At 35.8% G+C, this 72,089-nt stretch overlaps 3 protein-coding genes across 6 annotated transcripts in view; 1 reads left to right on the top strand and 2 right to left on the bottom strand.

The window, feature by feature from the left end:
* Nucleotides 1-6,157, bottom strand: part of MS3_00004487 (uncharacterized protein) — a 14,557-nt gene extending 8,400 nt beyond the window's left edge. Inside the window, exons 1-7 of one of the 2 annotated variants that reach the window (XM_051212408.1) lie at nt 6,113-6,157; nt 2,302-2,610; nt 2,095-2,261; nt 1,922-2,062; nt 1,787-1,891; nt 1,539-1,752; nt 1,325-1,496 (exon numbers count right to left, since the gene is read on the bottom strand). In XM_051212408.1, coding sequence (XP_051072590.1) covers nt 1,330-1,496; nt 1,539-1,752; nt 1,787-1,891; nt 1,922-2,062; nt 2,095-2,261; nt 2,302-2,542 — 1,035 coding nt within the window. In that variant the 5' untranslated portion in view covers nt 2,543-2,610; nt 6,113-6,157 and the 3' untranslated portion in view covers nt 1,325-1,329. Of the gene's footprint in view, nt 1-1,324; nt 1,497-1,538; nt 1,753-1,786; nt 2,063-2,094; nt 2,262-2,301; nt 2,611-6,034 lie in introns of both variants that reach the window. The other variant, XM_051212409.1, reaches the window with a different exon arrangement.
* Nucleotides 6,158-16,502: 10,345 nt separating this feature from the next.
* On the top strand, nt 16,503-21,600 carry MS3_00004488 (uncharacterized protein; the record flags this gene model as incomplete). Of its 2 annotated transcripts, XM_012936626.3 has the most annotated exons (3): nt 16,552-16,907; nt 19,109-19,876; nt 20,855-21,600. In XM_012936626.3, the coding sequence occupies 3 exons, from the start codon at nt 16,552-16,554 to the stop codon at nt 21,483-21,485; spliced, it is 1,755 nt and encodes a 584-aa protein (XP_012792080.1). In that variant the 3' UTR covers nt 21,486-21,600. The 2 variants fall into 2 exon arrangements, with proteins under 2 accessions (XP_051072592.1, XP_012792080.1); XM_051212410.1 differs by lacking the exon at nt 19,109-19,876 and having other exon boundaries at nt 16,503-16,907.
* LAMC1_27 (Laminin subunit gamma-1) lies at nt 21,409-48,299 on the bottom strand (the record flags this gene model as incomplete). 2 transcript variants are annotated; one of them, XM_051212411.1, is made up of 6 exons in its annotated part: nt 21,409-21,523; nt 24,113-24,760; nt 26,597-26,777; nt 29,596-29,748; nt 45,928-45,969; nt 46,023-48,299. In XM_051212411.1, 3 exons carry the CDS (start codon nt 29,734-29,736, stop codon nt 24,654-24,656), a joined length of 429 nt encoding a protein of 142 aa, XP_051072593.1. The 2 variants fall into 2 exon arrangements, with proteins under 2 accessions (XP_051072593.1, XP_012792067.2); XM_012936613.3 differs by lacking the exons at nt 21,409-21,523; nt 45,928-45,969; nt 46,023-48,299 and adding exons at nt 36,589-36,832; nt 36,936-36,973 and having other exon boundaries at nt 24,654-24,760.
* Nucleotides 48,300-72,089: the final 23,790 nt, after the last annotated feature.

The raw sequence follows: 72,089 nt of genomic DNA on the forward strand, positions 1-72,089 counted from the left end.
ATGCCCATCCAGGAAGGGCGACATGCGTAAGGAAGTAACAAATGAGCACAGAAAATAAGTGAGTGCACTGACTAGTTTATGTATTTCGCTAGCAATAGTGACTGTGGATGGAGAATTTACAATCTTACCAAGAGCAATAGACATTTAAATACATGAAAGCATAAAATGGTTACGGAGGCTGATCGCTCACTGATTAGTGGAGAGTTGCGTAGTGTTGTTATCATAGCTGATATTAAACACGACCTTTCCAGCTGGTAAGACTAGCTTACCCAGAATGTGAGGTTCAAAGTCGGGAATACGAATAGATATTCGACGACTGAATTCCATTAAATGTAAAGACAAGTAACAATGATTATTTTCTATTTAAGCCTTACAACAAACTGGAAACAAGAACTTGAAACTTATAAACTATACACCCCACCAACATGTAAGTATTCTGTACCACAATGCGCACGACATTACTAAAAGGTTGTGAATAATGACCAGTCAAAGTGAAAGACAACCATACCACTGATGGGATCAATGTCAATCATATGAGATGTACTGTCAAGACTTCCTTAGATTATTAATTCTATTATCAGGGGAAATGTCTGGCTATCAATATGAAAGCCTTACTAAGAATATCTCAGTTTGATAAAAGCCTTTTACGTTAAAAACACCAACTGTATCTGGTGAATGAATACATCAATAACTACATCAACCAATAAAGGGGTATACTTGTGCAGAGTTAAATAGGCAATGATTCTCCAGGTCGGAAATCAAATCTTGCATTTACCACATAAAAACGTCTTTCATTTCAGTTAAAGGCGGTCATTATTGGTTTGCTCAGGCATTTAATTGACTTAGATTTATTGGACTGATAACATAAATTTCATTATAATCATCAAGAACACTCAAATGATACTATAAACTCAACTTCGTAGACATATTATGATGATCCATGCTAACTTAGTTAATTAACTAGGGGAATTCTTCACCTCATTTCTCATGTGGTCTGGGGTAGCTAATTAAGTGCATCATAAGTGTTGGTCACTTCATTAATCCCAGTCATACTTTCATCATTTGGTCAACCTGTATTAGGCGACAGCTTGAAAATCACTCCATTGATTCCTGGATTGTTTAAACATACGAAAAAATTAGGCATGTCTACTGAGTTAATGGCTGTGTTCCACGGTTTTACATACAAATATAGGTACATATGTTTGACCAAATATCTAAAAAACTAATGCGCTCACACAAATTAAGTAACGCAATATGATGGAAAGAATTATCATCACAAAATAGCGATTACTTCAAATACTTCAATAAATGTGGATAAACATACCAGCCCTACATATTAATTCTGTTTGCATATGAGTTGTATTGCCGCTGATATGAAGAAAAATTGTTTCCGAATGGTGAATGAGACGCCATATTATAACCTTGCATGGAATTATACATACCAGGGTTGAAATCACGTGAACCATGGCCATTCATTACTGAGTTGTATTGCCAGGCTAAAACGCAAAGGAGATGAATTTACAGTACAAACAAAATACCCCAAGGGTTGTGCGAATTTCCAAAGTGCGAATTAGGATACATAGGACCATTTCGATTTTGCTGAGGGTGTAATTTGGGGACTGCAGAGCCGATTGACACACAAACACCTTCTATAACTTGATCTTTTCCCAGTAGTTCCGCTGCAACTTCAGGATCTTCGAATGATACGAAGGCAAATGAACGAAAAGGCTTGGGAATAAATACATCGAGTACCTATCAGCAAATAAACAATGAAAATGCAACTTACTGCACCAAATTGTGAAAAGTAATCTCTTAGCACAGAGGCTGTAATGGATTCAGTAATTCCACCCACATGTACCTTTCGGCTTACTTCTTGACGATCTCCTTCCAACTACGGATTTTGTAAGAACATCATCCTTACCTTGGAGATGGGTATTCTGACGTCACACAAGCGTCCATCTATACTATGTCGTTCAGACAGACACATGATTTGCGATTCCATATCGCTATACCGAATGAATCCGTACCCTTTGCTCAAATTGGAATCTGGATGTCTTTTAACCTGGGCGACATGATAAATACAACAACAAATACCTGAACTGTTACGAGGTCACCGTAACGTGAGAAATATTCCTTTAGTGTGGATTCATCAGTTTTCCACGCCAAGTTTAAAACAATTAGGTCTGTGCACTTCTTCTCCTCTAGCTTTTTAAACTTCGAACTGTAAGTATCTTTCTCTTCTATACCTTTCCGCTTATTTTCTATATATCATTACGGAATACCACACAAAGATAAAGGTACCTCTAGGTAATGCACACTGATAAACATGTACCCATCCATCTGATGGGGCATAGAGTTTTCCATCATTAAGCCTTACACCCCTCAGGCAACCTGAATCAGGAGCTAAATACTTGAGACCAGTTGACTTTGGAAACACGGACTTTAGTGTGGCAAGAAGTACTGTGCCATCATCTTCAATCGGTACCTCAATGGGACTCTCATTATCATCTTCGCAAACTCTAATAAATTTTACTCCTGCCATTATGATGCTATAGCATTCAGTTGCTGACAGGTTTCCGTCTGGATTGGAGGTAAGTTAAGTGCGAGAATCTGAAGGGAGTAATAAAAGAAAAAAAACACGACAAGACTGTGATTTATGGACGAACCAATCAGACTTAAAACAACAGGTTTCGGATTTTGGCGTGAAATTCATTCAACCATTCGGCTAAATAGCGTTTTGGCATTTTAGATGATGTCAGTTCGTGATGAAAACCCTAAATGTGATTCATAGCCCTAACCATCAATTGTAAATCAGAATCCTTATTATTCACACAAGCTTATAACACTTACTTATACCTGCTGATTAGGTGGACATTCTCAGGGTCACTTTGGCAGCGTTCAAAAGACGTTCACAAACTATGGTCTCACTTAGAACACTAGGTACAGCATAGAGGGGGAGTCTGTAGCTGTATTCCGGCCTCACAAGGATGTTTGGGTGATAGTGAGCCATGACTTTAAGACCGAAGCCCACTTCTGTGGGGTCGCAGCTACGGGGTTTACAACCCTATGGGCTTTAAGGCTGACATTTACAAAGTTAGATACTGATATGTTCACTACAGTATACACAACTTTAGGGAAATCCAAACTTGAAAACTGCGCTCAGGCTGCAAATCTCTGTTTAAAGGGTGACTCAGATATCTTGGAAAAGGTACAGGGGGCAGTTACCCATGCAACTCCAGGGTTTACCATACAAAGGGCGGCTTGGGAAGCTAGACCACTTTGTCCTATCGCACATTAACAGGTGATCTGACTTTGATACAGGACACTAAGAAATGATTTCAGTCAGTCAGTCAGCTACAACGTAGGACTAGGCACATATGTGCATCGATCCAGGTTGCCATACCGCATCAGCACAACAAGATGAACACCGGATTCATAGCAGTGGTTAGGTCAAAGGTAGTAATATGTAGGAGAAAGATTGCATATAGAGATATAGTACAAGAAGAAAGAATTGGTTCGTAGAAAGAAAGATATGAAGCGATTTTAATCTCTTAGTTTAAGGGAAGACAGGGAATGTATACACCGACGCCATTGTGATCGATTCTGAGCCATGTCACCAAGAGTCTCCAACCATTGGTTACGATAGTCACGCGGACCCCAACCAAGTAGTCTGCATCTACCAACATGGCTCAGACTAGAAGTTAGTGACTTCCAGCACTGATGCCACGTTTTGGTTTGGCCGCCCCTAACTTTGGACCCAATATATCTCCTCTTTTTCTTCTTACCAGATCAGGATAACTCAGAGGACATACCAGACAAGTAGAAAAGCCAATCATCAATCCTTGGGACGGACATCCCTGGATAGGGCGGGATATTCGACGCTTACTAAGACAAAAGAAGAAATGCTGGGATGTTGCCATCCGCCTTGGCACAGCAGGTACGATGGAACGCTACAGATCGATAAGAAACGAGTGTATAACTAAAATTCGGGAAGCGCAAAGAAAATATGAAATGCAGCTGGCACAATCTGCACTCAAGCAGCCCAAGAGGATATTCTCGTACATAAACTACAGAACAAGGATTCATCATTGGATTCCTAACCTAATTAAAGTAGGAAGTGAATCTGAAATGATAGAGGAAGATCAGGAAAAAGCTGAGGTTATGGCTGACTATTTTGGGGCAGTTTTCACTCAAGAACCTCCTCCAGAGAAAAAACCAGACCCAATTACAGAGTCAACAAACCAGCTGCTCACCATGGATTTCGACCAAAACGATGTGCTTAAGGCTCTTAGCACCCTAAACATGGAGAAGTCAACAGGACCAGATGAACTACACCCTAAAATCTTGAGACATATTGCCCAATATATCGCAGCCCCACTGACTGTGATATTCAAAATGTCACTTGACCAAGGTGTGTTACCTATGGACTGGAAGGACGCAATCGTCACTCCCATACATAAAACAGGTTCACGACAAGTTCCATCGAATTACAGACCCATAAGCCTTACCAGTGTTGTAATTAAAATACTGGAAAGAATAATCAAACGGACCATAACGGCATTTATGGAAACCAATAACTTGCTGAACATGGCACAACATGGTTTTAGAAAGGGTCTATCCTGTACAACGAACCTCCTTATAGCTAGGGAGCTCTGGATTAATGCGCTAGACAACGGAAACTCAGTGGATGTTGTCTACATAGACTTCAGTAAGGCTTTTGACAAGGTGCCAACTAATAGACTGCTATTGAAGTTGGCAAACCTTGGTATTGCCGGACCTCTTTTAAAATGGATTAAGGATTTCCTAGTAGGTCGTAGGCAAAAAGTAAGAATAAATTCCAAGTGCTCCATCTGGAGACCAGTACTTAGTGGAGTACCCCAAGGTTCCGTCTTAGGTCCTTTACTTTTTATAATGTACGTTAATGATCTTACAAGTATAGTACAGTCTCCAATGTTATTATACGCTGACGATGTAAAAATTTGGCGAGTAATAACAGGAGACAAAGACGCATTTACTCTTCAGGCGGACTTAAATAATATGATGAACTGGTCTAAAGAGTGGCTAATGCCTATCAACTCGGAAAAGTGTGTCTACATGCACTTGGGGGATTCAAAGGTTAATAGGTACAACATAGGGGATGTGTCATTACCCGTAGTCCGGTCTCATAAGGACCTAGGGGTGACAGTGAGCAATGATCTTAAGACGACGGCCCATTGCCGGGAGGTCGCAGTTAAGGGGTTTCGAACCCTTTGGGCTTTAAAATGGACATTCACTAAGTTAGATTCTACCATGTTCACCACATTATACACATCCTTAGTGAGAACTAAGTTAGAGAACTGTGTTCAGGCTGCAAGCCCCTGTTTAAAAGGTGACTCAGACATACTAGAAAAGGTACAGAGGGCAGCTACGCGTGCAATTCCAGAACTCCGGGGTTCATCATACAAAGAGCGGTATGAAAAGCTGAACCTCTTTACTCTGTCCTATCGCAGATTAAGGGGAGATCTAATTTTGATGTACGGAATACTGAGAAATGACTTTGGGCCTAACTTATTCTCTCTTTTTCCTCCCACTAGATCGGGACATCTCAGAGGACAGAGCAGGCGAGTAGAAAAGCCAAGAACGAACAAAATACCCGTGGCATACAGGTTTTCACACCGAGCCATCAATACTTGGAACCTGATGCCCGAAGCAGTGGTGTCCGCACCCTCAATTGACTCTCTCGAGAGAAGACTGGACACTCACAGAAGCATACTAGAAAAGGAATAACATAGGCCATAGGCCTTCTGTCCTTACTACACAAATCTGAATCTGAATCTGTGTTACTCGAAGTGGTGTCCAACCGTTTAATCGACTCATTCAAGAAATTAGACACTCAGGAGCTTACTAGAAAAAGATTAACACATTCCGTAAGCTTTTTGTCCTTACTATACTAAGGATTTTTCAGATTGATATGTTTATACACAAATCTGAAACTGGAAAGTGAGCAGACAACTCGTTAGGCACATAAATTAAATTTAAAACAAGCAACAACTACCAGCACTCAAACTTTGACTGAAGGTAGTCTGGCAAATGAAACTAGAAGCTAAAATCGATGATGTTGCAATTGTCTTACAACGCAAAAAACACAGTAGCCGCGCTCTACATCCAAGGATCAAATGGTTCAAATGGTTCAAATGGTTGTGGACGGAATAGAAGAAGCTTTCGCTTAACAGGCTTCCGTGTCTAGTAGCAGGGGATCACCAAATCCTCCAGGCAGGAACCTAGGTATGTTAACAATAAAAAAGGAAAAGAAATTGGTAAATCATAATGTGATGCTGTCCTTGGTCCTTAAGAATAGGTCAAGTTGCCTCTTGAAGGACTCCTGAGAAGTCGCTTGGACTAGCTCGGCCGGCAGCGAATTACAGCTTTTGACAACTCTTAAGGAGTAGAAGTTGTGTCTACATTCCGTCTTGCTATGTTGTGTTTCCAGTTTCTGGGTGTTACCCCTTAGATTATTATTCGAACTAAGCTTAAGTAGGTGTTTAAGAGGATGTCCAGAAGTGTTAAGAATACTATAAGCCATTAGTAAATCACCTCTAAGACGCCTATATTCTAGTGGGTAATGGTCTAGTGAACGGAGGCGTTCTTCGTAAGGCTTAGATTTGAGTCCTCGAACTGATTTCGTGGCTCGCCGTTGGATACGCTCCAAAGTGACCTTGTCCTTATGGAGTGAGGGGGGAGTACTATGTTTCCGTACTCTAAATGGGGACGGATGAAACTATTGAAGATTGTATGGAAAGTTCGTCCGTCAAACTGTCCAAAAATGCGCTTCAACGTTACCAGTGCAAGGTTTGCTCGGAAGGCATTTTTGTCACAGTTAGCGTAAGACTTTAAGTCATGGGGCACCAGGACTCCTAAATCTTTTCGACTTGGGATACTACTAGAGAGGAGTTTCCTAAGTTGTAACTGTAGTTTGCGACATGTCGCAGATGGACTACTTTACACTTTGAAGTGTTAAAGGTAAGTCCGTTATCGTCTGCCCAACTTTGAAGTCGCGTCAGATCCTCCTGAAGTGCCTGTGTATCGTCTTGGTTGCGTATCTCTCTCCAAAGTTTCACGTCGTCGGCAAAAAGTAGTAAGTCTGACGTTACCTGTTGAGGAAGATCATTTATGTAGATCAAGAAGAGAAGAGGCCCTAGTACTGAGCCCTGGGGGACCCCACTAGGACATTCCATAGCCTGAGATAAAGTGAAATTAACCCTAACCTTAAAGTGTCGATTTTTAGGTATGAAGTAAGCCAATCGATTAGAGGTGGTTTGATACCTAGTCGTTTGAGCTTGTTGATAAGACACAAGTGGTTAACCTTATCAAAAGCTTTTGAGAAATCAAGGTAAATGACATCAACCTTTCCCTTGCAATCGAGGATGCTTGTCCATCTGTCCACCGCAGTCAGCAGGTTGGTTATACAAGAGTAACCCTTCCTGAAACCATGCTGTTGGGGTGAGAAGAAATTTAAGGACAGTAGATAGTCATTTAAACCGTCGCATATCAGGGACTCCATGAGTTTTGAAGGTAATGACAGAAGAGCCACCGGCCGATAACTTGAAGGTTCATTGCGTCGACCACCTTTGAAAATTGGTGTGATGTGAGCCAACTTCCAGTTTTCCGGTAATTTGCCTCGGCTAAGCGAGTGTGAAAACATCACGCTAAGCGGCGTTGCCAGGATTGAGGCTGCCTCCCTCAGTATGGCAGGATGAACCATATCCGGGCCAGGAGAAGTGTCAAGTCTTAAGTGCTGCAATTTCCGGAACACCAAGTCAGCGCTTAGGTCCACTTCAGAAAGTCCTGTGGAGTTGGAGATGAGACTGTCGTCAATAAAGTTGATGTCAGCCGGTTGAAATGTTTGAGAGTAATGGGCCGCCAGAAGGTTAGCGGCGTCGCCATCGTTGTTGGTCGGGCCGTTAAGACCTAGCAGTTGAGAAACTCCTGTTTTGGCTTGACGAAGAGAGGCTGCATAACGGAATAGGCTTCTAGGGTTAGAGGCGAATTTGTCCATAAGCTTTGTTTGGTACTGAAGCCTGTCTTCTCTTATAGCCTTCGTGCATGTGTTCCTGATATGTTTGTATTGCCTATACGCTCCATCGTTATTAGTTCGTTTGTATTCCGCCCAACAGTGCCGTTTGCGGCTTAGGAGGCGAAGGGTACGGTTCTTGATTACTGTAGGTGGCTTGAAGCTTTTGGGAACCGTTTGAGGAACTGAATGGTCTGTAGCACATAAGAGCGTGTGCAGTAAGAAGTCCCAATGACCATCCACATCGATTTGAGGGTGAACATCCCAAACCACCTGTTGTAGATAGTCATGTAGAGCTGGCACATTCAGCCGTTTAAAATTCCAACGCAAATTATTGTTGGGATACCTTAGCTTAGTTTTGATGACAAAACTGAAGGCTATGACGGCATGATCGCTTTTTCTCAGAGGAGCCAAGATTGAGAGGTTGTCGACTAGGAATTCTTCGTTAGTGAATACACAGTCTAAGCGCGATGGTGTCTGACTGTTTCTCCAACGAGTTGCCGACCTCACATTTTCATATAAGCCCAAGTCATCGATGAGGTTGTAGAACCGAGCTTCAATTGAGTTGTCGCCTCCAGTGTACGTGTGTTCCGCGAAGTTGACTCTAGGGAGATTAAAGTCCCCTAGAATCAGGATGTGTGAAACCGAGACGGATAGAGCGGGATAGTCCTTCCAGCATACGACTATCGTACTCGGTGTCGGCAGTTGGCTTCCTGTAAATGACTCCGACTAGACACCTGGAAGTACTAGACAATCTTACAGAGCACCATATGGATTCCTCAAGATTGTTAAACTCGAGGTTGTGAACCTGGTGCACCTCCAAGCAAGAGCTTATGTATATGGCTACTCCGCCCCCAATTCCTGTTTTTCTGTCGTTGCGGAACAAAGTCATCCCAGGCAATGCTAACTCTTGGTCCGAGAACTGAGAAGATATCCATGTTTCAGATATTCCTATCAGATGGGCCTTATTAGCGTTGCTTAGTTCACGTAGTTCATCCAGTTTGTTTGGTAGACTCGCGGCGTTCATATATAAGCAGTTTATGCTTTCAATTTGGAACGCGTGAGCTTCGTCCTGTTTTTCTGTATGAACCTTATGTGAATGGACAGGTAGCCCACCTATGTGAGGTTTGCCGAGGTGGTAGGCCCTGTCCTTTACACGTTTTTTTATCGTTTAGACAGTCCACAAGTGGAATGGTCAGCTCCAACTTGTCTTTGTTCTTGGTCCTAACTTCGTATGGCCTATCCGGGTGCATGTGGATTCCAGGTGTCAATCGACGTCTATTAGCACGAAATGCTTCCAGAACTGCAGCCGCCATGTGGGAAGATGGGAAGGTTATCTTCATTAGACGGGGTCTAAGATCACCGTCCTTCTTGGCTAGTCTCGTCACATGCTGAGTCAGTATGTGTTTGAGCCTCAAGGACTGTTTGATGAATTTCCATTCCCTGATGTCAGAATTTGATTGAGTAGGGTCTGCATTTTCCGGTATACCTTGGACAATTATGTTTCTTCCGCGGAAAAACTTCTCACGAGATTCTTTAGGGACGTTTCGTATGATACTGCGCTCAGAGTACGGTATGTCGGGCAGTATTCTTACGTTACCATCTGATTTCAGCAAGTGGCTTGCTAGCAAGACGTCCTCTACGTCGGTAGCAGCCTTAAGTGTTACTCGGAGAAGCCTCGGGTGATTTAGATGCTTAGAATCCTTTCCTCGAGTGAGCCGGGTGACCGTCAAAGGCTCTATTCTAGGAAGTTCGAGCTTCTTGTTCAATTCACCCCAGAGCATCCTGTCGTTTTTGTCCTGCAGACTGAGAGGAAGATCAGGCTTGTCAACGAGGTTCATGATAATGAGAGAATCGTCACGAACTGTTGTTAATTTACCAGGTTTCACGATGGGTTCAGGTTTAGTAACTTGTTGTTTGGAGGTCAGTGTGCGTTTATGAATCATGGGCTCTTTATTGACCGGACGAACAGTCTTGGGGGTAGACTGTGCGACTAAATTACCAGTTATTTTCCGTGCAGCAACTCTTGGGTTGCTCGGCTTAGGCGGTGATGCCTGGTTCTTTTGGGCTCTCTTAACGTGGGTCGAATCACATGCAGGGTTTTTGGCAACCACTGTTGTGTTCGGGGACCCTGAGCTGGGGGACCCGAGTTTGCCTAGGGGGTTCAGTACCGTCGACGTAATGATGGTACTGAGCCTCGACACGTCGTCGTTAGTGTGGATGGATGCTCCATCGATGGAATACCTATCGATATCCCTGTTTTTGAGTCCGTTGCACTCTCTTGTTTGTATATCAGTTTTTTTACTATCGTATTCCAAGTTAACTGACAACTTGTTCCGAAGACTTGTCAGTAGGACAATGATGTTACTCAGCAAGACTACGGAGTCTGTGTTGCACGTGACACACACCCACTTTTGCTCTGACTTGCTGAGTCTGTTGTAAGCAGTTGCTGTCAGATCTGTGCATGTTTCGTGGAACCAACCTTTACAGTTGTCGCACTGCATGCCAGTTGTGACAGCAAAACGGCATCCCGGACGTTTGCATGAGTTTTTCATGACGGTGTTGAAGCAAATTATGTTATAGATGCTTGCAAGAGCCTAGGACCTTTTAAAAAAAACACTAAAAAGCACACTGAAAACGGACAAAAATGGACAAAACGAGTGATATAAACTGAAACTAGTCTATACGTGAAAAACAAAAAAAAACCGAATAGTAAGCTGAGGCAAAACCACAGGTAACTATTAAATATAGTGAAACTCAAAAAAAAAGTAATCTACCGAACGTATAGCTCAGGATAGATTCTTTAGAACTGAAATGGTACTTTTGTTGCGTAAGAACACAGCAAAAGTTTGATAAATGCAAATCACGTTAGGACTAAACTTCCCGTTCGATCAATGCGCGTTGTAACTACCGACTCTGACTAGTAGACCTTATTTCATGTTCATATGCTTTTCATATTGCAGCGCTCTATGGTGTATTGTCTTCACTCTCATTGACCTGATGGTAATTGCTCTATAAAATACCAGCTGGTCTCACGATGTGGTTAAAAAGGATACAACAAAGCAGTGTTTTTCAGTCTTACGGCTTAAAATTAAAAGCATGAGGTTGTGGAGGTCATTGAGTATTTATAGCAGCCATGAACTGATCAGTGTTATATCACCATTTAAAACCTACTAGCACTGTACTCGTTTCGTACCAGTATGGGATTCCTCAGCAGAGTACATCCGCGAGCCCGCACGAGGAGCTTAGACACAGGACATTCGGTATCGCGTGAACACTAAGCCTAGAGACCACTGAGTCGTAATCAACTCACGATACTGAGCAACTATCTTCCACTGTCTTCAGTGAGTAACTGACTCACACTTGACATGAAACAGAAGGTCCTTGTTTGGAGTCCCCTCTGCAGGATCGTGGATGCGCACTACTGAGAAGCCCCATACTAGGACGAAACAGCAGTCAAGTGCTTCCAGGTTTCCAATGGTGGTCCGACGGTGGACGGTTCATTATTTCAATAAAAGCGTAGAGCTGACCCTAAAATGACTTTGCTTTTCTGAGGGTATTAGATGTTCAGTTAGGTACCTGAATGACTCCTTTCTAATAATTTTTACTAAAATGTTGACAACCACCTTCGTTATTGGCTACAGAGGGTAACTTTGTTTATCACGTTTTGTACCTGCTTTGGTTACACGAGTTATTGAAACATGCTTGGTGGTAAAACGTCCCAGAAACAACGGTTTTACAAAAATTTTACATCATTATTGACCGTACTGGTTTGACTATAAGAAAAATTGATGAGAGTGCTTGGTAAACCAACCTCATCAGATCACGTCCGGGCAAGGCTATATCCTCTCCTCTTACAACAGATAGTCAAACTGGATTTCTTATACCATTTTTAATACACAATAGAAACTCTTCATTCTTGACTTATGACTTTACCAGCTTTGAGGTCCCAGTAATAGGGGAAGTTTAGAACAGCAGAGCTGTCGAGCAGTGAATCTCCGTAACATCTTCAGTGGCAAGCTTCGACTTGATTTGGTTTACCAAACAATACAGTTTTAGTCTTAACCTTGCCGGTGCTTTCTGCATATATTTTTTAATGAATTGATATGTTTTTGTGTCTTTAAATCTGTTCGTATATCCAGGGACTTTATTCTTACCGTATCGAGGTAGACAACTGATATTTTATTGATTAAGACACCCTCGCCCCCTCCTTTGCATTCATTAATTCCTGGACCGATAACATGGAATTGTGATACGTATTGACAAAGTGAATGTTGCTACATGCGCGACAGGCTGTTAGCTAACGAATCTTAGGCGAAGCTCTTCTGATACAAACTTTTAATCCAAGCTTACCAAACAGGTGACAGCTTCCATTGTTTAATTCCTAAACAACACTGTAGACGAACTGGCCGCATCTGCTGAACGGGTTCCGGAAATCACCATAACACCATAGCCGTGTTTTGTTCTACCAAAGAAAGGCCTTAATCAATATCAAACGAAATTTTTAATCTCTGTAATTCTACAACTTGTTTTTTGAACATTCAGTACGACAGCAAAAGATACTGAAGTCCTCCATCCCGGTACGCGTTAATGGTGGCCGTAGCCGGTGGATATAGCCGCCTATTTTATATCACTGACGGGATGATGAAAGTTCGCCATTTCGTCGACGCTGGCCCAGTAGTTGGCGCCCTTCCTGTGAATAATAGCTATCGTCTGAATGATCCGGCCATCAGTTTTAGAAGCTAAATGGTAAAACGATCGTCACATGAGGTGAACGACACGTTTGCCTCAATATGGATTTACGTAAAGCCATTCCCTATAATTATTTACAGATGTGTGAGTGCCAATCACTGGTACAGGGCTGCTATTATACCATGAACTACCCGTCGGTCCAAGCAAACGGAGTTTAGTTGATGAAATCGCTAAATTATATGTTTGGCGGACTTCATTTCTTAGTTAAGAATTTTACTGGTATTGGTTCCTAATCACACGATCTTTGAAGCTGAGCGTATAATTATTGAGAAGATACGCAATCAACACGTAACATTAAGAGCTAGTCAGCAATGGTGAACGCGGCAACAAAGAATCGAGATGTCATGGCTCAGTCATTAGGGCGTGGTCACTTTTTATAACCACTTGCCAGTTGTATCAAAAGTATTAATCCCTTTCCAGCTCACATGTGTTCTTGGGAAATGCTAGATGTATATCGCTCAGCGTCGTGATAGGACGAGCCAGTAAAGACGATAATTTAACTTCCACCTAAGGTCATTTAGATTAGGTAGTCACGTCAAGACAAATCCACAATCTATGGATTAAATCTCTTATTATAATAATACGAATACCGAACAAGATCATAATTTTAGGCACACACAAACATAAAACTAATTCATACTTACAACTGGTGCTCGATAAGCATCTCAAATCATACGAACGACAACCGACATTACTAGAAAGGCTAAAACTGGTAGAAAACGAATTCGATCAAATAATGGATATGGGAATAAGCTGGTCATCAGTCAGCCTATGTGCTTTCCCGTTGCATATGGCCCGTAAAAATAGTACCAGTGTTTGAAGCCGATTCATGGTTGAAGACGATTTAATATGAACAGTCACTATCACTGCCTATCGCCGTACATTCAGGACATAACAGCTACCTAAAAGGTACGACTGAATTTTTAAAATTCGACTTGGTTAAATAGTATAACTAATCACCTGTAGCTTCGAAAGACATTCGTAAAACGGCTATAGTCACGTTCTCGAAACTCTATATACTTTTAGGTACCCATTTTGACTTAAGAAGTGCTTCCAAAAATTAAAAAACGATTTTATGATGATGTATTTAGCGGTCTTTAATTTATCCACTTGTATTCACGGAATCCCACCTCTTACATCTCAAACTTGTTTACAAAAATCAACAGAAAACAGCAGTAACATAGACATTCAGATTTGTCAGATTGGAACCAATTTCCTGCATTTCCTTGGACACACCACCGACATCCAAGGTACCCACTCTCTGTACGATAGAGCGGTAGTCATTCTGGATTGCCCGGAGCCAACTGCAGGCAGGCAATCACGCACTTTTAGTGGCCTGGTAAGTTTTAAACAACGATCCATACCGAATCAGGTGTCTCTCAAGAGACCGTAAACAGACAAATACGTGGAAATGCGAAACTTGCGGGCTCGGACGAAAACGCAATGAAAGCATTCTCTTCATTTGAGGGAAGTATCTCGAAATCAACTACAATCACACACCAGGATATTGAAGCACATATTAATTTCTCCATAGACGATTCCGGTTAGAGAATAGGAAGAGTCTTACAACAACGGGCGGATAGCAACTGAAAACCATTGACACTCTTCTCGATATGGTTGCAAGACAATGAATCGAGGTGCAGTACTTTCAGCAGGGAACCCCTATCCATGTATTGTGATGTACGGCACTTTTGACACCATGGACGGCCGAGAACTCACTTTGTTTAACGGCCGTCAATCTCCCGCCTTTTCCCCAAGGTCATCCCCAGAGAAGTACTCCATTCGAGAGTCTGGACAACTGGATTACATTTCTCAGTTTGCCTCAGATATGCAGAATACCTCCGGAGTGAACAATGTGGCTACAGACGCCTTGTTTCGTATAGCATCCTTGAACAGATTCCAAGGCATTGACAGTCTTAAACCCGCTCAGTTTTAAAAAGACGAGACTGATTTGCAGCACGAGTTATCTTCTACAACACTGGAACTATGAATCAGACAAGTGGAGGCAGGCAAGGAAACTTTACTTAATGATATATCTTCAGGCAGAGGTCAGCTATTAGGGCCGAAAAGTTTTCGAAATAATACCTTCAATACATCAGAAATCTTTCACGTCCAGTTATTCGAGCAACCATCAAGCTCATTGCAGAGCGATTTTGTTGGGCTGGTGTGAGCAAGGCTGTGAGAAGATAGAAGCGCTCTTGTTTAAGCTATCAGAAATCCGAGTTGCTTAGACCAAAAATGTCCCTTAGGCTCACTTTAAAATCTGACAATCGCTTTTGCCACATTTGTCTTGACTTGGTAGGTCCCTTACAAGATTGAAAGACAACCTAGCAGTGATGCTTGGCCTAAAGCCTACCGCTAGAGTCCCGTAAGATTGACGTGGTCAGAATCAAAGCCATTTATTTTAGGGACTTATTTGGCTCTAAAAAAGTATGCGTATGTTAGATTGCTCGGTCTTCTGTCCAAATATAAAAGTCTACGTTTAAACGTGCTCAAAGGATATTGCCTATCATTGCGGAAGATGTCTCAGCTGTCAGTTGTTGATGAACCTATTTGCTTAGTTGTGTAGTAGATTAAGGTGATTTAATATTGAATCAACTCACGCTTAAGAATAATTCATCGTATCTTATGTGGTTTATCGACCTGAAACTTCTAACGTAGAAAATGTCCTCAAAAATCTTAAAGAGCTCTCTCAAATTATTTACTTCTCGAGGTTTATTCCCCTTAGTGAGATGTCGACCATTGAAATTCTCAAATGGGACACATTTTCAGCAGCTTGTGCTAATGCTTCTCAAGCAACATAATACGACCTGGGTTTTCGAGGGTTAATATAGTTTAATAGACCTTTATCAAATTTTAGTTAGATTGTCATCAAAATATACATCTCAGCTACCCTCGTATATAATTATAGACTTAATCCAAGTTAGAAAATAACGGAATAACACAAGTCAAACGCGAGAATGAAGTTTGAACTCGTATATTTCGTAAACCTATTGATCTGAACAGACAATTAGAGAAAAGAAGTAGAGAAAGGAAAAAAGGAGAGGGTGAAGTGAAATTTCGCTCAGTGAAGAGGGCAAGTAGGTCAACTCAGTTTATTCAAGCGTTACTCAATATCTGTAGTCAGATCGAAAATAAGTTACAGACATATGATGGATAGGATAAACAACGAGCGTTCATACGATTACATAAGAACAGTCAGGGCCAATAAGCCAATAAGTGGCATAGTCAAAATATGACTTGGGAGTAACGAATAGATTGGTTTATTCAGAAACTGGAGTGGCCAGTGCATGCAGAAGTGTATTTGCGAGCGTGAATACACTAAATCGGAACTAAAAACCAAAGATTGAGTTATTATTTTTTGACATTGATTTTAAATCCGGTAATTACAATCTTAAACATTAAGAGAATTAGTGAAAAGAGTAAATTACAACAAAAACTGATTACAAAATAAGTTTACGTTAACTATCTCTTCGATAGTACATCTAGCTTTCAATACTTGTCGCTATTGTCTATCACTTTTTTTAGGTTCGATTCTGTTGTCATACAATTGTGTGACGACTAATGTCAGACTTAAATTTGCTCTCAGACAGAAATTTCAAACCAACGTTTTCCGACATCTCAAGTCCACTTGGCCCAAAACGTTCTGTTTGTTTGTTCCACTTCATCGCGACTGAAGATTGAATTTTGATATTATTACAACAATCCAAAAGTTATCATAAGTTAATGTGCTCTTACGACCGGGTAGAATGTTGTTTCGCGAATTTTTATTACCGACTGATACTATTTTGATTTTATCAATTTTTTTTCAACCGTACATTCATTCTATACTTTACAAAAGTTCGGACGTTCATTTTAATTGCTCAAGCTTATTTCACCGAACTGTTTACGAAAGCTATTTGCTTACAGAAGGTGATGGACTTATTTTAAGTTGCAATGTATGTTCCGAATGCTTCAAAGGTAAAGAAATGTGCGAGCTTGGCGTTGTCAAAAGTGGTTTGTTGATCCCGAGGGTGGAAACAACTAGTATTCAAAGTCATTATGCCAGTGATACTAATTTATTTGTAGCTCCGTATCCTACCTCACTGGAACGTATTCGTCTACGGTATGTACTCTTAACTTCATACTTTTTATTTCGATTACAAATTGAGAAGTCATTTTCGGTTGCGGTACGTGTTTTTATTTTATAAAATAATATGCAAATTGGTATTTCATATAAACCTAGCAAACAAATAAAATATCCAGGATGTTATTAAAGAGAGTATATAATGTGACGCCTGACATTTAGTAAGTTTATGTCCGAACTAGAGGCATATTGTGTGCTCAGGCAGGGGCAGTAACTGTATGTGTTAGAGAGTTCTTAACAGAGTAAACGAGAGGAAATGTGACAAAACGACTGACTAAGCACACGAAATGGGTGTGCATCTAATGATGAAAGGAATGGGCGATAAACAGAAATAAGTCAAACATGAAATCAAGGCAGTCTGATAATCAAGTCTAAGAGTTGACAGAGTAAGGTTTCATATGGGTTACTAAGCTCTCCCATGTAAGGAATTACTGTTACAGTTCTTGTAAAACTTGACCGTTGTCCTGGCCAGAGATAATGTGTTCAGAGCTAGTGATTTGTGCATTCTGGTACGGGTTCTATGTAACCCATTCCGATCTGACCGTGAGCGGACCTCAATGAAAATGTAAGGTATGATAAAAATCGATATACGTCTGTGAGCTTGTTCTGAGACACCAGTTTTGTTTAGCACTAACTACGCTATTCGGAGGGTGGCTCCAACAAATAACGAGCGGCTCAAAACTATCTCCTGAAAAATTCTATTACTCGCTTGTCTCATTGTTGGAAACGAAGTGCCGGTTGAACTTGTATTAAGAAACAAAGTTAGGTGAAAAAAGTACAGACATTAACTCTACCTATCTCTTTGCTGTGAGGTTTGAACTCACAAACCAGGTATGCCTTTTATGACTTACAATAATTAAAGGTGGTGTAGACTTGAATAACTTAAAAATTTTGGATTGAATATTATTTTCAATGACTCGTTATTTACACTTACAATGGGTAAATTAGACACAAATTAGAAAGTAGCTTAGAATATTTATACTAAGATCAAACAATATTACATGAGGTGCACATTTATATTTTTGAAACCATCTTACATTAATCAAAACAGTGATTCGACTCGGATGACTTATCATTCCTCCCCAAAATAAAATTATTCTAAATACAACCTTTCGCTTTATTTGTTAAGTTCCTCTTTTGTTGCTTACGAATGTTAAGACCTTGCCTGATGCTCTGTGACATTGTCTTAAATAGCTTGTGGGTATCCGTTAACTCCAAAAGTTTAGAATATTTGACTGGTTCAACGAATTTTTATCATTGTCTATCATTCTGGATAAGGTACAGTACAATATTTTTGAGACTTCATTGTTACATATATCTATTCGAACTTCAAGTTTCATTGGTAAAGAACTTAACGGGGCCTCGTGATTACTTTTTGAAATAATAATGAGGAGGATGAAGGTAGGATAGCAATCCAAAGAGTGTCAACATAATCTAACTTCATACACGGTTGCCATCAGTCCATCCATAAAACTGACTGGGACAATTTTTACGCTTCCTGAGATAGTATACCTCAAACTACTTATAAATTAGATGACTAAATCATATTAGTAATGTTTGATTATGGAAAATGTTTGATTCAAGCTTAACCGTGGTAAAATTTCGTGCGGTAAAGTTTTATAGGTCAGTGTAAAAACAGTGTTTTGCTAGCATGAATATATATTTGCGTATTCTCTGATTCTAGCAACGGTTTCAAGTTAGTGTGCTAGAAGTTAACCGAGATCGTATCACCAGTATTTGAGCATACTTTTGTATTTTGGGAGCCATAGCAGCTATATGATACCTCTACATCTTCCTGTTACTGCTGTGCGCTTTTCCGTATATCAATGAATAAACAAGTTACTACAAAATAATAAGAATGTGTCGCGTACCATTACGTACTATTTGTGGTTTTTTACATTAATAAATTCATCTTCAAATGTCTTATTTCATAAAAAACTACCTTGTAAGGCAGAGTAACATACTGGCGTCACGCTAATTAACGATACATACGTTTTAAAATATCCTAAGACTTGTCTTTATCGTTGTTAGGAAGGTACTGCGTGTTGTAACTAAGAGGAACTAATAATTCCACAACATAATTCAAAACTATCTAGTGTCACACTACACACATATTTTATATAATCCTTATTTGTTCAAACTGATGTAGGCGACTGTTATAAATTTGCTTATTTTGCCAGGTTACGCAAACGAATTTCGCAAAACATCTCTTCGCTTTTAAGTGCTCTTCCTCTGCTATATGATGATGGTCACTTGAAAGCAGAAGTTACCAAAGAGGCTAACTTAAAAGCACGAAATTTGTCATCATTGTATTTTACGGTTACTAAGCCTGGTCAACCGACAAGCGTGATAAAAACAAGTACAACAAGTACTTATATTAGTGAAACTATCCTTCGCATAAAAAATGCAAAATTTGAGCACACAGGAATCTACAGGTGCATTTTCAAAGGAGAAGTAATTAGAGCATGGTCTGTAACAGTGTTAAAACCTGGAGACGAACCATTTCGAAATCTGTTTTCACGGCTGAAAATTATCCAAGAGAAACCGGAACTAATTTCAGGAAATACATCTAATGGTGATGATGACGACTTAAAATCCTTAGTTACACAACATTTGATCAAAAATAACTTGAAACTACATACATACTGGAATTCATGGTCAGAGTGTGTGCCATGCACCCCAAAAGAAAACTCTTCATTTACTGAAAGTGGCATGCAAATAAGAATTGGTATTTGTCACGTCACACCCATTGATCGATTCCACTCAATCAAACCACATATGTTGGCTGTTGAAACTGAAGAAGTTTTAAAACTGTTCAGTGGACCAGGTTTGCCTTGCCGTTCTCACTTAATTAGGAGTTCGATGTTGAAATATGGACCAAAGGAAATTAAGTTGAGACCGAGTGAACTAATGATAAGATCATGTATAAGGGAATGTCCAGGTTTTAAGTAAGTGCGCTTCAAATGTAAATAAAACTTGAAATATGTGACTGATTTCATTGGTTGGTTATGTATTTTACAAAAGTTTATTTAAAGTCTCGAGTACGATCCTCAATGTTTCTGTAGTTAGACCAAAGTATTAAGTAAAATTAAATCCTACATTTACACAGTGCTATATTAAAAAGCTGCAACAATTTTTAAAATACAACTTGAGAGGTATATATAGAATAGGTTTGATACACTAATGTTAAGCAGTTAAAAAACAAAACAGAAGTATTTATAATGTCGGTATAACTAAGAATGTGTTGATTATTATAACTACAGTGATTCACGATTACATAAAGACTAAGTTGAAAATGAAATCTTCAACGAAACTAGTAAAACATATAGTATTCAAATTCGAACCTAAATATGAGCAATAAGGCTAACAGTGCGACTGTTAATATAATAGGATTGGGATCGAAATTAAGTAGGATAAGAAATGTCCAGTACGGTAGAAGTAAAATATTGTAGAATAAAGAAAGAAGAGTGACAAAATGGCGGAGAAAGGTTATTTATTTATTTAGTTAGTTATTTATGAAAGTGGTAGAACGTTTCAAATATATGTTAGCTGTCAGGCTACAATAAGTGATACTTTCCCATATCCAAACCCTATTCATTATTTTCTCATGTCAGGTTACACATAAAGTTCAACAGACTTTGATAAAAAGACATTATTCTTGCGAATTTAGTTTACGGAGTGAAGTATGTTCTCATCCATTCTGTTCGCTACACACTAACTAGCTTTATGGTATGCTTCATTTATTAGGTACTACTACGAAATGCTTGTTTTGAGTTTTCCAGTAGATATTCAACTAAAACGTAGTAGGGGGTGAAAGATTGTGTAACGATTTAGAAGGATTCAACGGTCAATTCATATTATTTACAATATCTACTTTACACAGTGAAAATTATGTTAATCTATGCATATATTTTTGCTCATTTTAGCAATATTACTACATTGTCCAAATCACCTTTGAATAAACTGTCACGTCTTCCTAAACGAATCGCGATACAAGTAAATGAAGGTGAACCCCTCATAATCACATGCCCAATAAGGAATTCAGTAGAAAAACCAATAACGTGGTTCTATGCACCAGATAATTTTGATGAGCTAATGAAGTTAATTAAAACTGCATATAATTTCACTACTATTATTCAATACAAAACACCATTACGATATCTAATTACTACATTAAAACAAGTCAATTTCACAACATTAATACGTGAAACACGTGGACGATATAGAATTGATCCAGCTTATAATATTATCGTAGCTGAGACCGTATCATTGAACAAGACACAGTATAAAGAATTACATAGTTTAATATGCATACATGGTGATGCGTACTCGATTCCCAATGGTTCAGATATTTATCCTGATTGGTCAGGTATAATTTATATAGATGTTTTGCCACAAAGTTCTTTAGCAAGGATTTTATCAAAGCTAACACCAGTTATTCAAATAATGATGCCGTTTGTTTTGGCATTAGGTATATTTTTTATGATAATGCTCACTTTGTATACTGAAAGGCGACCAAAAATGCGTTTAGCTGCCAAAGGTTTGGTAGTTAAATAATAATTATAAAGCAACATAACACTGAACTTTATATGCACCTACAAAGTTGAAAAAGAACATTGAACGAATATGCCAAACTAATAAAAATGTTCATGTTTTAATATAGCTAATAATGTATTCAATTTGTTCACATTGCCAAATATCCTTTCTATTGCCACTAATATTTGTACTACATATACTACTCTCACATCTCTCTGTGCTGATGTGGTATGGTAAACTGACGTACAAATGTGCCAAATTCTACGTCACATCTGACTAAACGACAAATTGTAAGACCTTGATACTACAAACAGATTAAATATTAATAATAAACGACAGGACAACGGGTATATTTAGTTAAAACCAGCTGATCCCTTGTTTTTCTTCGTTTAGAACTTCTAAAATAATATATAGCTGATTAAAAAAGTCAAAATAAGATTTCTAAAACTCGTTATTTCATTTTTGCTAGTTTTGCACCCTGACTACCTTAGGAAATATCTCTTTTCGTGTTTTACACTAGACACAGGCACCCATATTTACGTGAAACAGTGCACAGATGTCTGATAGCTTATATACACCTGAGTTCAGGATAATCTAACAATGCCTCCAATATAATGTAACCCAATATTTTGTGTGGACCGACACCATCTTGAGTAAATATGAAAATCTTTATCGGGTTAGGTGTGAAATCTGCACTAGTGGTTAACAAAACTGTTTCGATGCCTGATCATACATTTTAATCTAGCTTATTCCAAGGTCAACGCCAATTGTCGAACAGGTCCTGAATTACTGATCTCTGGAGACCATTCACCCCCCCCACGAGAATGTCACTTAAACTGAGAATATTTTAAAATACCATATTCCACAAACGCAAACATAATATTTCAGCTTTCAGTAAATATAAACACAAATGCTAATAATAATACAAAAGGAATGAGGTGTTGCAACAACATACTATATATACTATTGCGAAAGTTATTATTGTTACAACCACGGAACACAATCCACTTCATTATATACATTACGGAAAACTATGATAAGTACCAGTAATTGCATTTAGTTAAACCATATAGTACAAATATCATTTAACTGCTTGAGAGTCGGAAAAGCTTACTTTTCTAGCAGAAAACTTTAAAACCGGATTTCAATAGTCTATTTATTTATTTATATTTATTTGAACACATAAATATTGGTACAAGGGGGCACCAGATATACATGCGCTACACAATGACGATGAGAATGGGAAGAGAAAAAGAATGTAAGGTGAGTATGAGAGGGAATAAAGGAAAAAAGAGAACAATAACGACCACGGATTAGTGTATGGTAGTACAATAATAATAATAATGGGGGGAACCGGAGGGTAAAACCAGAAAGAATTCTTTCAGTTAAGGAAGTTACGGTCACTTTTTATGTAGAAAGTAAAAGAAGGTTACATCAGGACCGTCACTGGCTTTTATTCTGGGCCATATCTGATAACGTCTCCAGCCACTGCGTTACACCATCTGATTGGATTATCGTCTCTGCGCCCGAACACATGATGCCAAACCTCTGCATTACTAACATGGTGTTGCCACTGGATATCGACAATCCTTCGGAGACAACAATGATCAAACGCAGAGAGTCGTCTAACATCCTCAACTCAGTGAGACCAGGTTTCATAAGCATAGAGCGAAAATGCTCTCACCGACGCGTTGTAGATCCGGCCTTTTACAGTCAGACTGACATCATGAAGGCGCCAACGATGGCCCAGATTGGCATAAGCCGCTCTGACATTCACTATACGTGAATCGATTTCATCAATAGTGATACAAATTATAATTTTATCTTCATTAGTATGAATATTTCTGAAGGACAAGGACGTCATTCCATGTCGATGATTACAAGTTCCACCAGTCTGATTATTTGCGACGAATTCCTAACCATTTCTCAGTACTCGAGCGTCTCATTTCTTAAAACGTGAACCAGAAAGAGAAGGCAAGAAGTATGGAAGGAGTTTACTTTGAAGGTCAGTTTGTGTATCGGAATCGAGGGTATTTAGTTGTAACCAAGAGCTTCTAGATCCTACAGTTGGACGTGCTGAAATTGATGGCGAATTCGACAACTGTCCATCCAAGATAGTAAGAATATTGTTCTTTTGTTCTAGAATCTTCATTTGAGTTTTTGAGTAGCACTGGTTACTCGAGGTTTTTTTCAGCGTCTTCTTGGTTTTTAAGAACTTTTACTAAGGGCTCCAAACACATCTATAGCTTTGTGGAAAAATATGGTTTCTGACTAACCAGTTTCCCCGAATATTACTCAGACCCGCATATGGAGAAAACCAATTAAATTGTAAGGGTGAATTTAAGTATATGTAATTGCTACCCAACAATAGATGATTTAAAGAAATTTATAATACTGCCATTATTTATCGACTTAACACAAATTAAAATATTACGAAAAATAGAAAAACAGAACTTGTGTTTCAAAAGTTATTTATTTCCACGAGTGATCATTAGTTAATTTTAATAGTTTATGAACACTAAACCGGTTCGAGAATAATTTTGGTCGTAGACCGATTATTTTTTTATATCTATCGACGACCAGGAAGCATTTAATTTTTTATATAATGGTTTAATACCAAAATTCCAGTTAATTCAACGGTTCATTACCTGACGTCAGTCCAAAATAAATCTTCAGTTTGACCATTATATCAGTTGAATATTCTGGAACAATAACCAAACTAATTGAGTTGGAAAAAGAAACTAGTCACACATGCTCTAAAAGATGTTAAGTTTATCAATAAGTATAAAGGCTAAAAATCCTAGAGTTTTAGAATGAATTATAAAAGACTCTAGTCGTCAATGTGTAGACTAGTTATCTTCACATTGACCAACATACTATGATTAGGTAAACTAAAGAGATTCTCTGCATAACATGCATAAAAGAAATCCGGTTGAATACGAGCTACCGGAAGAGAATTGTTTTCTTCATTTTATTTTCTATTCTCATTCATTTGCAGTATGTATTATCTTCAAATTTTTCCGATGAAATAATAAGAAACAAATTTATACATAGCGTGGAAATAAAAATATAATAATTCTTATTTACATTGTCCACATTTTAGAAACAAGCTTTCACAATTATCATAATATGAGAAAAATGATATGTAGTTGTCAACTGTACATATATAATAAGTAATCAATTGATAAACTAAAATTCTGCATCTTCATAATACTTTTGTATATCTCGCATTGCTTCAAGCGCAGTTGCATGTTTATTTTCAGTTTCTGTATCCATTGACAAACCGAATACACATACTATAAACCAAAAGAAAAAAAGCACTGATTGAAACAAAATCTCGTATGTCAAGTACATTTCTTTTTATATCAAACAAACTGCTTGTCGGAGCAGCTAAAACTAAACAGATTTTTGAACTACTTATTTCTAGTTTTACTTGATAGTTTACATATACACATCACAGCAAATAAATCGGATGAACAAAATTGTTATTTGTACTTATAAACATACCAAACATAGTGAAACTTAAAGGATAGTAGGTTTTCAACAGTGGAATCGCATGTCATTTCCTCGGTAGTGGTTACGGTTTCTATATTTCAAATATTTTCAAAATAAGTAATATCTAAACAACTTCAAATATTTGCACTATATTGAAAATTATCTCTATAAAAAGGTTTAAATTCAATTTATAAGTTTGGAAACAGATTGCTTTCAATCTTGCTCAGCTATAATTTACCTCGGTTTTAAAAGTCAGTAAGTGATTTCTATTGGTTTAAAAGCGGACAATGGCGCTCAGTCACTTGACATTTATTATGTCGGATTTTCCATTTCATGTACATAAAATGGTAGTTTAACTGGTACCAAGTATTTCATTTGCCTTGCTGAAGTGTATATTACTGTCATGTCTAACAAAAAAGGTCAGTGATTAAATGAACCAACGGTAAACCCTGATCTTACCAAACGTTTCCCAATTACTTATATGTAAGCAAACGTAGGTAATGACTGTGCATGTGCTACATATTTTTCACTTATCACTGTCAATAAGCATTTATAGTCCAATTGGTCAATTAACCATCTCTAACTTTAATTATGTATATAATCTCTTTATTACTGTGTTGTAGCTTTCATTATTCATTAACAGAACTTCGAAAACGCATATATATTTGAACTAAGCTTTTGGTTAGCGTTTTTTAGCGAGTTAGTTTTCTACGGGATGGAGTCGCTAACCCCATGCCCAACCCTACTCTCTTGCCCGGGCTTGGGGCTGGCAGTATCCCCAGAGGGGCTCCAGGCGGAGTTTTAAACTAAATTACTAACTAGTAATGAGAATCGGTCAATAAAATGGCTTCTCGTATACTATCAACTAGATTTCGTCGGTAACATTTTACAGTGAGCTATATTATTTGATCAAATAGTAATTAATATTTATCTTCTAGTCATCTACATACTGACAAATGCTTTAAGATAAATTAGTAAACCGATATGTAATCGAGATCCAATTCAACTTAAGGGTATTTACTAGTAAGAAAACACTTCTCGGTCCAACTAAAATACTGAGATTATGATTGTGAATATAGGTGTTAACACTGATACAATCCTCAGAAGATCAACATAAGGCATAATTTTTTATCTGCATAAATGATAATATAATGATAGTTAGACATCAAAATTTTCAAGTGTTATAAAAAAACTCATGTAATAAAAACTGTTGTTTTGAATAAAAAGAAATAAGGATAATTATGTATATCCTTGAATTCTAGTAAGAAGCAGTGACCAGTGGAATTCAAACGTGTCTGTTGTGAGATAGTAACTCACTGATGACAATGGTGGATGTGTCGCTTAATTTTGTGGATTAGTTGAAGTTAGACATTAACACCGTTGGATGCCGGCTCATTGGTTTAGAGGTTAATCGTTCTCGTGCGAGACTGACAGGTCTTGAGTTCAAATCTCACGGAGCGGGATCATGGATGAGCACTGCTGAGGAGTCCCATACTAGGGCGAAACGGCCGTCCAGTGCTTCCAGGTTTTCCATCATGGTCTAGCTTCAATTGACTCATGATCTCAACTATTGAAATTACTTAAATCTTCACAAAAACTCCTTCTAATTATGAAATTATTATATATTATCAACTTACATGTTTTAGTTAATTCAACAAATAAACTTTTTTTACCAGATTTAGCTGATAACATTTCATTGTTTGCATCAATAACAACAAAACGATCATTTAAAAAATCAATATTTAGTTTTTGTGTGCCAATTTTTGCCATAACCAAACGTATAGCACGAACTTGATTTGTACTCAAATTAGTTATACTCTAATATATAAAATAATAATAATAATAATAATAACGAGGATATCAACTAAAGTGAATCGGTCAAGTTTATCGAAAGTTAATAACTATTTTTAAATTTCGATAGAAATAAAGTTACACTGATAATGAAGAAAATAGAATGTTAACAAAATATAATATGAAATATTCCTATAATAAACATTTACATTTTCAACTATATTTAAGTGAAGAAATTTGATATACGAAATCTTTAAAAGGGGTTTCTTTATGTGGATATTATAGTAATTTCAATAGTTAAGATCATGAACTAATTGAAACTAAATCATCATGGAAAACCTGGGAGCATTGAGTTTGAATCTCGCGAGGCAAAGTCGTAGATGCGCACTGTCGAGGAGTCCCACAATAGGACGAAACGGTTGTTCAGTTTTTTCATGGTGGTCTAGCTTTAAATGACTTATGATTTCAACCATTGAAACACTAAATTATTTATTTTATTAGGTAAGTTTGACATTTCTTAAATTTCTCTTACAAATATTTCACTCTTAAAAAGTAGGGTTAAAAGAAACCTAATCGGGGAGTTGAGAATATAAAGCTATTGAGCAGTTTACGCTTTGTTTCATAGAGTATACCTATTGGAACAGATCAGAGTTCATCAAAATTCTACAGTTATACAACCAAGGAACATTCGAGTATATTTTGTGAATAAAATGAAGTATGTTGTTTCAACTAAAGTATAAATATTCTATAGATTTTCTTCTACTCTATATCTTATATGTGGTGTATAGCAGTTGTAACAGACAATTTGGAATGCTAATTAATCTTGTATTAATTTGACGAATAAAACAATTCTTTGTTTATAATTATATACAAGAATTGATTGTCAAACGGTAACCAGTTGTATGCTCTAGTTATTAGTATCCATTAACGTTAAACAAAAGACTTGATAATGCATTAAACTATAACCGTTTCTTAAACTCTGTCCATATAGGTATTTCTGTGTACTGTTAGCGGCATTTACTGTTCATTACTTTTAAAACCAACCAGAAGTTAGTATTATCTCTTAGGATCCAAACTTAAATGTTTGAATTCAATCAGTATTTAAACAGAAACCTACTAATAGAGTAAACCACATCATTTTTTAGATTACTGACAGATAAATTAGACCATTTAGTAATCCACATTCAATATTTATCTAACAGACGTCAGATTAGCACCATACGAAACAAATTTAGATGGTATAGTTGTTTTGGTGGAGATTTTGTACATCTGGAAAACGATTTCATCTTCGCAAACTGATATCACCTAAAAAAATTGTTGATCACCCAGTGATGAACGTTTTACTATTTATCTTTGTTTGTGATTACTCAAAAAGCGACACTTATTACTTCATATACAATCAAGTCCAATGCCTGTGTGTTATGTCATTAACTCGGTACTATTGATTTACGAAACTGTGATCTAGTGAATCACACGTTAGATCTCAATAAATTTGAAAAGAGCACCATTCTCATTCAATATTTGTTGGACCCATCTGTGTATAAATTATGAAACGAGGTGGATTCAGTATAATAAACCAAAACACTCAACTCGATGATGAAATTTAAGGATTGTAAAACTGTACAATATGAATGCATATATTAAGTTTAATTGCTGATAGATAATTCCACATTATTATTTATAGGTCAGTCGTATAATTAGTTGTTTCAGGAATCGTTTTACCTACAGGTTTTCGAAATCTGTTATTCAAAAAACATCGGGGAGATTTTAGATAGTTCCATATTTTTCACTAAAGACCTGTGCAAGATATAAAGTCTTGTGTTATATATCGGAGTATCCATTAGTCGCCATCCTTATTTGCGTTTTTACTTAAGACCAATATTAGTGATACACACTGTAGATCAATTGGCCCTGTACACGAAAACAGATAGCTTACAACATGGACATGATAAATACTCTTCGTTATTTGACAAGAAATATTAAAAGAAAATTGATCTTGGAATTGACACAGTAACATCCACTTGTCAATGATGATAACTCAGAAGATTGAATTCTATGGAAGGGCCCAGCTATATAGCCGTGATGCGCATGAAATCGAGGTTCAAATCAACCATTTATATGAAGAAGGGTTTCGTTGTTACAATTTATGTGTAAATTAGATAATAACCCGGAATCTGAAAGTATCTATAGCGACTGACGCTTATGCATGAATAGAAAGAAAAAGGCTTTGACAGATTAAGTAACAGATAGATGGTGTGTCTAAAGTAAGTAACGGCTATCAATAATCAGAGACGAAGGACAAAACATACGAAAACTGTCACGTTTAAATAAAAATTCAGGGAATTCACGAAAACCTGAGGTGTAAATACAATAGTAAATAAAGTGAATGTTGTCTGTTTATTTAAATACTTCGGAATATCACAGAATAAACATTATTATATACCATATGCTTAGAAATTATGATTACTGAATATTACTGAATATTTACAAGTAGTATAAAATAATTGACACAAAATAGATTGAGCAGGGAAAGAGTGAATATAGAGCATGCAAACAAACTTTACATGCAGTTTCTTTGAATCATGTTTTGTGTATTAGCAAAATACCCATCTCCAGTTATAACTAAGAAATCTCCATTTGTTCGATGTTGTTATCAAGGTGAACATATATATAATAACTACTAAATAACAAAGAATTCAATAAGAAGAAACAATGAAACGTAACTTAACGCTATAACACCACCTTTTTAACCAAATAAATCATTTTAATAAATAATATTGCAATTATTGATGATAATGTATTTTTTTCGAAAAAGATACTATGCATTAAGATCAGTCGAACTAACCGCGAATTCCGGGATTTTAAATGCACTTCCTAGTACACGACTTCCATGATCGCAAACGCAAAGAGCATCTAGTTTTGAATGAACTTCAAGTAGTGCTCGACACTGTTCACTCCAAGCACTATATGGTACATGCACGGTCATATCTATTATTTCCTGAGAATGAAAAATAAATAATAAAATAACAGTAATATAGCGTAATAAACGATATCAATATTTTTCGCAAACCAAGCAGCATATTCCGGTGGACATAAGAATAAGGGATTATTTAGGTGGCTTTTTCGACTAGTTGGTTTCCACAGTTTGGTCGACTAGTTCTGTATGTCAACAGACAGACTTCATTTCTTGTACTCGTGCTAAGCACTTGAGAAGTTTAGTTCATATCAATGCCAAAGGATTCTATTTTACGCAGATACGCAGCCATATAGTCGATAGAATTTAAATCGATCTATTTTTATGGACCATCAGATGAGACTAGTTTAAAAAAACTTTGAGCAATCTAATTGTAATATGTGTATCATGCATAAAAGTGATTATTTCTTCCGATCATAACTAACGATAAATGTAATTGCTAATTCTTTGAAAAATAAAACTGAATAGATTTGTTATAACTGCAAATTAAACCAGAAAAAAAAACGGAGATTCACATGATGGATAGAAGATAAAAGGCGATGTAAGACGAAATTTGTATACATCCACCAAAAACAATAACACAATCATTTTAGTAAAACATATTCAATTATACACAAATCTTACTACTATTAAATAATTATTCCATGCATACTTACTTACTTGCACCTGTTATTCTCAATAAAGCATAGGACACAGACCAACATTCTCCAACCCACTCTGTCCCACTCCTTCCTTTCCACTTCTATCCAATTGTTATTCATTCTTCTCATCTATGTCTCCATTTCTCGACGTAATGTGTTCTTTGGTATTCCTCTTCCCCTTTATTTAGTCTTGAGGATTACATGTGAAGGCTTGTCTTGTGACGCCGTTCGGTACTTTCCTCAATATGTGTCCTATCCACTTCCAGCAATTCTTCCCGATTTCTCTCTCCACTGGAATCTGGTTTGTTCTCTCCCACAGCACGTTGTTGCTGATAGTGTCTGGCCAATGCATCGGAAGTATTTCGTGTAGACAATTGTTAATAAACACTTGTATCTTCTGGGTGATGACTTTCGTAGTTCTCCAAATTTCTACCACATACAGTAGAACTGTCTTGACATTTGTATTGAAAATTCTGAACTTGGTATTGGTTGTTTGACAGACAGTTGTTTTGAGTTCCAGATATTCTTCAATTGTAAATATGCTGCTATTGCTTTGCCGATCCGCGCTTTCACATCTGCATCAGATCCACCATGTTCATCAATTATGATGCTTAGATATGTCAATGCTTTTACATCTTCCAAATCTTCTCCATCAAGTGTGATTCAGTTGTTGCATTCTGTGTTGTATCGGCGAATTTCGCTTTTCCCTTTGTGTATATTGAGACCCACTGCTGCTGAGGCTTCTGCTACACTGGTGGTCTTCTCCTGCATTTGTTGTTTCGTGTGCGACAGAAGATCCGGATCATTTGCGAATTCTAGATCGTCCAGCCGCATCCTAGCTGTTCATTGTATCCCATGCTTTCCCTCAGGGTGTTGACGTCTTCATGATCCAGTCGATTACCAAGAGAACTAGAAAGAGTGAGAGTAAGCAACCTTGCTTGACAACAGTCTTTACTTCGAACGAGTTTGTCAGCTGTCCTCATTATTATGCTTAATCAATCAATAATCTCTAGCTTGATCCCATCCTTATACAATTTATAAATCGTGGCAAAGCTTGATAATCTAGTTTATTGTTAAGCTTTGCTGATTATTTTGTAAATGTGTTGTACAGTTGATTTTCATTGTAAGATATCAAACACTAGAGTGTAAAGTGTGAATACTAATATCAAGTTATGTTCATGATAAAAATTTGAGTCATAGTCAACCTGATCATTAGTTTTCATAGTAATTTCAAAGGTAATTCATCAAATAAATCTAAGTAATACAGAACATAAATGGATTTTATCATTCTCTTTATCACTTATAAGTAGCCTAAATATTCAATTCATAATATGGTTCAAACCAAATAATCAACATTATTCTTATGAATGAAGTTTGACGAAAATTCGTAATCAAACACCTAATCAGATTGATAAGATATATCACTTACACATATAAAACATTATGCATTATAGAGGAAGAATGTATTTATAAAATCTCAGTGAAAGAATTTGAAGTAAATCCAACGTTTCATCTGGCAATCTGGTCCAAGCTTTTTCAAGGAAATATATCTTTAATGTCTCACATTAATTCGGTGCCCAAATACTGTGAAACTATTATGTATTATAGTTGAAACTAATATATAGTGCTTCACTCACTTTTATACATAGAATTCATTCTTTTCTAATCATGTAGTGAAATTATGTAATTATTACTTTTTTTGATAATCACTATTCATCTTATCTGCCTTACTTTACGTGGTTAGATTTTGTATTCTTATGTAATAATCCTCCATAATTTTGTCTCATTTTGAATTTCTGTCTTAACTTTCTTAAATAAAGTATACCAGTGTATTTAGTATCTGGGAAGAACTGAAATCCAGGACTTGTGTTTCATTCTAGTTAGTACTTGTCAATTGGATGACATGAATCCCAGTGTTGATATTTATACCAATACTTAAACTCAGCCTCTGTCACTTTAAACGTCAACTCATTATTCACTAAACTGAAGAATCCAGTTAGCCATTACCATGTTCAACGTGTATGAAGGTATCCATAAAGGTTTTGTAATTTTAACCATTCCCCTTTCTTCCCGTGAGTTGTTGTAGCTGTAAATTATTTGAAGATAAACAAGAATGAATTATACTTAGGCCACTTCTGGTCTGAGCCATGTTGATAGATGAAGACTACTTGGTTGGGGTCCGAGTGACTATCGTAACCAATGGTCGGAGACTCTTGGTGACATGGTTTAGAATCGACCACATTGACGTAGGTGTATACAATCTCTGTCTTCCCTTAAACTACGACATTAAAATCGCTTCATATCTTTCTTTCTACGTACTAATTCTTTCTTTCTGTACTATATCCTTATATACAATCTTTCTTTTATACATTACCACTATTGACTTAACTACTCCTATGAATCCGGTGTTCATCTTTCTGTGTTAATGAGGTATGGCAACTTGGACCGATGCATGGATGTGCTTGTTCCTACGTTGTATCTGATTGAATGACTGATTATTATACTCTATAAATCTTGTTGCTGATTTCCCTCTGTTAAAAATAATCAAAGAAACTAAGTGTATAACAGTGTAAGTTTCAGAAAAAATGTAGAATACAAATACTAAATAATCACCATAGAATACTACATATTGATGGAATGGTGGAGAGGAAATCTATAGATTTCTACCTAGGAAAACGCTGAGTATACATTGATCGAGCTCAAAAGAAAAAGGTTTTTCCAAGAAGCTAAAAACCAACAAAAGTAAGAGTTATTTGATTTTCAAACTATGATCAGTAGCTTATTTAAATAGGATCGGCAAAGCAATAGCAGCACATTTACAATTGAAGAATATCTGGAACTCAAAACAACTCTATGTCAACCAACCAATACCAAGTTCAGAATTTTCAATACAAATGTCAAAACAGTTCTACTGTATGTGGTAGAAATTTGGAGAACTACGAAAGTCATCACCCAGAAGATACAAGTGTTTATTAACAATTGTCTACACGAAATACTTCCGATGCATTGGCCAGACACTATCAGCAACAACGTGCTGTGGGAGAGAACAAACCAGATTCCAGTGGAGAGAGAAATCGGGAAGAATTGCTGGAAGTGGATAGGACACATATTGAGGAAAGTACCGAACGGCGTCACAAGACAAGCCTTCACATGTAATCCTCAAGACTAAATAAAGGGGAAGAGGAATACCAAAGAACACATTACGTCGAGAAATGGAGACATAGATGAGAAGAATGAATAACAATTGGATAGAAGTGGAAAGGAATGAGTAGGACAGAGTGGGTTTGAGAATGGTGGTCTATGCTCCATTGGGGATAACAGGCGTAAGTAAGTAAATAAGTTATTTAAATAGGTGGCTGAATCGTTGACTGAAATTTCAATTTATAATATAAAGTGGTTATTAATTAATACAATCTATATTCATAACTGGCTTTATGTTGCTAATTTCTATCATATTGAAAAACAAATGAAACTTTATGAATTCACAATAGACATTAGACTGAAAAACCATTTTATTATTATGGATAAGATTTGTTGTTTGCATCAAGCAATGGATGAATTCACATAGCTTTTCTACTGATGCATATCATGATCAAAGTATGATTAGAAAAACAATCACACGCTTAGATAAACCAGCTTCATAGTAATATATAAGTGAAATGATTTAACTTTACAAAAAAAAACAATCGTCTAAAGATTGAGTTATACTATTAGGGACCATTAAATGATACAGTAAAATTATATCAACTCAGAAATTTCTAATTTGTTATACAAATAGTTTTCATGTAAACTAAATATAGAATAAATAGATAGAAGTTCACTTGGTATTATTTTACTTGAATCTTCCCATTGATGTTTAGGTCTGCAATTGATCAGTCATTTGTTAGCACATGTGCATCCTGTGAGGATTGCCTCGTTAGTGCCTTAATTCACAAGCATTATAAACAAAAACGGATAGTGGATAGCAGTGGAATCCAGGACGCGCGTTTCGTCCTATTTAGTATTCGTCAGCTGGATGTACCTGTATCCCAGAGTTGATGTTCACTCCGGGACTGTAACCCAGTACCGTTCGCTTCAAACGTGATCGCGTTATCCACTTAGCTTATGGCCTGTTCCGATTATGTTTAGCGATGGAGGATGATGGATGTTTATCCTCTACTCTTGTTGGGTTACTTGATTGTATTTGTTTCTGCAACCATTTTGGTATATGTTCATACACTCTAATTTTGAGATCACGATTGCTCCTCCCTATGTATGTGTGACCACACACACATTTAAATTGGTAAACACAATGGGATGTGACACAATCGTTTTCATGTCAGTTAGGTTTTGGGTGAAGCATGCACCTTGTTCTTTCTTTGATAATGACCTTTGTTGTACAATGCGTTTTGTTGATGACTGATTTAAGTCTTTGTTTCAATAAGAGGCTATTTGAATCACCTCTGAATGGTAAGGTGATGTAGACAGGCTTTTTCTCTACCGAGGCTACAGTAGGTCTCACTATACCATGGACTTTCCATCTATTTATGAATTTCAGACGACACGATCAAGCCTGCTGAATAGGCACCTCATCAAACCACGTTTGTATTGCACAGGGCAATAACTATAGTAACTAATGTATTGACCTGTCCACGTTAGTTTTCTAAAAATAGATCGCCTTACTGAACCATCTCGTCTACTCAGGAGTATATCTAGGAAGGGAAGTTTATCGTTTTTCTCCTCTTCACATGAGAGACTAATATGGTTTTGAAGAGTGTTGAGTTTATTTAATAAACCGTACATATCTTCTTTTTTCACACAAACAACTGATATATCGTCCACATATCTCTTATAAAGTCACATGTTTTCGATCAGGTCATCAGCCAGATTTTCAACATGTGCCATGAACACATCTGCTAATAATGGTCCTAGAGGACTATCCATAGCAACCCCAACAATCTGACGAAAGTATTCACCTTCAAAAATGAACTGAACTTTGTTAGTACATAATAAGAGTAAATCTTTAAGAATTTTTAAAGGGACAAGTAATTTAAGGTTGTTTAAAGATATGTAATCACATAATATATCAAATTCTAATTTTCGTAAAATTCATTAAAGCTATTTTCAAACAATTAGTCCCTTTGATAAATTTTGATAATGCAACGAGAAGACGAAATTTATTAAGATTATGTGATATATTTGTGCAATACATTTCGAACAATCTGATCATACATATAGTTGTTAAGAACATTTATATATAAAAGAATAAAAGGTCACCTAGACAGATTAAAAGTAGGCCGTAAAAGGAAGAGAGGGGAGTTTCAGTTTGTGTATGGTCAAGGCTTCAATAAACCTTAGTATACGTTCTTGAAGGCTTTTGTATAACACTACAAATGCTGACTGGATGTCAACCATATGACCAGTCTCAATCAAATGTTTCACAATGAGCATTGGAATCCATCTGTTTCTGCAGTCACTCTTAATTGCAAATCATGATTTTTCATTAAACCTCGAAAAGCTAGCATGATTTATTTAAAACGAAATTTTTATCAATTTAACTCCGGCTGGAGCCCCTCTGGGGCTTCTGCCGGTTCCTAACCCTGGATAAAGGAGGAGGGTTGGGCATGGGGTTAGCGACCCTATCCCGTAGAACACTAACTCGCTAGAAAAACGCCAAAAACGCCTTTATCAATTACCATACATACAACTATGTGGCCTATGCTCCATTAGGAGTAACAGGCGTAAGTAAGTAAGTAATACATACTATTAACATAGCTTAGATTTAATTGAATAATTTTCTTTTAATAGCTTCATTCATTTATCATATCACATCATAGCCATATTTCTTGACTGTCTTTATACTTACTTACTTACGCCTGTTACTCCTCGTGAAGGAGCATAGGCCGCTTACCAGAACACTCCATCCAACCCTGTCCTGGACAATCCTTTCCAGCTCTTTCCAGTTGTTATTCATCCTTTTCACATCTGATTCTAGTTCCCGACGTAATATGTTCTTTGGCCTTCCTCTTTTCCGCCTCCCTTCGGGATTCCATGTTAGGACTTGTCTCGTAACACAGTTTGGTGAAATCCGAAATGTATGTCCTATTCACTTCCAACTTCTTTTCCTAATTTCCTCTTCAGATGGAAGCTGGTTTGTTCTCTTCCTCAGCGTGCTGTTACTGATAGTATCCGGTCAATGAACATTGATTATCTTGTGTAGACAACTGTTTATGAATACTTTTACCTTCTTGTTGATAGCTGTAGTAGTTCTCCACGTTTCAGCTCTGTACAGTAGAACTTCCTTGAAGTTGGTATTGAAGATTTTGACTTCGATATTAGTTGAAAGTTGTTTTGAGTTGCATGTGTTCTTCGGTTGTAGGAATGAGGCCCTTGCTTTGCCAATCCTCCCATTTATGTCTGTATCGGATCCTCCTTGCTCATTGATGATGCTTCCCATGTATGTGAAGGATTCTACATCTTCTACATCTCTTTATGAGTAAAATAAAATAACATTTACTTAACTTAGCTTTATCTATTTTATTGTTTATTTATCATTAGCGCGTAATTACTATATAACTATCTATTTCTAACCTTTTGATCTCTTTTATATTATCAACAGTTTGACACATTCTTTGGTTTATAATATTTTATACAGTCTATCAACTTTGTTTGAATCTTTACTATAGTATATTAATATATGTTCACGTCAGCCTTTAATCAAATTCATTTTTTTCTAGGAGTTTGAAACTTATTTGATTATTTTGATTTTGAAACACTACAGGTTACAATTAGAACTTAACAACAACAACGACAACAAATCAAGAATATATGGCGAAACTATAATTTATGGACGAACCAATCACGTATAAGATAAGAGGTTTTGGATTTTAGCGCGAAATTCATTCATTCGTTCGGATATATAGAGTTTTGGCATTATAGCTGATATCGGTTCGTGATGAAAATCCTAAATTTAATTCCTAACCTTAACCATCAACTGTAAATCATAATTTTTTATTTCTCATACTGGTTTATAATCGTCATTTTATCCTAGTTATTATGTGAACACTCTCAAGGTCAGTTTAGGGTCACTCAAAAAGTCGTCCATAAATTGTATTCTTAGGGTTGAAAATCAAATTTCAGTTGAGATAATTGAAAATGTTATTTTGAGACATTCAGAAGAAGTTATATTGATAAGTTTATAAAAATTTCAAAGATTACTTAAACATATCAGTAGCCATCCGGATGAAGAAACCGGAACTATGCGTACTGAAGAAATATCTTCAACCACTCCTCCTCCCCTGGCCAGCATCAAGGCTAATTAATCAATAGTAATCTTAGCTACTGAATGACCTAATTTGACTATCACCTTTCGTATTTATCTCTGTTATCTTTATTCACAAATCTTTGTATTATTAACAGACTGACCAATTTCAGTCTTAAACCTCAGTTGGAAGATACAAGCAAAAATACCAAGGGAATATTATTATTATTATTGTTATTATTATTATTATTATTACTATTGGTTAAACATCATTATTGATCCCCTCTATACATGATTCGTTCAATCCGCATTTATCCCTCCTTATTAGATCTTTTTTTCACATAATACAGCCTTCCACTAAACATTTGACCGAATTGTAGTTGCATTATTATTTCTCACCCTATCTGATCCATATTTATTCTGATCATGGATCTTAAATTTTCACTTAACATATACGCAGATTCCAGTTAACATTCTATGTTAGTCAGTATCAATATCAACAATTTTATTGTATTTTGTTTGACAATCCTAAATTCACATGCTTTAACTCTAAACGATGTACTTTACCCTTAACCTGGCTACTATTTGGGTTATTAATTTGGATATATGAATTGTAGAACTTGAAGAGAATTTATCAAGAAGAATAGTCTTCATTCAAATACTATTCTTTGAATCTGATGGGGATCTTTAAACGATTAAACGAAAATCATTGATTCTGCTTCTTCATCATCTTAAATTTTTGTTTAAATCTTTTACAATTTTTTTGTAGAAATGAAAATTTGAGTACTTCCAATAGTTAATTATAATTCATTGAATCTTTTCATCTGTTCATATGATTCCATAGTGAAATACGTACATAAACAAATATACTTGTATTAGTAGTTAATTTTCACTATAGACAAACTTAAAAACTACTGAAGCATGAATTAAGTAGTGTAATTAATCTTTCATAAACTTTCTTTTTTTCCGCATTGGTTTGTTACAGTGGAATAATTTTATTTATTCATGAATTTATTCACAATTTTAATTATAATCATTATCATAAGGATTGTTATTTCAATTACGGAGACGAGATATTTCTAACAACCTTTATTTTATGGTACGGTGGTAGACAAGAGTTATATATATATATATATATATATATATATATATATATATATATATATATATATATATATAAATACAGCGTTATAAACAAATAATCAGTGTATTTAAAGAAATGAATAATAAATGTTAATTATATGTAGATTATTGGAAGCTTAAGAGAATATGTTCTGTTATATACGAGTGAAGATTAAATTACGAGTAACTTCTGAGACCTATTAATGGACTAATATTATCTATATATACATATGGTACAACTATTCAGTAATTAGATTATATCTATATCTATATTCCTTTCAATATAAGCTTCATTTTGACCTATAAATTATTTTTATACGATTTAATTACTTACTTACGCCTGTTATCCCCAATGGAGCATAGACCACCATTCTCAAACCCACTCTGTCCTACTCATTCCTTTCCACTTCTATCCAATTGTTATTCATTCTTCTCATCTATGTCTCCATTTCTCGACGTAATGTGTTCTTTGGTATTCCTCTTCCCCTTTATTTAGTCTTGAGGATTACATGTGAAGGCTTGTCTTGTGACGCCGTTCGGTACTTTCCTCAATATGTGTCCTATCCACTTCCAGCAATTCTTCCCGATTTCTCTCTCCACTGGAATCTGGTTTGTTCTCTCCCACAGCACGTTGTTGCTGATAGTGTCTGGCCAATGCATCGGAAGTATTTCGTGTAGACAATTGTTAATAAACACTTGTATCTTCTGGGTGATGACTTTCGTAGTTCTCCAAATTTCCACCACATACAGTAGAACTGTCTTGACATTTGTATTGAAAATTCTGAACTTGGTATTGGTTGGTTGACATAGAGTTGTTTTGAGTTCCAGATGTTCCTCAGTTGTAAATATGCTGTTCTTGCTTTGCCGATCCACGCTTTCACATCTGCATCAGATCCACCATGTTCATCAATTATGATGCTTAGATATGTCAAGGCTTTTACATCTTCCAAATCTTCTCCATCAAGTGTGATTCAGTTGTTGCATGCTGTGTTGTACCGGAGAATCTTGCTTTTTCCTTTGTGAATATTGAGACCTATTGCTGCTGAGGCTGCTGCCACACTGTTCGTCTTCTCCTGCATTTGTTGTTGCGTTTGGGATAGAAGGGCCAGATCATCTGCGAAGTCTAGATCGTCCAACTGCATCTTAGATGTCTATTGTATCCCGCGCTTCCCTTCAGACGTTGACGTCTTCATGATCCAGTCGATCACCAAGAGAACTAGAAAGAGTGAGAGTAAGCAACCTTGCCTAACACCGGTCTTCACTTCGAACGACTTTGTCAACTGTCCTCCATGCACGATTTTGCAGTGTAATCCATCATATGAACTCTGTATGATATTGACTATCTTCTGAGGCACGCCGTAGTGTCGAAGGAGCTTCCATAGTGTTGTCCTGTCCACGCTGTCAAATGCTTTCTTGTAGTCAACGAAGTTGATGTAGAGTGATGAACCTTATTCAGTTGGTTGTTTCACAATGATCTGTAGTGTTGTGATTTGGTCTGTACATGATCTATCCTTACGGAATCCTGCCTGTTGGTCACGAAGTTGGGCGTCTTCGGATTCCTTCATTCTGTTTAACAATGCCCTGTTGAAGACTTTTCCTAGTATTGAGAGGAGAGTGACGCCTTTGTAGTTATCACACTTGCGGAGATCGCCTTTTTTATATATTTTGACGAGAAGTCCTTCTTTTCAGTCTGTTGGTACTTGTTCTTCATCCTAAATCTTGCTGAATAGAATGTAGAGTATCATTGCATTTACTGCTACATCTGCTTTCCGTCATACGATTTACTGTTCCTAAATTATGTTCAGTTTATTAACTATCGTCTCCCACGTTCACAGCCACTTTTTGGCTTATTAGTGTATGAATGTTATTTCTTATTTTTTGGTGTGTTGCGGTCTGTTTGTTTGATATATAAACCCAGTATATCTGAAATTAATGATTCGCATAGTGGAGGCTGTTATTACCATTCTGGAATCAACTGGACTGGCTAGGCGAGCAACGAATCAATAGGACGCTAGGCTGATCAGACCAAACGAACGTCATTGGTTTAGTACCTTACAAGAGCGGATAAGTCGTATTTTCATTGGCAAACAAATTACGTAATAACTTGTGAGCCATAAATACACAACAGGTTCAATAAGTCATAAGTTTATTATACATGTCAAAGATGCTTAGAAGTAATATTCAAAATGATATATGTATTAGAGTGAACAGAACAATTACTACTTGTTATAGATACCTTCAGTCATTATTTTCGGTTAAAAAAAGTTTACTAAATAACAAATTATACTTTCGTGTATTAGATAAACGAAAAAGCTCTACATCTTCAAAGATATATTCAATCTATTTGTTGTATTTTTAAAGAAAATATTATTTTATACGTATATTATGTTTCATTTCGTCACATGTTCACCGGTTTCTCCATTTCTATATGATAACTATAATAATGGTAATAATATAAGCGCTTTATTTAATACTTGGCTCTAACCATGCAATTCCCAAAGCTGAACACGAGATAACTGGGAAAATAGATATTCAATATTTACCACGGAGAAAAGACCAACATTGGAGAAGGTGGGGGAATATGAATTCAATTCATCAAATGGCATGGCTGAGCTTTGCAGGTGTGATCATTCTGTATAACTTGTTTTTACTCACATTAAATATATTGCTCTATCCTCAGCCTGAATGTGTTCTTTAGAAACTCCTGACATGTTAATTGTTACGATGCGATTAGTCAATGTAGACAAACATGTGATGTCCAAGTAAGATTTTGTAGACTAAACAGTCATATCATGACACATCTATGATTTTAGGATTAGGTCTATTATAATAGTACTAATAAGGAAGTAGACCATAGTTCTACAAGTAATCAGTACAAAATGTGCAAAATCGGTTAAATCCCCCTTCAGTTTCTATGCAATATGCAAATATTCAAATAAATCTATAAAGACGTTGCCAATTGTTATTAGCTACAGCCCACACGTATCATCAGTATTAGCTCTCATGACATCTGTTTATCATCAATAAATATACTGGATGCATTTTTTCCAAGATTTTCGTCTTTTATTTTTCAAAAGAACGGATACGTAAGAAAATGTATTAACTACTATGGTGATTGCGTTTGAATTCTTTACTGTTTAACATTACAGATGTTTTGTAAACTTTAAATAGAAACTTTTGAGTACCAGTCGGACTCGCATAGTTATGGTTAATAGTTAGAATTATTTCCATCGTTAAATTCCATTTCTGTTAATCATGCTGTGAGAAATAAAACACTCATAGTCTGTTTATATATATTGTAAGAAGTTATAAAGTAATATTCGCGGATTTGTTAGCAATTTTAAAGAATATCAGTCCTAAGCAAAATAGTACATGTTAGATAGATTAAAAGTGATAATAACTTTAAGGAGTAAGGAAACGAGTTATCTTGTTAGATGATAAAATAAAAAATGGAATTCGTTACGCTACATCTAAACGTGTTCTACAACAATTTGTGACTCTAGTTTTCTTCGTTTATCTGTCCTCGTTAATTCTTCATTTCATAATCTACAAGAAATTTATATCGTTTGTATATTTAACTATTTAACGAATGCTTTAGTTAATAATGTCACCTATTTACAATCCAGTTAGGATAGAGCAAACAGAATTATGTCCATTAACAGATCACTAGATGTGTCAGTTTGAGTGTGCAACTTATCTATAATAAACTTCAGTTGAAAATTAGAATTGAACACATTTTAAAATGAGGTAGTCAATAAAGTTAAAATCTTGATGGATGAACATAAGTGTTTTTCTGATTATTAAGAATATACTCTGTAGATGATTCTTAACAATCATAAAGACGAACAACATAGTCTTCCTTAATATTTAATAATGAACATTAATTAAGGGTGTGGTGTGTGCTCCTGATGTCGACAGATATAAGTAGTATGTATCGTCAATCGAAAGTGGAATACCTGACTGTAGAAGGTTAAGAAGATCAAAGAAAAGAGGACAAGAACAAAAAAATGATCGGTATGGAAACGAAGGAACAATGAAGTCTGAGACGATTGATTAACATTTTGCAAATGAAGTATTTATTTTATGGTTCTCAGATTTTACGAAGATGTTCTGTAATTTTGTGTTCAACTATATTCGATTGTCCTTACTTGTGTTCTCGTTCACTACAAGGGAACATAGTAATTGTTATACTATATCACTTTACAATTATGAGACTCTCTAATCAGTGATTGATAGTCACTATCATACTGACCAACATCAGAGGTGAATTTTTTCTACCTTTAGAATACCATTAAAAATTATAGAGCTAACGTTAGATTCATTGATATATATGTTTGTCTACGTCTTGCTAAAGAAACAACACCAAGTGAATTTAAACTTCACCCCATTTCACAAGCAGGTGGTTATCAGGACTCAGTAGCTAAGTGGATAACGCGATCACGTTTGAAGCGAACGGTACTGGGTTACAGTCCCGGAGTGAACATCAACTCTGGGATACAGGTACATCCAGCTGACGAATACTAAATAGGACGAAACGCGCGTCCTGGATTCCACTGCTATCCACTATCCGTTTTTGTTTATAATGCTTGTGAATTAAGGCACTAACGAGGCAATCCTCACAGGATGCACATGTGCTATCAAATTACTGATCAATTGCAGTCCCAAATAACAATGAGAAGATACAAGTAAAGCGATACCAAATGAATTTAAGCATTAATTGTGTTCAAAATAAAAAATGTAGTGATAACTTTAGAATATAAGCTCAAAATAATACAGAATAACATACAAATATACTAATGAGTTATCACTAGCTTTAATTATTGTGGTTCTGCAGAGATTTTTTAAATTTATATGTGATATTGGTCGAGGATTATTCTTGTTTGGCATAAAAGGAAGAACTATAGAGTACTAGATAGTCACTTCATTCTGATAGAAGCTCTTTAAATAGTACAATGGTTCACAATGATCCGAATCCATAAGCTCAAGTCTATGGGCGGACCCATTTACCATTAGATCACTGAGATGACAACACATGTAACCTATTTCCAACTTCGATTCATTTGTGCAGTAGTAAGACGATTGTTTAATGTTATTAGTGACTAATGTTTAGAAATGTTTCAAGAAAAAACCAATCATTACAGCTTCTCACTAGAAGTTTAGAATCCTATCTCCAAGTTAATGACTTTTAAGCTCATGATTATAACAATTAACTTCTATCACTACAATCAACGTCTTTTTATGTATAATATTCATACAATCACTTTATCGTTTGACGTTCATAGTTATTTGATATGCATTATTTGATAAGTTTTTATTTTTATCTAACTATATATAGCTAAACGTTTTTTTGTTTTATTCACCTGGTATTGTTTTATTTGAATCTTCCCATTGATGTTTAGGACTGCAGTTGAACAGTCTCTTATTGGTATACATGCATACTGTGAGTATTGTCTCGATAATACCTTAATTTACAAGCATTATAAGCAAAGATGGATAGTGCTTATCAGTGGAATCCAGGACGAATCGCGCGTCCTGGAAATAGTCTAAGATCCGTTGGTCGGTTAACTTTATAACTAATAAATTCACAAAAATCTCCAACGAATTCGATTGAGGGATTCATAGTTTTTCAGCTGATCACTTTTAAATTACTGCAAAAATTATAGATTAACCTTATAGGTGATCATTCACTTCTTATCAAAATCACTAAAATGATTTGTACAAGAATAGTGGGTAAATAATGTTTACGGATTAAACATTGAATATTATGGTTGAATAATTACTTCTAAACGAAACCTTGATAATTCCACTAGGATTTGATTTTAATCTATCTATTACATAATTTGGTCTAAATGACATTTTAATATTTTCTTTATTAGATCAACTTATTATGATGGTAAAAGGTACTCAATTTACTCACAGAATAAATAAACATTAAATTGTAATATCTAAGTGTCTGATACTGAAAATTAAAGTCAGTCATAAGGTGGGTCCGAATCCCATAGGAGCATTAATTCCATTTATACAACAGGTATACCTGGTTAATAAATGTCAACTAATGCAACATCTAAATGCAACATTTTCTGCCGACTACTTTCAACTAAACCCTGCCTGTAGTCCTATCAAGGTTATTGACGAACCCAAGTTCGAATAAAGGACGAACTTAAGGTATGGAGTTAGCAAGCTCATCTAGTGAATAACAACACTGTCAAAGCAAATGCTAACCAGAATTAATCCTTTAAATCATTTAATTTCTGATCTGAGAGTTAAAGGATCATCGGTTAGAACAGTTCCATCAGTACGTGATGAAATCCGAGATTATTCAGAAACCAAAAGGCCGTTGCTCCTTCTTAAAACTAAAGCATCAATGAATATACGCATATAAAATCTCCGGAAAATGTTGGAGACTGAGAGAGCCAATTAAAAAGCCGGAGAAAAGGGAAGATTGAAAAATCCCCCCCCCCCAAAATAAGATGAAACGAACATTCTTGATTTCCCTGACGACCATTAACGGCCATTAACGACTTATTAAAACATATAATAACAGACCATCTATTCAATGAGTCTATTTCCTAGTTCAAAGTTTTGGTGGAGTTTTGTTCTCTGAGTTGGATGGTTTGGTCGTGGAGCTTTCATCGTTCTTCTGAACGACATCATCAGCACAAACTTCAGATAGAAGTGAAGTGTTCGAATTTCTCCATATGTTTTTCACAGCTTGTTCTGTGCACCTCGATATTGATTGGTTCTTATTGACCTTAAATTTGTCATTGTTTACTTCTTTGTTTTGGCTGTGTCTCCCACCGGTTTGAGTTTTGTTCCTATATTTGTGCATGATTTTCCTGACTGGTTGGTAAATTGGATTGATTTCAACATGCTTGTTGATTGCTGATTAACTTGAGTGCCAGGCTTCTAAAAATTCTCTGGTGTTTTTGAAATTTCCTCTGTCTAAGTTTTCCACATTTTCCCAATCGAATGAGTGTCCGCAGTTGTCCACGTGTATTGATATAATTGAGGAGATATCATGGCGTTTGACTGCTAATTGATGTTCGTGTAGGCAAAGGTGAAGGGTGCGTCCGTTCAGAGAACAAAACTCCACCAAAATCAACCACCTGATCTACAAATCTTCTCCATCATCTCTAGTTCAAAATATCAAAAACAACAATTAAAAAAATAAAATATAAAGATTTAAATAAAATGACTTACACTATAATTGATTCGAATTAATCCGGTAAAATTAAAATCCTTCTATTGAAAACCAATATTTTTTAAAAAAAATTAATTTATTTATTTGAACACACCAGTTGAAGGATTTTCAAAGATACATTCAATGAAACAAAAAATGTTTAGACGAATATTATTTGTCTCTGATTAATTCTTGCTACATAAATCTTATTTTAAAATAATTGAACATTGAATTTGTATATTTTCAAAAAAAACACCAAAAAAAAACAAACAACTTTCCAATAGCCAATCAGCAAATTTGTACAAGTGAAATCATGAATATCGGGGGGAGAAAAAAAATCAAAAGAATCCTGATTAGTTGATTATCTCAGTGATTATTTATTTATTTATTTATTTATTGGAAAAGATAAACACACATATACAATTGTGCATATATATGTTTTCATATTTATATATTAGAGCACACTCAGAGAAGAATAATTATAGTAACTAGTGTAATAGTAACTAGCGTAATATACCAATGATGATTATTCCATTCATACACACACACACACACGCACATGAGAATATGCATATACATATGTATATACCTACAAATTTACATGTCTACGCACTAAAACAAAACATTAAAAAAAACAATTTAGAAGAAGAAGAAGTGATTATAACAACAAATTTATTACATTTTAATTGAAATAGAAAAGAGTTACTATTAATTTAGAAACATTAAAAAAGAAACAGGGAAAATAGGATAGAGAAATGAAAAGAACAGGAGAGGATCAATGTGATTTTAATCAATATCAAAGGAATAGATCCGACCATCAAATGTTTTAATTTGAATATAATTAGATATTGTATCGATAATCACGGAAATGTAATTTGTCAGTGGGTGAGGGGGAGGGAGCGGTTGAGCGAACAAGATAGGAATTTGCAGATCTTTAATAACAAAATTAATGATGATGATAATAATAATAGCGTCAATAATATAAACTGAGAAAAGTGTTTTGAATCAAAACACAAATGAATATTTTCTTATCTCTGTATCTCTAATGTCTTTTAGAAAACACGAAAATTGGAAGTTTCTTAACTGAAATGATGTACAATACAATTCGTTTATATCATTGTTTACATCTACAAAATAAAAGGAAATGTACTGGGTAAATATGATGAGATGGTTTATGAATGAAATCAATTGATTTACAACGATTTAGCCGAAAGTTTGGATTTCACTTCAAGTACTTTGTTTCAGAAAGTTGAATAGCATCATTAATCCACGTGTAAAAAATGTTTGGAATGTATGGGTTGAATTGACTTAAGTTTCCAATGAATATATGTGAATCGTGCGGTTGAATGATTCATGTCTAACAACTAACTATGGCTGATTAAAGTGATGATATCCAAGAACAGTCGTTTTATGTCATGACTTGAATGAATTAAGGAGAAGTCAGTCACCTACTTCTACCTAAATAATAAATTTATACAATTCTCTGAGTATCAAATTTTCAGAGTTCCATATGTTAAGGAATCGAAACAACACTGTCAGATGAAATTGTAAGGAATAATGAAACGTTTGACCATTGATTACTGGTTTCTTTATAAGTGAGTAGTTGATATCAACTGATAATTAAAAGTTATTTTCTTAATTTCTAGAAGAACTAAGAATATTCCTTAAAAACTGTTTTTCTTCATGTACTAATGAAACAGGTGTGGTGTATGCTACTTGTGTTTGCAGATATAAATAGCACGTAACACTAATGGTACAGTGGTACAAGATGGAACGAAATAAATATGCACCACACAAATCATTCGACTTGTGTGAGCGTTGGGATACTGCCCGAGTGCTCAAACCGAAGTACAACTAAACCACAGTGTAATTGTGTATAAGACAGTAAATTGATTTTCCCCACCTGGGTGTTCGTTCACTACGAAGGTAGTGGAATAGTGGAATCGATCACAAGGACATAAGTATATACACTCTTTGTCTTCCCTTAAACCATTAGATTAAAATTGATTTATACCTTTCTTTCTACAAACCAATTCTTTTTTCCTGTATTATATCCTTAAACGCAATCTTTCTTTTATATATTACTACCATAAAAGCAACTACTTCCATGAATTTGGTGTTTGTCTTGTTATGTTAATGAGATGTGGCAACTTGGACCGATACATACATGTACCTGGTCATACATTGTTACCGACTGACTGAATCGGGAATCACCTAATAACTGCTTACCATTTATTTGAGACCTATCAATATGGTTCACATACAACACTACATAAGATCACAGTCTGATTTTAGATAAATACCAATTAAAAAACCTTAGAATAATAAATATATATCCTATCGTATCAAAAATATCTTTGAAGTCTAAAAAGAAGCCATGATTTATATATTATAGCCATGTCGGAAAAGAAGTACATTTTATCGATGGCAATAGAAGATATAAGTTTAAATATAACCATTTTTCGGTCATTATATGTAATGACAATCAGTATAACAAATTATAGATTATAATCAGAATTTTCATATATCATATACTTTAAAACAAATGATTGGTTACATCGTAGACCATCATATTTGTCCTGATAGAAAATTATTGACAAATTAAACAATATTGGACAACTGTTATATCTTAGTTTACCCCTACAATATACACAAAGGGAAAAGCAAGATTCTCCGATACAACACAGCATGCGACAATCCAATCACACTTCACGGAGAAGATTTGGAAGATGTAAAAGCATTGACATATCTGAGCAGCATCATTCATGAACACGGTGGATCTGATGCAGATGTGAAAGCGCGGATCGGCAAAGCAATAGCAGCATATTTACAATTGAAGAATATCTGGAACTCAAAACAACTCTATGTCAACCAACCAACACCAAGTTCAGGATTTTCAATACAAATGTCAAGACAGTTCTACTGTATGTGACGGAAATCTGGAGAACTACGAAAGTCATCATCCAGAAGATACAAGTGTTTATTAACAATTGTCTACATGAAATAACTCCGCCTGTAGCTCTTATAGGGTTGCTGCCGGTCCCAAGCCCGGGTAAAGGAGGAGGGTTGGGCATGGGGTTAGCGTCCCCATCCCGTAGAAAACTAACTCGCTAAAAAAACGCTTACCAGAAAAAATAATCCAAACAATTTTAACTCTGCCCTGGGAGTTAGAAGGTCTTCATTTAGAAGAATTATGACGCTTCATGGTGAAAGCCGAGTTCCTTCGGAAGCCACGAGACCGATGCCCCTTCTAACAACCAGAGCAAAAATTTTTATAGGTACATGGAACGTTCGAACAATGTTGGAATCCGGGAAGACCAGTCAAATATCAATGGAAATGAGGAGATACAACTTAGCAGTACTGGGAATCAGCAAAACCCACTGGACCCAAGCTGGAAAGAAAAGGCTAGCTACGGGAGAGATGCTGCTATACTCCGGTCACGAAGAGGAAAATGCTCCACACACTCAGGGAGTCGCTCTTATGCTGTCCAAAGTAGCACGAAATGCACTTGTAGGATGGGAATCTCACGGATCCAGAATCATCAAAGCATCATTCAAAACAAAGAAGGAGGGGATCTTAATGAATATTATCCAATGTTATGCACCCACCAATGATAGCAACGACGACATTAAAGATCAGTTCTACGAGCGGCTGCAGTCAATCATTGAGAAATGCCCAAGGAAGGACCTAACTATTCTGATGGGAGATCTAAATGCCAAAGTCGGAATAGACAACACTGGATATGAAGATATTATGGGACGACATGGACTGGGAGAAAGAAACGAAAATGGAGAAAGATTTGCAAATCTATGTGCATTCAACAAATTGGTCATAGGAGGTACAATATTTCCACACAAGCGTATACACAAGACTACATGGATCTCACCGGACCACACTACAGAGAACCAAATAGATCATATTTGCATCAACAAAAAATTCCGAAGGACAATGGAAGATGTGAGAACCAGGAGAGGAGCTGACGTAGCTTCAGATCACCACCTAGTTGTAGCCAATTTAAAACTGAAGCTAAAAAAGAACTGGACAAGTGGACAAACAGCAATACAAAGGTTCAATACAGCCTTCCTTCGAGATACTGTCAAACTCAATGAATTCAAGATAGCTCTCAACAACAGGTTCCAAGCCTTACAAGATCTACTGAAAGAAGAAGAAACTATTATGGAGGACAACTGGAAAGGCATCAAGGAAGCATTAACTTAAACGTGTCAAGAGGTTCTCGGTCTAAAGAAATACCATCATAAGGAATGGATCTCTATAGAAACACTGGACAAGATCAAAGAAAGGAAGAACAAGAAGGCAGCAATAAACAACAGCCGAACACGAGCAGAGAAAGTCCAAGCACAAGCTGAATACATAGAAGCAAACAAGCAAGTGAAGAGGAGCATTAGAGCCGACAAGAAGAAATACGTGGAAGAACTAGCAACGACGGCAGAAAAAGCTGCAAGAGAAGGAAATATGAAACATCTTTACGATACAACGAAGAAACTAGCAGGGAAATACAGTAAACCAGAGAGGCCGGTCAAAGACAAAGAAGGCAAGCCAATCACCGAAATTCAACAACAGCGTAACAGATGGATAGAATACTTCGAGGAACTCCTGAATAGGCCGGCTCCAATGAATCCACCGAACATCGAAGCAGCACACATAGATCTTCCTATGGATGTCAATCCACCAACTACGGAAGAAATTAGAATGGCCGTCAGACAAATCAAGAACGGGAAAGCAGCAGGACCCGACAACATACCAGCTGAAGCACTGAAGTCAGACATCGAAGCAACCACAAGCATGCTTTATCTTCTATTCAAAAAGATTTGGGAGGAGGAACAAGTGCCGATGGACTGGAAAGAAGGACACCTCGTCAAGATTCCAAAGAAAGGAGATCTGAGCAAATGTGAAAACTACAGTGGCATTACACTACTGTCAATACCAGGGAAAGTCTTCAACAGAGTGTTACTGAACCGGATGAAGGATGCAGTAGACGCCCAACTTCGAGATCAACAAGCTGGATTCCGTAAGGATCGGTCGTGCACAGACCAAATTGCAACACTACGGATCATCGTCGAACAATCAGTTGAGTGGAACTCATCACTATACATCAGATGCATTGGCCAGACACTATCAGCAACATCCTACTATGGGAGAGAACAAACCAGATTCCAGTGGAGAGAGAAATCAGGAAGAATCACTGGAAGTGGATAGGACACACATTGAGAATCGCACCGAACTGTGTCGCAAGACAAGCCCTCACACTGAATCCTCAAGGCTAAGAAAAGGAAGAGAGGAATACCAAAGAACACATTACGACGGGAAATGGAGACAGACATGAGAAGAATGAACAAGAATTGGGTAGAACTGGAAAGGAAGGAGCAGGACAGAGTGTGTTGGAGAATGGTGGGTCTATTGCCTATGCTCCATTAGGAGTAACAGGCGTAAGTAAGTAGGTAAGTAAGTTCACCCTTAATTCAATAATCAAGTTTTATAAGAATAGTAACACAATTAAGATATTGAGTAAGTATCATTAGTTTCCTATTTTACTGATTAAATTTAAATCAGTTAACTTTATAAAAGCTCCCAACTACGAATTGAATTCATTGATGTATAAACAATCATTGAATTATGTCATACTTGATATCAAAATAATATTTACATAAAGAAAGTATTAAATATAAATTAATTAATATATTTGTAGATATCCCAATGAGTAGAAAAATTAAATTTTCTGACGTTTCGTGACTTAGTGTAAGATACCTCTTCAGAGAATAAATAAATGACCAAATCAAAATTAATCCAAGTTTGAATAGCACAACGGAACAAGAAGAATATTATGTGATCAATCAAAAAAACAGGTATGAATAAATCAATGTCATGTCATCTCAGTCAAGGTGATTCATAAGCAACATGTATGTAAATTTGTGCTTATGTATGTGTGCACTGTTAAAGGTGAAAATTGTGTAACCTTTGTAGTGAGAATGGATAGAGTTTAATTTGTAAGATAATAGTGTGAATTGTAAATAAGATCAGACTAGGTGGCTAGGATAGATAGTTCAGGTAGAATGGATGGTTAGGCCTTCTTTTCTATTGAGAGAAGTAGGATTAAGCATTATATGGAACGCTTCAGCTACTCTCCTTTCTTTGTAATTGGGAAAACCTTTTTGTAATATTTTGATATTTTTGAAATTGATTTGGTAGTCGTTGAAAATGGCTCGAACTGCTATTGCCGATTTAATTTGAAGTTGATCCAGTTCAACGGGATTATTAGGAGGTTTCTTTGTGTACCTAATATGTTCTTTGGCACGAGTCAAGATTTCGCGAGATGACTCTCTAATATAGAAGGCATAACAATCGACACAACCTAATTTGTAGACGCAGTTCTGTGTAGACATGGAATGGGTTTTTTCTTTTAAGTGAACTAAAGTACTTCGAAGTGTGTTCGTTGTTTCGTAATATACTTTAACTCTGTGTTGTTTTAAGATTCTTTGGAGTTCTGTTAAAAAGAATTAAATATTTCATAATTAGCTAATTATTGACAGATAACTCTCATTTCAACATTGAAAGCATAAAGTTCAACGAAGGGATCTCTTTTCAAACAAATTTATCAAACTGTGAATACGGAATAACCATGATAATGCAATGGAAAGATTACAATACTAGATTACGTAATACGAATAATAACAATAGAACGCGGCAAGATGATCATAACGTTTTTTCAAGAAAAATATAAACACTGAAACATTCATAAAAACCACAAGATTACGTAATAAGGGGTAACTCAGATAATTGGACCGTGAAGCGTATATTTGAGAAAGGAAAAGGGTGGGAGGGTGTGAAGAACAATAAACAAACAAAGAGTCTGGGAAATAAATCATTTATTAAGTCCTGGGGAGAGATAAGGGTGTTACAAATTTCTTATGAATTGTTGACTCGAATTCCTATAGCTTCTGCTATGTGTAAGAGACGAGACCGAACATCATAAGGAAAACTAGTAGGAGTACCATAAATAACTTTAAATGACTTGTTTCTGTCCACTACATGACAGCTATCGATCAGGTGTCATAGAACTGAGCTGTGTATTGTCTTGACATTACCTTTTCCTAACCACGAAGGGAGATGTTCACTGACTCTTCGGTTCAGTTGTCTTGTGACGGCCCATTATTCTGACTCCAATTTAGAATGTACGAATGATTGTTATCGCTGATTCTCGTATATAATCGTCGACTTAAATCGCGTTATCCAATAACGGAATTAAATAAGTCGAATAACGAGAATTGACTTGAGAATACATATATTTCGTACATGAAGTGAATGAAGCACAGCAAAGCAAAATGACACGTATGGAAGATGGCTGGGAAGCCAACTCCATTTTAATCAAGCGTTACTCAGTATTTATAGTCAGACAAAACTAAACTACAAACATGTGATGAGTCATGGGACATGAAGTGTACACACATATACGCTCATATATAAAAACAGTCAAGACTGATAAGTGAATAATTCACAAGGTCAAAATATGACTCAAGTAGAATGAATAGAATGGAATGTCCGAAAACTAGAATAAGATATATTATGGGCTAAAATTAATGACTAACACTACATAGCCCCCTCGTAGAAAATAGCACATTTAAAAAATGTCTGTTTTCGAAAATAACACTCAAGTGACATGAAGCTAACGTTAACAATAAGTAGCGAAAAAAATTGTACAACACTCGATAAAGTACAGTGTCACATGAGGGGTGAGTGTATTATATGAAAATGTCATACTTATGCCAAAGAATACATGAATATCGAAAAGGCGCGGACAAAAATGGAAACGTTAGCATGCGAATATGAGCAAATTAATGAGCGTACAAAAAATTAACATGTACTAATGCTATGACTGCCTGAACGATAAAATAACAAGTTTGTATGAGCGATTCAAAATATCGTGAAAATAGTAATAAATTGTTGGTGGGTATGACATGGAAATAAATCGTCGAAATGAGTACAGTAGAATATGACAGAAATTGGTCTGTGATGCTGACGAAATAGTGAAATATGCGAAATATATGTTCTGTTGAGCCGCAGCAGAATAAATAGCATCGACTAGCTATGAGTGAATTCGAATTTAAATGCGTAGTTCCCGTTTGTAGGATGATAATAGGCAAGTCGTGAAATGATATCTGCATTGACGGGTGATATTAGTTGCTGTACTGCAATTGATAAATCATAAAATTTGAAGTCAGTGAACGTTGTCGTCTGCGTCATGACAGATGCATTGAGTTATCAATAAATATGTATTAGTAGACTGACCAGAGGAACAGAATAGTGACTGAGTAGACGAGGTACGTAGAGTCGTATTCCTTTTTGGTCATGAAGCCTAGAGTGGTTTGTATGGTTCGAGGGAGATGCGCTCGATCTCGTTTGTTACAAAACCGTACCAAGGCATGACAGAAATACCAATACATATGGTTAGCGATGGCGACGTATGAGACTGACTTGGACGTGACGAACAAGAGTGTATCTTTGAGAGACTAGCTCTAAACTCTATGTTCTGATATGCAGTGCGATGGAAATAGAATAGTAGTTGCAGTACTCGAATAGCGTTTTCGAGTGATAAGTGATGCAGCATGTAGTTATGCACGTGGAAGAATAGATAAAATGAACGTGATGGTTACTAATCAGCTAGTCAGAAGCATCCACAGACATAATAGGAGGCGATTTCGAAATGAAAAATGTATGTTGTGCTAACATAAATTGCGGACCTCGACTAAGTGAATGAATGTAATATTAGATCAAAATGACATGAAAAATTGGAACGAACTCACTTAAAGCAGGAAAATTTCACGTTTTTGAATAGTAAAAATATTCCAATGAGTTCTCACAAAGTGGAGTGGAATTTTCATAAAATGATAATTTGTTCGGTGAGTGATATGATTGCGAAAATGTCATAATTTAATGACAGCACGAACAAGATTAATAATTCCACATCCAGTCATGATATTGATAATAATGTAATAATAAGCACATAATGATAATTTAAATCGTAATGGAACAATCCGAAAAATGTATCAATGAGGATAATTGACATGAGGACAAAGTATCGATAAGATAATACGACTTGAGCATGTCCATGTCATGTTGCACAGGCTGTGCTGATTGCGTCGGATTGGAGATTGTGCTGGCTTCGCTGAATATGTTCGTCGAACGTATAGAGTGCAGAAGTGCCTTCATCGACGTAGCTTGCTGCGTTGCGTTCGTCGTCGGCGGGCTTACCAATGATGTGGCCCGTTGATCTGACTCCATTTAGAGCGTACGAATGATTGTTATCGCTGATTCTCGTATATAATCGTCGACTTAAATCGCGTTATCCAATAACGGAATTAAATAAGTCGAATAACGAGAATTGACTTGAGAATACATATATTTCGTACATGAAGTGAATGAAGCACAGCAAAGCAAAATGACACGTATGGAAGATGGCTGGGAAGCCAACTCCATTTTAATCAAGCGTTACTCAGTATTTATAGTCAGACAAAACTAAACTACAAACATGTGATGAGTCATGGGACATGAAGTGTACACACATATACGCTCATATATAAAAACAGTCAAGACTGATAAGTGAATAATTCACAAGGTCAAAATATGACTCAAGTAGAATGAATAGAATGGAATGTCCGAAAACTAGAATAAGATATATTATGGGCTAAAATTAATGACTAACACTACAGTCTGGTAGTGCTCCTAATATAGCTTTCACCACAGGAGCAGCTGAACTCGTAAATACACATGCTTCTACGTTTTATTTCAGTGTTTATATTTTTCTAATCATTGACCTATTTCCCAGTATGTAACATTGATTTAAGCCTTTATTATTCTTATCAAAACTGGTACACTTGTGATCACACTATCAACTTTTACTTTTCACTTATCATGTTTACTTATGTAATTTTGTTGAGACTCTAATTTATCGACGAAATTTAAACGAATCTTAAGTGACCTTGAAAAATATTAGCTAATCTGAAAACAGTCAGTATAGAGTAAAAATATGTTATATAAAACCAAGGAAATAAAGTGGATACACTTCTTATACGTGGTTCAGAAACTCTTCAAGGTTAGAAAGAGGTTAAGAGGTTCTAAAATCGTAATGCATGCGGGAGAGGAAATCATTCATACAGCTACATAATAGTCGGCCTCTGGAGCCATGATAAAGTCTCGAAAACTCTTTCAGCCTCGACCACATAGCTTCAATGTTGTTTATGTGCACTCCGTTTGTTGAGTACACAAAATGTTACTTGTGGATAACTACATGGTGCACATAACCAAGCCTATGTAGGAGTCTGTACGCTCTCCAAACATCCGTATATATTGTAGTACCTGGCTGCAGCCAATGTTACTGGTGCTTTTATTATCCAGTTTGCAAGAATTGTCGTAAATCGCCTTAGTTAGGAATTATATATGGGGTTTTCGTCACGAACTGACACCGGCTATAATGCCAGAAATTTATTTAGCCAAATAGATGAAAGGCTTTCGCGTTAAAATCCGAGATCTGTTATCTTATACCTGATTATTTCGTCCACAAATTATGGTCTCGCCGTTTTATTTGTTATAGCCGCTCAATTATCACGTTTTGTATAAAAGTCTCTGTGAACCGATCGTACGTTAGCATTAAGCACTGAAGTTGGCGCCGTAACCTTGAAATCTCTAAAACGCCTCTGATTGGCTCACCCATAAATTAGAGTCTCGCCGTAATCTTTTCTATTGTTGGCATTGACTCATAAACTAGCTTGATTGGTTTAATAATTTCATATGTGCATATAAATATTACTGTATATTAGAGTAAAGCCTGATGAGGATCTAATCGAAAACAATATTGTTCGTTTACATTTGTTGTTGTTTTTAATCACAATGTGGGTATTTTTCAAATTTTCAAAATGTTTTTGTTACAAGAATCAAAGATAATTAAAGGTAATAGAGGTGCACAAAAATAAACGAAGTGATATCATGAACAATTATGAATAGTCATAAGGATATGTAACACAAGTAAAGGAAGAAATACAATGACAATGGATTAAGGCCAAGGTAAAGATAATAATAGGACGTACTTGTTTTGTACGCACATTTCTGGCTTTAGCTCATGACTGGTAAGAGCTTTTGCTATTTCAAGGAGTTGGATACGAAGAAATCTAGGTAAATTTGGATGAATCGTATACACAACCTTTAAGTCAACCTATGGATCAGTAGAATGATCAGGGCCGATTAGATGTTCAAGAATGTAACTTCTAACTCCTTTCCTATCACTCTTGTAGAACCACAGTGAGAAATGTTCTCGTATCTGAGTTGAAAGCGAGCACTAGCTTCGGCCAATGTACCGTGCAGGTGGACTGGTGATAGCTGTACATGAAAACCCTTAGCTTATTGTTTCCAATTATCGCTTTGGTTTATTAAAACCATTCAATTAGTTGAAATTTTATGTTCATTACTATTCTTCAATTAGTTTTAGATTGGTGAAGGATTAAAATCAATTGTAATATCAAACGATTTCATTTTCTTTCCAACAACTTTACAAAACTTTTCTAAAACTATGATGATTTTAGTTGTATACGCTTTATTTAAAGTGAATAGTTTGGACTAGAAGCCTTTAACTGTTCACCCATTACTCTGGTTTAAATATAGTTATTAAACTATTAAATGCGTTAATTCTGTTGACACCTCTGATTTTCAATTCTTCGTATCCAATTAAATAAACTTCGTGAGGGAATTCTTGGAGTTCTAGTGAGAAGCCGTGACCAGTGGAGTTAATCCATGTCGGGTAGAGAAAAGTATCTACCTCAGTACAATGGAAGTTGGTCGCGCGATTTCGTAGATTGGTTGATGTTAGACACTATCACCACTGAACACCGGCTCAGTGGTCCAGTAGGTTAAGCATCGCGCGCGAGACTGAAGGCCCTGGATTGTGTATGCACACTGCTGAGGAGTCCCACAATGGGATGAAACGGCTTTCTAGTGCTTCCGGGTTTCCAAAGGTGGTGGTTTAACATCAATCGGTTCATGATCTCAATCAAAAACTTAATAATCTCCACAACCTCTAAACTAGTAAATTATGTGTATTACATCCTACTACTCAATAGAGTTTTAGTAACACGTTTTATTTTCACTTATTTGGGGATCATATAGCGAATTGTTTTTTTTTTTGTTTGCGTATTGCATTTATATTCAAATTTATAGTCATCAGTTTCTTTTTTTATGATCACTTTGAGTTTTTAGCAATTACTCCGCCTTTTAGTAGCTTCATTGGACTTTTGTTTAATTGTAACGACTCTGATATGTTATGCTCTTTGTCTCTTTTTAAAATACGTGACTACCATTTTGATTTTAGGCACAGTTGATAATTATTATATTTTGTAAACAGTTTTCGAACTGAGAATTGTAATTATTTTCATCATATGTTTTACAAACAAAATTGTTCCTTTGATTTCCAGATTCTCACACGTAACTCAGCTGTTTAATCAGACTGTACCATAGTTACCTAAATGCCTGATCAGTCTAACGTACATTTATCACCCTAAATATTTTTTTCATGATTTATATCACTGATTGATTTAGTGAGACAATCACTGAAAATGAGAAAGCGATTGAATCTATTTCTTCCTATCATGGGACTCGTCAGTATTGAGCTTTGGACATAGGACCTTCAGTCTTAGTGTGAACACCTAATCTCCACATAAATGACCTGGAATCCAATTATGTACGTGGCTAACTTCAACCAACCAGTAATACTGTTGGAACACCTCCAATGGTTTATGGTGGATAACTATCTTGCACCCGACTTCGTTGAACCCCACTAGTTACGGCTTTTCATTAAAACCCTAGAAATAGAATGTAGAAGTTCGTTAATAGTGAGCACATGATTATGATCAATATGGGGGGTTAGTAGAGACTCAGGTATTTTCTTGGTTTATTAATCCTACCCAAAGTGTTATTATTAAAGGGAAATAAATAAAACATAGATTAAATCTATACCTCACGATTGTTTATTATCATTCAGCAAATTTATGAACATGAAATATATTTAATACTCTCTAAAGGTATAGAGATGAAAATAGGTTAAACTACCAAAACGACGACGGCTCATAAGTTGAATCTGAGATTTTATTATCGAGTCAGAATGTAGTTATGTACAAAAGCTTTCATGGCTATATACGAAGGTTTAATAAAGCATTGACTATACGGAAACTGAAACCCTCTTTATGTGTTCAAAGTCGATTTGTTCTTACACTTAACCTATCCTAGTAATACTGATTTATTATCCAGCATGGTTGTTCACATTGTTTTTGTGTACTTTATTATCTTTGTTTCGACTTACCTTTTAATTTGTCTAGTTGACCTTTTATTTTTCATATAAAATGTCTTAACAAGTAAATTATGTATGATCAGATTGTTCGAAATGTATTACGCAAATATATCACATAATTCTATCTTATTTCATCACTATATCCTATTAATTCAAAATGATTACCTGCTTCGGTTTGGGCACCCGGGCAATATCACAGCCCTCACACACATCAAATGAGATTTGTGTGGCGCATATATGTATTTCGTGCCTCTTTGTACCAATATCTATGTGTTAAAATAAATAAATTCAAAATGATTACAACAGGGAACTATGTGTATGAAATTTCTCAAAATGCGTCTCCCTGCACAGTCATTCAAGTCACTGAATCGCCTAGTGACAATACGCTGCAGAATATCGAGAGAAATTACCCGACTTAAGTTTTTTGATGAATGTCTCAAGTCATGCCGTTTCCCACGTCAATTCTTAAAATGTTTGCGCTCATGTAAACTTCCACCTCCTCTTAAAAACCTTCGACGCATCACAAAATCTCACATAGAATCTACAAAGTTACTGGTTGAACGTTTGAGGACAGAAACTAATGCCTTTGATGAATTAGTTAACGGTATGAGTATCGTATGTCGCATAAAATTTATCAATTTTATCCAAGCATTGCAAAACAAAATAAGCAAGAACTTCCTCGTAACTTTGTCCAAGACTCTATCAAAGGAACAACTTTGTTTTGGCTTCCCAGAAAACCCTGAAAATTCCCTCTACAATCTGTCAACAGTGAATTTAAATCAGATAGAAACAGAAGCCTTGTCTCTTGGATTTAAATTTCATATCCCCAAAACACATGCCGAAAGAATCGACACAGAAACTCAATTTGAGAATTTATTTGATCAAATTAAAGAGTTGCACCCAGTTAGCGAAGAAAAGAAAGGCTGGTTTAAATCTAAACTAGTCGATATCGCAAACCAATACCTCGTCTCACCCACACCGCAATCTAAGCTTTTATCCAAAGAACACCTAACAGCATTACGAAATATTAAACGAAATGATGATATAATGATATTACGGTCAGATAAAGGTTCAAGTGTTGTCCTAATGAACACAACAGATTATGTCTCTAAGATGAATTCCATTTTGAGTGACCACACGAGATTCAAGTTGGAAAAAAGTAACAATGACTTAACTGACTCCACCGAGAAAAGAATCACGAAAGTACTCAGAGACCTACTGAGAAAGAAGATGATCGACAATTCTACTTACAATAACTTACGACCTCGTGGGTCTCGTTTGCCCCACATGTATAGTCTACCGAAAATACATAAACAAGATAATCCTCTTAGACCTATTATGTCAATGGTCAATTCACCATACCACAAAGTTGCAAGATGGCTGGCAGATAAATTAGAACCACTTCGTCAACGATTAGCCACTTATACACTGAAGGATTCATTTGTATTTGCTGATAGCATGAATCACATGAATATTGCTGGTAAGTTTATGGTTTCGTTTGATGTGACATCATTGTTTACAAAAATACCACTTCTTGAAACCATAGACATAATTTGTCAACATCCTGATATCCTACCTCTACCAGCAATAGAATTCAAACGTCTATTACTCTTGTGTACAAAAGATGTTCAGTTCCAGTTCAACAATACTATATACCGACAAACCGATGGTGTAGCAATGGGAAGTCCGTTAGGCCCCGTCCTAGCAGACATTTTCATGGCTAACCTCGAAAGAACCAAGCTCAAAGGAGCGATTGATGAAATGATGTATTATTCGAGGTATGTTGATGATACATTCATCTTATGTAATAATCAACAACATGCAACAAATCTGTTAAAGTTTTTCAATGAAGCTCATCCAAATATTCATTTCACTATGGAACATGAAAAAGAAAACATGTTCCATTTCCTCGATATAGCGATAAAATGAAGAAAGGATGGCACAGTTCAACGTTCAGTTTATAAGAAAGACACATGGAATGGTAGTTATCTCAATTTCAACAGCTTTTGTCCAATCAATTATAAAAAGGCGCTTGTCAAAACACTGTTTCATAGAACAGAAAGAATATGCACTGCCGATACAATAGAAGAGGAAATTATGAATGTTAAAAAGCGTTTAAGAAATAACGGATACCCATAGAAATTCATTGAGAAATATGGAAAACGTGAAGATAAAATACCCAAAGAAACTACAGTAAATAAAAAACCTGTTTTTATTCAACTCAAGTTCAAAGGCGATAATGTCACAGGGTCAATCAATATGAGACTAAAAACTGCACTGACAAAAACATATCCTGCAGCTAAATTGATTGTCCTGTCCAAAACGACATGTTCTTTGACACAATCAAAGGTCGACAGGTATCCCTTTCATGTTACCACCAACTGTGTATACAAATTTACATGTATCTGCCAAAGCAGTTACATTGGTAGAACAGAAAGGAGAGCCTACGTCCGATTCAAAGAACATATTCCGAACAGTTTGAGATCAAACGGACTAAAAGCATTCAGCAGTGCTATCGCAAGACATCTCCTTGACACAGGACACGAAGTCGATACACTGAAGTACTTCAAAGTGATTAACAAACAATCAAATTCAAACCTTTTGAAATTCGCGGAAGCAATAGCAATCAAACGTTTAAATCCAGATCTTTGTATACAAAAAGAAACAGTAATAAATCTTTCTTTGCCCTGGTAACATTCACCCCACCCCCTTTTATTTTATTTATTTTTATTACGTCATTTCAACTCTTTCTGAATTTTATAATTACATCACTCATAACTGACCAATTTCAATTCATATCTCTCTTTATTAACATTAATCTATTTTCAGTTACTTCATTACATAGTCGTCTAATGTGTTTTAATTCCATGATTTCTAATCACTATTTCAATTTTCTGGAACCTTCCCTCCCAAACTCTATATATTCGAAACAAAAATGTTATGACCTCATTAACTCTAACGAAATCTTTACCACATTATGTTACATATATTCATCCTTAATCACACTCTTATGTATAAATATGTCAATATCTATAATAACGTTGAATTTCAAATATTTTAGGTTGTAAGCAGCTGATGAGAACCTAACGAAATAAAATGAATTCATATTATTCTGCACCAACCTTTGTTCTTACTCTCTTTATAACAGTCAATGTGCTCACTTAGTCAAATTTAAGCTAATATATTTTTTTAATTCTTTCAGAAGGGGTTTTATGGAGATTGTAGTAAATTCAATAGTTGAGATCATGACTAGTTACTAAAACTATCTGTCGCCAGACATAATAATTACCGGTTATTAAAGTTTAGTTTAAAATGACTTACCCTTCATGAATCGTAATTGCATTATTGTTAATGGAATTTACCATTTACATAGATCCCCCATATATAGAATGAATATAATATTGTTGAACAGATAACTCTATCGTAATAATGGATAATTTCACTTCGAAGAATATTTTATTTAGCGAGCTTCGCGATTTCTGGCATGAGTGCAAACGTAAAATAAGTATTATAATAAACTTCGTCTCTATTTTAGTCATAGTGAAAATTTTCATTTACAAGTCGTGCTTAGTTTATTAAACATGTTTTATGCTACTCATGAACGTACAAGTAGTATAACTGAGTTCAAAACTTATTAAGTAATAGTGTAGTTGAACATGACAATAAAATCGTTTCAATATGTAACGAGAACTTATATACATTTTTCATACAACGACCTCTAAAAAATAAGATAAATCTTAGTACATCAGTTACTGGATACCATCCAATCACAATCCAAGAGAACAACAAAAACGAACTTTCTTTTTTGGAGAATTTTCATCATTGAACATAACAAACTCAATGATAATTAATAAAATTTCTCATCATCAACTTGACTGGCTTGAAAAACATTCTCATTCCTTGGTCAATGATTAATCAATACAATACATAACAGAAGCTATAAAGATCCGAGTTAACAATTTAAGTCTTTGTGTTCATGAGAAATTCGTAAAACCCTTGTCTATTTCTTGGCCGAACTAACCTTAATGAACGATTTTAGTTATCATTGTTTTCCATAATTTCTCTCCGGTTATTCTTTTTCACTCCTCTTTTCCATATACACGCTTCACCATCCAACTACCTGAATAATATAGTAACTTCATTAGTTGAATTCATGAGTCGATGTACGTTAGACAAACACTGACAACTTGGAGGCACTGGATGGCAGTTTGGTCCTAGTATAGACTTCTAGTGAGAAGCCGTGACCAATAAAGTCCAATCCATATCGAATAGAAACTGCTATCGAACTCATATAATTTTTATTTTTTAAGGTTTTACTTAATAAATAAATCATTGTTAATGTCTTTTACCAGGAGTACTTCGAACAAGATCATCGTAGAACGAAATCAAAGTTTAAAGTTTGAATGAAACTATGCTGAAAATTATTTACTTGTTTAAGATCCAACTAAGTTATAGTACCAACTATCACAATTTAAAAATATTTGAGTCGTTTAACATACTTTCACATATATCCTGTTCATAAAACTTATTACATGTAGCAAAAATTCAATCAAACATTTATCCACTTGATGTTGTTTACATATATATTCCCATTGGTGTTTAGGACTGAAATTGATCAGTCTCTTATTGACATATGTACATCCTGTGAAGATTGCCTCGATATTGCCTTAATTCACAAGCATTATGAACAAAGGTGGATAGTAGCTAACAGTGGAATCCAGGACCTGCGTTCCGTCCCATTTGAGACTCGTCAACTAGATGTACCTGTATCCCAGAGTTGATATTCACTCTGGCATTTAAACTAGATACTGTTTACTTTAAACGTTATCGCGTTATCCACTTTACTACTGAGTCCTTATTCATAATATCTAAATATACAAATGAAAAAAAGTAATTATATGAAATAATAAGAACTGTTGTTGTAAATTAAGTGATTCAATTAAAATAAAATGACATGTCGACATTTTGATAAGAATTTAAATATAAATTGAAAAAAATAATAATAAAGGTTAAATCTTGTTTTCTTTTTATGTCTGATTTTCTATATTTTCAATTTATGATAACAACTACAGAGAAATTTGCATTTCATCTTCTTATTTTTCGGATAACCTTCTTGATATTAAATGTTATGGTACATTGACAATGAATAAATTCATATATATATATATATATATATATATGCATTTTGAAAATAAACTATTAATTGAATATTCTTGTATTAAACACAATAATCTTTTGACTGAGATCATGAACCGATTGATGTTAGACAACCGTTGGAAACCTGGAAGCACCGGACGGCTGTTTCGTCCCATTATGGGACTTTCCAGCAGTGTGAATCCACGATCTCGCTCTCGGGATTCGAACCCAGGGCATTCAGCCTCGCGCGCGAACGTTTAATCTGCTTGGTCACTGAGCCGGCATCCATTGGTGTTAGTGTCCAACACCAAACAATTCACGGAATTGCGCGACCATCTCCCATTGTACTGAGGTAGATACCTGTCTCTACCAGTAGGTTAGGCGTTCGCGCGCGAGGCTGAATGCCCTGGGTTCGAATCCCGAGAGCGGGATCGTGGATGTACACTGCTGGAAAGTCCCATAACGGGATAAAAGAGCCGTCCGGTGCTTCCAGGTTTCCAACGGTTGTCTAACATCAATCGGCTCATGTTATCAATCAAAAACTTAATAATCTCCACAACCCCTATACTGGCATTACTTTATTTTATTTTCTACTGAAATAAAAATAAAAACAAAACATTTTACGAATTACCCCTCATATTCGACGAACCATAGTGTCCAAGTAAAAACATGTTGAACAGTATAAAGGAATTCATTAATGTCTAAAGTTTTTATAATCCTACTCTGTTAGACCCATGAACAAATCTCTTATCTGTAACTAACGAACAAGTTATGTACTAACCGATCAATTTGTTGTATCTTTTTATGCATTAATAACTCGCACTTTTTTCTAATAAACCTATATATGGTAAGAAAATGTAATAACGTAAAACTAAATTTCGCACTAAATTTAAAAACCATATTAAACTTGAAAGAAACTAGTTTTAACATAAAAACAAAAACAATTTTGAAATTTCTCTTTTTAGTAGTCATCGTTATGTTTTATATAAGAAGCCATAAAATTACATCAGGATAACTTTCTGTTATGTTGTCGAAGTTGAATCAGAAATATTTTCTATTCATTTAGTATTGTTTGTTTGAATCTTCCCATTGATGTTGTTGGGAACGTTATATCCCCAAAACTCATATTTTGTAATTTTATCATTGTGGAGCTTGTATGCAGATGTATGCTTGGGCATTACTTACTACCCACACATATAGTCGATTGACGAACTTATCGATTAAATGTTTAAAAACGTCCATGGCAATATCGATTATATATATTTGTATATATATGCTTGATTTGTGTGCCTGATGGACCTGGTATTTCTGGTTGTCTGTAGAATACACTTTCTACATCTTACCAAGACTTCTGGATCGAGTTAGCTGAGTCGGGGACAACGGACCAGTATAGTCTATCGAGTCTCTGGTTGCTTGATTCTTCGTTCCGTTCCGAGTAAGACGAACCAGTAGTAGCATTCAAGCTTAACAAACATAACAGATGTTTAGGACTGTAATTAACCAATTTGTTATCCGCATATGTGCTACCGGTGACAATTGCCTCGGTATTACCTTAAGTCACAGGCATTATAAGCGAAAGTAAATAGTGGCTAGTAGTGGAATCCAGGACGCGCGTTTCGTCCACTTAGCTACTGCACCCTGATAGTCACTTGCTTGCGTAGTAGGGTGAAGTTTGAGTTCATTTTATATTGTTTGTTTGAATCTTCCCATTGATGTTTAGGACTGCAATTGATCAGTCCGTTGTCGACATATATGCATCCTGTGCAGATTGCTTTGATATAGCCTTAAGTCTCGGAGTGAACATCAGCTCTAAGATACTAGTTCATCCAGATAACGAGTCCCAAACAAGATGAAACGCAAGTCCTGGATTCCACTGCTAGCCACCATCATTCTATTTTATAATATTTTCTATTCAATTGTAAATTGCTGTTTTACTACGAAGATTTTTTCAGTCAGTATCACTAGCATATACTACAAATCAAAGATATATTTGTATATATCGTTCTCATGTTAAATTTTCTGGTTTCTCTGACACTGCAAACAAAGGTGTAGATATTTATTAGGAGTTGACAAACTTATTGATCAGCACTCGTTAATATCATTTGATTCTTGAACTAACCAAATTATTACACGATCAAATTTCTTTTTCATTAAGAGATTTTTATTAGACTTTACATTTTCTTACCATATATAGGTATATTAGAAAAAAATGCGAGTTATTAATGCATAAAAAGATACAACAAATTGATCGGTTGGTTCATAACGTGTTTGTTAGTTACAGATAAGAGATTTATTCATGGATCTAACAGAGTAAGATTGTAAAAACTTTAGACATTAATGAATTCCTTTATACTGTTCAACATGTTTTTACTTGGACATTAAGGTTTGTCGAATATGAGAGGTTATTTATAAAATAGCATCGTTTTCAATAAAATCGTTTTCACTTTTTTTAATCACAATAGATTGATCCCCAAGTGGTGATCAATGTCATGTGTTTCAAGTCCTTCTCAGTGCATATCGAATGCTACCGACCAAATTGCAATGTGGCCACTAGTCTTGGTGACTCGACATTGAGTGCACTATGTTGAGATTAGATGGTGGTTGGAGGTAGTCGAGGGGAAACCCTGGACCTGGGTTTCGTGCTACTCGGCACTCGTTATCAGGGTGTACCTGCAATCTTAAGGGTTCTGGTGCCCCCTGACGGATTCGATCCCGTGTCACTCAGCTTCACAGTCAGAGACGTTACCACTAGGCCATCTGTGACGTGACCGACCTCCTGTAGGACTGAGATGTAATCACAATTGATTGATCATTGGGTGGCGATCAATGCCATGTGTGTCAAGTCTTTCTTAGTGCAGATCGAATGTTTTCTAAAAAGAGTTACATATTACATAACATCGATCTATTTAAAATAATTGTTTCTCATATTAACTGTGATCATACGCCTTAATCAATAAATTAACATTACTTAACTACAATTAATTATAATGAATAACACAAGTGAATAAAATGTGATTTAAATGATATTCATTGACACGTTACTTATTCGTTGCATCAATTTACAATATGACTAATTATTCAATGTTATTTATTAAAAAGAATTTTAAAGAAAATCCGTTCAAAGTGCGTGTGTGTGTGTATGGTTTTTTTCAAGTAGCAGATGACAACAATATTACCGATCGATTTCGGTACATCGATCAGCAGCGTTGACTGAACAAAATGATCTTTAAGCGAAACAAAGGTTCTTAATTTTTTATTTACTAAAAAAGATGGTATGATTTGGATAACTTAACAGTTCAGGTACAACTGGCTGATGTGTTACAACGAAAAGAATATTAAATAGAGCAAGAACAAACATTGATGCAGAATAGTATGAATTCATATTATTTCGAGGTTTCTCGTCAGCTGCTTACAAACCAAAATTGTGATAGAATTTTTACATGGAGATAGTGTGAAACAATTGACATAAATGAGTGTAAATAACTGGATTACAATAATAACTATATATATATATGCTAGAAACAGGTCAGAGGTCAAAAGAGGGGGGTTAATCCAGGGTGGGTGGTGTAATAATTTAGTGAAGTTCACAAATTGTGTGATAATTGTAGAGATTAATGGAATTAAATAATGATAAGGTAGATTACATAATAATAATTAAATAGGGTTTGGAAAGTTAAGATGATTTAAGAGGATCAGGTGATGGAAATGTGTGAATAAAATTTATTTAAAAAATTAGGTAATAGGGGGTATAAATTATCTCAGAATAAGTAAAGGAATAAAATAACCAAAAACACAAAACAAACAGAAACAAAAAGATTACCAGGGTAGTGATAAGTTTATTAAAGTCTCTTTTTGGATGCATAAGTCCGGTTTCAGTTTCTTAATTGCAATGGATTCAGCGAAGCGGAGAGTGGTAGTAGTTTTTTGTCTATTGATGATTTTAAACGCGCGCATAATATCGACGGTATGCCCGGTGTCAAGTAGATGCCGAGCTATTGCACTGTTAAAAGCTTTAGTCCCTCGCAGCGTCAAGTTCTTCGGAATATGCTCAGAGATGCGAACCTGTACTCTTCTCTCAGTTCTTCCAATGTATGTGCTACGGCACGTACATGTGAATTGGTAAATGCAGAATATTTAAATTGAAACATATTTTATACACATTACTGAATCGAATAGCCTAGTGACTAAATTGTAACACAATCAACAGAATTTGTTGATCATTAAGATTTAAAAAAGATGGCATTGGTAACTATTCTGTGATCAGTCAGTGAAAATACTGTCTAATGTTCCTTGTATTTCAGTCATTTGATATATTATCAAATGTTAAAAACATTAGTGGAACCTAAACAATTTAACTGTGATTTGCTTACTTATGAAACTGTTTACTCATACTTCATTTAACATTTTATCCGGTTTCGTTAATCTAGATTGAGATCATGAATCGATCAGTGTTAGACCACCATTGAAAACCTGGAAACACTACACGACCATTTCGTCTTATAATGAGATTCCTCGGAAGTGAGCATCAACGATCACGCACTCGGGATTCGAACCCAGGACCTTTGGTTTCGCTCGCGAGTGCTTAACCTCCAGAACACTGAGCTGGTATTTAATAGGATTAATGTCTAACTTCAATTTAATCTGACCAAATTCATAAATTGTGGTGGAATAAACCATAATTTTGATAGAAAACTGTGAAATCCTATGATAATCAAGGCATCAATACTTGTTTTTATTAATATATGGTAAGAATTATTGCAATGTTTACACAGTTGAAATTGGTTACTTGTATAAAAATTTTATAAATATGAGAAAGGTTCAAACTATATATTAATGCAATTTTTCGGTACATAGGAAATAAACATTCTCAAATGAAGTATAAATTCATCCCATGCAAAAGAACAGGGAGGGAAATTCAATGTATGAGATCGTTTATGCGTTTTCAACAGTGAACAATTACAATTCACGATGAAATTACAGATTGTAAACTGTCACTAGTTCATCTACGAGTCCTATTTAGTGAAATCACATTGAAATTATGAAATGTGATCACCTTATTTGGTCAGTAAAATTAAGCAAATATGCACTAGATACTCTTAGTATATAACTTGCATCACTAATCAATATAAGTTGATTCTGAGGTTAAATGATTTAAAGGAGACGAAAGAAAATTGTTGGAGATAACGAATGATCATCGTTGTATATAATTATAATTAGTAGAATTTCGTACACTAACTGGTAATTCTCACAACTGTTCAATGCGTACTTCAAAAACTACAAATCAATCAGTAATTAGGTTAGAAAGAAAGCAGTGAGTAAAATTTGGGGTGTTGCAGTGGGAATTCAAATCAGGCTCACAACAATCTATAAAGCAGTCGGCGTTATACACAAATATCACAGAAACATAATAGATAACTCTCAATTTTGAAACACCCGTCGATGCTTCTAGGTTTTCGAACCCACTATCCCGAAAGGGCGTGCACATAGAGGGTCCACCTAACGGAGTTGGAAAACCCTGATTCCAAATCAATGGTGCACATAGGCTCCAGAATCCTGAAGGAACAAATGGCGTATGAACCAATCATTGGTTAACATCTACTGTGGAACTGCATCTCCTTACGTTGCTTCATTGCTTTGTGGATCAGACCTTCAGGTCGAAGGCTCCGGGTGTGGCCCCCTAATAAAACCAGCTGCATGGGTTTTGGCACCCGGGTAATATCATAGACCACACACAAATCAAGTGACTTGTCTGGCACATATGTATTAGGTACCTTTTTATATGTTCAAACAGTGTATAAATGATAACATATCCACCACTTAATCTGCAACACCTGAATATTAGATTAAATAGACAGTTTCTTGAGTTATTATTCACTGTTTGCTGCTTGTTATCAGTCATTTCACATAAGCATTTCAATTTGTTACGACAATGTAAGATTTCAAGTGATCTGTAAATATGATTTTATGACTAACCGTTTGGTTTTTATTGTGAGGCAACTTACAGCACTAATTTAGAATTTTAGATAAGAACTCTTGAACACTACCGACTGGTATTGACTAGATAAGATTTAAAATAACATCTATTGACTCCAAGGCAAAGAGTCAATAAGAGTGTTATTAATTAGTTGCTTTTCATCATAGACTTGATTGATGTCATAAACTATATCTTCTCACTAACTTCTCATTCATTTTGTAACATCTTAGGGCATCAGATTTATGCTTCATGTATACACTAATTCGACATTTTTGTCATATGAGATTTTAAAGTAGGTCATGTCCAAATTAATCTCTTACAATGAGAGAAATCTCATCTAATACTTAAGACAGTTTCATCATTACTGTAGTAAGACGATAGGTTGACATTAGTTCAACCTAATCAAATAAATTTCATAGTGATTGGGAATCATATTCTATAAGATTAGTATAAAGAATTTGTTATTTATTGAAACCAGATTTAAAACGTGTATTAATGTTGTAATACAATGCGATTTTTATCTGATATTACGTCCGTTTGAGATTCAGCACGAAAACTGGGCAGTATAGCAATCACGGCAGAGCACATCCACGATCTCGCGCGTGTGGCTCGAACCCAGGATCCTCCTTGTTAATCGATGATGCAGCTGACCAGATACGTGGAGGATTATACATCTTCCAGAGTTTCGCACTCAAGGGTGATTGGGTTGGTGTTCTCCGTGTTGTATTTGAAAATCTTGCCTTTTCCTCTGTATATATTGAGGCCTACTGATGCAGAGGCTGCTGCTGCTACACTAGTTGTCTTCATCTACATTTGTTCGTGTGTATGGTATAGGAGAGCTAGATCATCCGTGAAGTCCAAATCGTCTAATTGGCTCTGAGCTGTACATTGTATTCCATGTTTTCCCGCATAACCAATTAACTGGAACAGCAAAAATAACAAACATCCATCCATTTATTTTTATTTTGTTTACTTATCTCTATTTTATGCATGCTGCGACATATTTAGTTCATATCATATATAAAAATTACATGTTTTCTTTAAAAATCCACCGATCAGAGACGATTAGTAGCGAATGAAATTTCTTCTCACACCTCAGATCCACTTACGAATACACATCATCTGTTATCTTAACACATTTCTCGTTACATACCACATGTCTCAAACACCTACTTTAAACATTATTAACATGATTGGATATACCTATTTATATCCAATAATTTTGATGTTCAGTTATATTCCCTTGGGAAAAAGCTTGAACCAGATTGCCGAGCAAAACATTGGATTTACTTCAAATTCATTCGCTGAGATTTCATAAATACATTCTTCCTTCTTAAAATCATATCTAATTATAAAGATTTGCTGGTAACAATAGTTTTCCAACAATGTTTCATAGTGAAATATTTCTTCGACATAAATAAAATATCAGAAGGGATTTTGTGGAGATTTTAGTAATTTCAATAGTTGAAATCATGAGTCAATTGAAGTTAGACCACCATGGAAAACATGGAAGCACTGGACGGCCGTTTCGTTCTAGTATGGGACTCCTCAGCAGTGCACATCCACGATCCCCCCGCGACACAGGGCCTACCAGTCTCGCGCGCGAGCGCTTGACCATTAGACCACTGTTCCGGCATTCAACGGTGTTAATGTCTAACTTCAAACAATCCACAAAATCGCGCCATCGTCCACGATTGTCTTCAATGAGCTGATATCTCACAAC

This window comes from Schistosoma haematobium, chromosome ZW (genome assembly GCF_000699445.3).
Source record: "Schistosoma haematobium chromosome ZW, whole genome shotgun sequence".
NCBI lineage: Eukaryota > Metazoa > Platyhelminthes > Trematoda > Strigeidida > Schistosomatidae > Schistosoma > Schistosoma haematobium.